Below are 60,948 nucleotides of genomic sequence, written 5' to 3'. Positions count from 1 at the left end.
GCCTCACCCTCAGAGGCTACCAGTCTAGTGGAAGCTAAACAGATAAACTAGATGATTTCAGTAATTCATTCACTCCCCAAATAAGTATTATTTCATTTTTCAATAAATACTCACTGAGCCTTTACTATAGGCGAGGTACTGAGAATTATTATTGAGTAAGACAGGCAAGATCCATGCCTTCAAGGGCTTACATTTTAACTGGAAGTCAAACAAACAAACAAGATGATCTCAGAGAGGGATAAGTGCTAAGAAAAATGCAACAGGATGTGTGATGGAGGAAAGAGGGGCTGGAGGATGTGCTGAGGAATGGTGAAGGAAAGCCTCTCTGGAGAGTGACATCTGAGCCAAGACCCATCCTATAAACCCAGGGCCATGAAGCTTTTCCATCTCTTCCATGTAGCACCCATGCTTCTTAACCACATCCTTCATTTGGGCATTTATCACACTGTCTGGTGTTAGTTTCTCCATGTCTGTCTGTCTTCTCCCCATTTAGGGTCATAATCTCTGGGAGTTGGGGGTGGCTGCATGACTTTGGAGCCTCCATAGTCTGGGCTGACACGGGAGGTAGGAAGAATTTTCTAATTCGGTGCCATGAACACGTGCTCAAGCGTCCCGGACACAGGGACAGCCCGTGTAAGTGGCTGACTGGATCCGTCCGCAGGAAAGAGGGGGCGAGGCGCGCCAGAACCTTCCGCCCAGGAACCGGTTGGGCCTGGCCCAACTCTACCCAGAGGTCAGCGTTCCCGGCGACGCCCGCGAGGGGGCGGGCCGCCGGGCAGTGTGCCGCGCCTGCGCAGCACAGCGCCCGCGCCGGCGGCCCTGAGCGCTGTCCCCGGAACTGCGCCGGCGCAGTGCGCCGGGCGCTAAGGGGCGGGGTTTCGTTGCGCCGCGCGCAAGGCTGGGGCAAAACCCGGCCCGGGATAGGGCGTGGGGCAGCGCGTCGGGACGTCCCTCGCGTCGGGCCCGACGGCGCTTGCGCGCTGCGCGGCCGGTGGGGCTGCTGGGGGGCGGGGCTGGGGCAAGTGTGGCCTCTTTGCCTCATTGTCCCCTAGCGCCGCCCGGACATCGCGCAGGTCGCCGGCACCATGAAGATCTGGACTTCGGAGCACGTCTTTGAGTAAGTTTGGGGCGTTGGGCAGGTCGGCGGGGGCACGGGGCCACCGCGGGGTGGGAGGGCGGGGCGGGGATGGAGTCGTGGCGAGGCCTGGGCGCCCCTCAGGAAGCTTCCAGGCGCCGGGCCTAGTGGGGACGGCGATCCTGAGTCCCACGGGGCCCCGAAGGCTCCCGGGCCGCCCTGCGCCCCAGGAAGGGGCCCCAGGACAGAGTGCCCGGCCCCCAGAGCCAGCCGCCGCCCCGCGGGGAGGGGGCCCGAGACGGGAGCCTGCGGCCTGCCCTCCGGCGAGCCCCCGGGTGGTGGGGCGTCGCGGGCACGAGGTCCTTGACAGCTCTCGGGGTGGGAGGCCCCTCGCTGCCACATGCGGCCTGGCGAACCCCAGTGGGAACTGGAACCCGAGAAGGCGCAGACTTTGTCGAGAGTCGCCCCCCCCCCCCCCCAGCCCGCGTTTGGGTGGAGTTTCTTACCGCCAACGTGAATTTCTGGTGAGCTCAGGCGACCAGGAGGCGAGACCGTCCTACAGCTCGTTGACTTGAGGATCGGAGCCTTGGAATGGAGTCCAAGGTCCGGGTCTGGCTCCAACAAGCCGCGTGACCTTGGGTTACGCTTTTCCCTCTGAGACGTGCAAGATGATGGTATCTGCAGGGCCTGCCACAGCAAGATGTCTTTGAGGCCACTTTTCAGTAGCATCTCTTGTTAGCGAGAAATTTTTAGTAACGAAAATAGGCCTTCAACCAGTTGGATTTTGGGAATTCAGTTCCCTTCTGGTTCGGGGATTCCATATAAAAAAGAACCACACATAGAAGCAGCTGTATCTTTTTTGCCTAAAGAGTTAATCAGTTACCCCAGACTTTATTGAGTAATCTGTCTTCTTCTGACTGGTTTGACGTGTCACCTTTGTCCTACACATGATGGTGATTTATATTTGAATCTGTTTGTGAACCATCTGGTTATTCCATTTAGCTTGCTATTGTTGCCACACTGTTTTAATTTTTATAGCTTTGTAGTGTGTTTTAGTTTAACCATTTGATTTTTTTAAACTGTTTCCAAGGGCGGTTTCAAAAGTTGTAAGCTTTTTACGTACTCAATATGTCTGCTGGATCCTGGAAAGTATAGAATACGAGAATCAGAAGGAAGATTTCTTTTCTCGCTAATGCTTACAATCTTTCTGGGGAAAAAGACCCTAAGTTTGTAGCCTTTCTCATGTTCTTTAACTTGGTCACACTCTTCGCTACTCCATTTCAGCCCTTGGGATCCTGGATGGTTTGTTCCTCGCAATCCTTTTCTGGGTTTAAATACTTCATCGTTGTTGGCACTGTGTCTCCTTAGAACTTTCTTCTCCCTGGCTTGTCCCCTGCCTCCCTCTCCACTCTTTCTGCCCCTTTCTTCAAGATTTCCCTCTCTCCTTACCCTTCAGAGTAAATATTCCATGAGATTCTTTTGTTGGCCTTCTTGTCTTGCATTTCATGTGTGATTCTTAATCTTTCTTTTTTCTCTTCATCACAGACCTGTCAGATTTGATGAAAACTCTGGGACCCTCCTCCCAGAAGGCAGATATATTCAAATAAATGCTGTACGTGTTCTGGGAGAAGAAGCCCTGATCCTGAGTCTCCTCAGATAATCTGGGCTTTTTGATCGAGGTCCCAGCTGATACGTAGACATTGGTGGCACCCAAATCTGTACCTTGAGCTCCAGCCTCTCTTGAACTTCAGGTTCTTATTTTCAGGTCTTACCAGACACCTCTACTCACGTGTCCCACAGGCTTCTGACACTCAGCATGCCTGAAATTTAAGTCGTTGTTTATCCTCATAAATCTTAGTGTTTCCCATCTGAAGGAGGTTACTGTCTAACAACGTCGAAGTCATCATTCTGTGCCTTACCCATCTTTGGTTTTCCAGTACTTCCTTCTGAGGCCTGGCATAAAGCTGGCATCCAGTTGAAGTCATTCATTGATTCCTTCAACAAGTGTGAATGCCCACTGTGTGCTAGGCACTCTTCTTTGCATTGGTTACATTTTGGTAAATAAGACATTGGTGCTGCCTCCGTGGAGTTAACAGAGCCCCCACACCTTGTTTTATAGAAGAAATTGGACAGGTCAGTAAGCCATCAGGTTCTCCTGACTGCCCTTTTGGTGCCATCTTTGAGTGTCTTCCAGTCTCAGGTCTTTTCCCACAATTACATTGATGCTGGAAGACTGTTAATTGTAGTACGCATCCTTCGTAACATTTGAGCTAGTTATCTTTCAAAATGTCGTAGTGCAAGCTAAGTCAACATCGATGTTTTCAAGTTGGCTCAGAGAGAAGTAAATTGCAAATAATGTATAACCATCCGGAAGCCATGCAATTATTAATTTTTTAGTGGGGATGGGGGAAGAGATAAGTGTGAGGAAACCAGCTAACCATGGTATATGACTAGAAGGAGACAGGGAAAGGGTTCATCGATTTTCATTTTAGATAGTTGCCTTGGTAACAATCAGTGCTCGCCCTATATCACTTCTATTTGTGGAGACTGTTTATATTTATGAAGTAGCTCCACTCATATACCTGCATTGATTGCTGAATAAGGCCTGAGATTAAAAACAGAATGAGGTTCATTTATATAATATTATAGCAAAAATGAAAACATTAAAAATAATGTCACTGGTTGTCCTGGGTTCTGGGAAATGAATGGTGTTGAGATTTTCCGTCTGTCAACAAGTAGTTATATCAGGCTTAGTTCTCTGAAAAGTTGAAATAGATTAATGCCTGCCTGTTTTGCTTTTAGAAAAATAAAAAATAGTACTTTTATCAGTAAATGTAGTTTGAAACGTCATTTCCAGATCTTTTTCCTTTCAATGAGGATGGGCGCACAGGTGGATAGTGGAGAATCAGATTGCAGGTGGACTAAGTCACCTTTAATACTTTTTATAGTTAATAAGGGGCTCTTTTGAAAAGAGTATTTTTGTATGAGCATCTTATTCACATAAGTTGTGAAGGGAACAAATGTAGATCACGTTTTGAATCTCCCAAGCACATGTGCTTTTTCAAGAAGATAAAGGTGCTGCGACTTCCATCATATTGTTAACCATTTCAATCCTAGATGATAAGCAAATGTTTATTATAGTAAGAGAGAATATTAGAACATAAGATTTTAGGAGTGCCTTAAAAACATCGTATTGCGTGACCTTTTCAAAATAGAATCACTCCTTTGAGGAAAGCAATGGATTAAGATTGACTCGAGCAGCCAGTGTTATTACTTTAATATAGAGAAAAATACATTTTTAATATTACAGTATTTAAATCAATAATGCGTTGGATCTTTTTGTAATCCCTATAAGAATTCACAGTGCCTATAAGTTCTTTTGCCCTTGTTACTTTTTTATAGCTTCTTGGAGTTAGAGTCAGACAAAAGAATAAATGGTATAATAACAATTTTTGCTGCTTGTTTCTGTAGAACATAATTTTTAAATACATTTTATGAATCAGTGGTTCTTAGAATATTTACGTGTGAAAGTGAACACAAGTAAGTAGGAAAGATTGCTTAAGAAACTGTACTGTAACGCTCTATAGGCTATTTTAATCTTCATAGATATCAATTGTACCATATACCCTGTGTGCTGAGAAAATGCTGAAATCTGTACATGTTCAAAATGTAGATTGTGCCCCCAAAGTCATCTTTCAGTCATTGTTTCAGAAAATCACATTCCCTAGGTAAATTAACTAAGCTTCAATTGTAAAGAATAATTTGATGGGTTATAAATGGTTTAGTTTATATGCATATTTTTAAATGTTTGATTTTTGGTTCATGTTGGCAGCCACCCGTGGGAAACTGTTACAACAGCTGCAATGCAGAAATACCCAAATCCTATGAACCCGAGTGTGGTTGGAGTTGATGTATTGGACAGACATGTAGATCCCTCTGGAAAGCTGCACAGCCACAGACTTCTCAGCACAGAGTGGGGACTGCCTTCCATTGTGAAATCTGTAAGTGTGTCTTTATTCCTGTAGAAATGTGACTGCTGTAGAGAAGTTTTCTAAACCACATTATAATTTCAAATAGGTTGTGGGAGCCGATTCCGAATGTCATTTTTGCATCAGTTCAAATTGTATTATAATAAACTTGAGTTATGAGTGTATAATGAATTGGAAATATTATTACAGTCTTCATGAAGGCACCTGATAAAACCTTCTGAAGGAAGCCAGCTAATGCTCTAAAAGGAGTTACATTTTGCTTTTCCTACTTTTGCCAGCAACTAGAGACCAATAGTAAGATTTGGAAGTAATGGTCTGGTGGCAATTCTTAGCTGACGGTTGCTGTAGTTGATGGTGGGTCGTGCACATTAAGTGAGGAGCATTTTCTCTGACTTTGCTTTTGCCACATTTGTTCCAAGGTCTGGTTCTCCTCATACATTTAAAAACATAGTGCTCTTCAGTTACAAGTGAGCAGGGTTTAATAAGATGACCTAACTAGCAAGAAACTGGAATGCCAGGTCATTGTGATGTGAGAGAACTCTGGTATGATAAGTGGACCCAGTTTTCTGTAGAGGCTCTCATTCTAGAAGGTAGGTTCACTCAGAAGACTAAAGTACACATTTTTCAACAGAAACCTACTGATTGCTTCCTTTGTGCAAAACATTGCATTGGATAGTGGGGACACAGAAATGAGCAAGATCAGAGGATTGGCTTGGGGTCAGAGCAGAGGGAGTGACTCTGGATATGATGTATCCTCCATCATGAGATGGCTGTTTTTCTGTCTGGAAAATGAAGCCATGGCACCCTCTCCTTTGGACTGCTCTGGATACTCTTGAGCTCTCCTTTTTCTAGATACCATGTTTCCCCAAAGATTTTCATGTCCGTATTTCAGGCTCACTGCTCCATCACCCCTTGGCAGTGCAGCATCCTGCTTTACACTGCATACATGATCACTGGGCTGGTTGCTGATTGCCTCTGGGAAGGTTTTTTTGTGTCTGGCAGTCTCATACATGATGTGTGAATTCATGCTACCCTCGCATCAGCCTCCTTTCTGACCTTTGTCTGATTCCTCATGTTTTTTATGAAACAGATTTTTGGTTCAAGATCTTAACACATTTTTACCTTCAAATAAAATGCTGATATACTTGTTAAGAAACCCTTCTCTGATTACTAATTCTGAATGTTTTACCTAGCTTATTGGTGCAGCAAGAACCAAAACATATGTACAAGAACATTCTGTAGTTGATCCCGTAGAGAAAACAATGGAACTTAAATCTACCAATGTAAGTTTTGCCTCCCTTTTGTTTTAATTTTAAACTGTTTGGCTTAATTTCTTGTCTCTTTTATAGTTGATATACAGACGAGCATATGCTCTTCACTGTGGTCTAGGAAATCAGTGCTTACCTGCTGTATCATGTTTGTGGCTTAGCCTCACCACTCTGCGGAGCCTGCGTATGGTTTCTAGGGGACAGGACTGAATAAAATGAATTTGGGATATGTGCATATTATTACTATTATAATACTTTTGTCAAATTTATTTTTTAATGAAAAGCAGTGAATAGTGAAATTTAAGTTCTATTTACACAGTAATAGAAAAGTGGTTTGTTGTTGTTTAGTATGTTTAGCTAGCAAGATTTTGGTTTGTGAATTTTAGAAGTGTTTTTAATCCTGGTTTCCAGTTTGATTTTGACTTTTTTATTATTATTCTATAGATTTCATTTACAAATATGGTTTCAGTAGATGAGAGACTTATATACAAACCACATCCTCAGGACCCGGAAAAGTGAGTAAAAATGCTTTAACAAACCTATTTTACAGGGTATTTTAATGTTTTTATCAAGTATTTCTCTAAAAACTGAAAAGTCATTCTGAAGCTGTCTGAATGTGTTTTGATCCAGAACGGTTTTGACTCAAGAAGCCATAATCACTGTGAAGGGAGTCAGTCTCAGCAGTTACCTCGAGGGACTGATGGCAAGTACGATATCTTCAAATGCTAATAAAGTAAGTAAGGCTTCTCCCCAATTGCTATTATTCCTGGGTTTCATTTCTTGGAAGAGCTTAGTACAGAACATGTGTTTGTCCTCACAAGCTGACTCTCAGCTACAAGGCAGTGAGAATCCATACGGGCAGGTACTTGCACAGGCTCTGGGGTCCAGCACACCTGGTTCACATCCAAGCTCTAACTCTTACCAGCCTTTCAGCCTTGGGCAATTAAATTAACCTTTCTATGCCTCAGTTTCCCATCTGAAGTGGAGATTAAAATTACCCGTTTTACAGGGTTGGGCATGAAGAGTAAACGAGATAACAAATGGAAAGCATGTGGCCCAGGGCCTAGCACAGGGAGTGCTCAATGATGTGTAACCATGTGTCATTATTTAAAGCACTGATTCTCAACCTTTTTTCATTACCTTTTTCCCCCGCCCCCACCCCAGATCCATTTGAGACAGAGGGTATCTGTGCTTTATACAAAAAAGATTTTTTTCCACCCCACCCTGCATGATTTAAAACAAAGTTAGTTTAGAGAAAGAGATGCTTAATGCACTGTTTTGTAACACATGTTGAATCATTCAGCAGTGAAAAGATATTCATAGATGCCTTCTCTGTGCCAGGCAGAGTGCTAGGCTAGACTGGGGATACAGCGGGGAGCAAAACAAACGTGGTCCCTACCCTCGTGGAACTAAGAGGAAAGCGACAAGTAATCACACAACACGGCATTAGGAAAGGAAAAATACAGAAAGGTATGAGAGTGCTTCATGAGTGTTCAGTGAGTGACATTTCTGCCGAGTGCTGACTGAGGGGTGGGCTGTCGTGAGGGGTATGCTAGGAAGCATTGCAGGCAGAGGAGCTGCACGTGCAGGGCCCTGAGATGGCCTGAAGTGCTCCTCTTTCTTTGCCTCGGCAAACTGCATAGAGCACCAGGAGAGAATGGTTGAAGAGGAAGTCAGTGACCAGATCTTTCAGGGCCTTCCTTGAATAGGATTTTGGTTTAAAATATGAACATAAAAAGGAAAAAGGGGTTTGACCTCACCCCCAAAAAAGGACTGCTCTAATCATGAAATAAGTAAAACATCACTGTGATTTAATTGTAGATTCTTTTGAGGACGTCTTTTGCATACAAAATAAAAATCAGTTTATAGATCAAGCCAGTTGCTCAAGGTGTTTGATATTTGGTAAATAACATTAAAGAAGAAAGAGCAAGGACAAAAACGATCCATCCTGGTGGGGTAAAGTTATACTTGAAACGTTCCTTGTTACTTCTTAATGTGCCATTTATTCTATATGTGCCTTTGCTCTCACTCAGTAACGATAAATGTATTGGGTTTTTTTAAGGGCCGAGAAGCAATGGAATGGGTAATACATAAGTTAAATGCTGAGATTGAAGAATTGACAGCTTCAGCAAGAGGGAGCATCAGGACACCGATGGCAGCAGCAGCATTTGTAGAGAAATGATGATCAAAGTTGATACACAACACCCAGTCCCCCAGGTGTCTACAAGCTGACAAGATATTTATTTGTTATTTAAAAAATACAACTATATTTTAGGTAGAATTTTTTTTTTAATAAGCTGGAAAAAGGCTCTGATTTTTGATCAAAACAAAGAGGTACAGGTTTTCTAAATAAAAGGGATCATCTGAAAGTAGTGTTGTTTGAAATGACCATCTAATTTTTAGGATTCCAGTATTTACGTGAAAATTTAACAGTTTTTGGAAATTGGTTTTGGCATATTAAATCTCCTTAAGGTAGAATTTTAAAGCTTTTCATGCAGTGGAACTCTACCTGGCTTTGGACCAACCCCAGAGCAGAGCCTCCTCTTAAATACACACAGTTGCCCTGCTGCGGTAAACTGCAGGAGCTTGCATGAGGGAACTCATTTTAAAAAAGGAGAAATTGCATAGTTTTAAAGGACATTGATTTGTATAAAATAACTTGCTCTGCTATAAACCACCATTAAAAACCAGTGTTTTAATTTGGTACTTAAGTGACATTTTTGGAGTGAAAATTATCACTAAAGTAATATATGATTACAACAAAAATATGATTTTATTGTATCAAAGAGTACTGTATTGATTTGCCAAAGTTTTATAACTTAGTAAAGGTATTACCTTCCTTGGATTTGTACTTTGACTTGGTACTTAGTATGCTGTACCGTGGGTTGGTTATGTTAACTGGAAAAATAAAGTCATTACCGGAATTTTGCAGTACTCCAAACTTAAACAGAAGAACAGCTGTTCACATCTTTTAGCATTTCACATTTGCCTAACTTATAAATTGCCATGTGTCAAAATCATGGTTCTGTAATTGCTAAAGCATGATATGTCAGGTTATTTGAATATAATTACTTTTTGAAATAATTGTGACCACAAAACAGCTTTTTTAAAACATGAAGAGCTGTACATCATTTGAAATTACTCAAATGACGTCTTGATCTGAAGCATAAATCCCAGGTACTTAGTGTTTTTAATGATGTGCCACTGTGGTGGGTGGGGGCGGTGGGGAGGAAAAAATAATAGGGAGAACAAAAGCATTGACCTAAACTAACCACTACGTGAATTACTTTGCAGCTTTTATTTATGGGAAATCCTTATTTTAGATTCTGAAAGGCAGCTGCAATCTCAAAAACAATCCAGTAAATGTATTTTGTCTCCTATTTTGTAGCAGGCAGATAGCACCCAGTAAATCATATCTTTGATAACTGCAGTTGTTGCACACAGAGTATTTTTCTTAAAAGGTGATGAGCTCTTGCCTTTATTTTACAATGCTTCATATGATAAACTTCTAATCAGGTTTCCTGTAAGAGAAACCAGGTAACATATGTACATAAACCACAGAAATAGTATCCAAACTATTTAAAAATTAGTGTTTTTCTACTTAAAATACTGTTTAGCTTAAGACTTCTTAGGGCATTTGTGAAAAATAAATCTAATAAGGTTTTGATTATTTTTTGTAACCAGACATGGTTCTTAGAACTGAAGTAACATTTCATCTAAACAAAACATTGCTAAATATTGAATTTGATAAAAACTTGCCTTGTATAATTTTTGTAAATTGTTCTGAAAAAGGTGTAGTGCCCCAATGATAAAAAGATTTCTAAACAAATTTTTATCTTGATTTTTTACTCTGATCTAATGATAAAATTGTGTAAATTTTCGTTTTCCAATATAGTTCTTTTAATTAAATAGCTGGTAGTTTGGGCTTTTACCTGTTAAAATACAAATACACAGAAAGCAGATGCATTTGAGAGGACTAAACTGGAATAGCCTTGGTAGATTAGACTCGAACTGTGGAGCATCTTAGCCTATTTAATATTAAAAATGGATCTTACATGAATTAAGAAAAACCTTTCTTGTTAATAAAAACTTCATTTTAACTACTATGTTTTTCCTGATTATAATTTCTTTTTAATTATGAAGAGCAAAAGTAGCTTTTCTCCTTCTAAGAGTGCACTTCGTTGGCCACCAGCTGTAAGCCAGCCCTGCGCTCCCAGGCAATGAGGGGCTTTTTGCCGCCGTGGGATCCCCGCGCCTCCGGCCCCTTTGCCCTCCGATTTTTATTCCCACTTCTTCCCCGCCAACTCTTTTGCCCCGTCTTGTCCCACATCATGGGTTGTCCCAAAACCCTAGGAAATGTCGGGGAGTCGTGCTCCTTGGCCGAGGTCCACTTTGTTCACTAATTTGGGAGGTGGAGATGCTAAGGTGCTTGCAGTGTCAACCTCAGGACGCGGCCGTCTCCTCGTAACCCGGGGGTGACAGTGCGCCCCTAGACCGGCCTCCGCCGCGGCTTCGCGGCTCACACTCTAGAAACCACGCGGTCCCCGTCCAGCCCCCTCTCACCCCAGCTACTCCGCCGGCTACTACGGAAGCCCGCGGGGCACACGCTCCGGGCGCCCGCGGAGCCAATAGGCAGGCGCGGCTGCCCGGCCGGCCCGGGGATTGGCACCCGCGGCCCCGGCCGCGCTCCCCCATTGGCTGCCGGCGCCGGGGGGATTCCGCGACGGGGCAGCAGGGGCTGCTTGTGAGGGCGGGCGGGGCAGAAGGCGGCGGGATTGGCAGGGCCGGAGCCCCGCCCCTTCCGCTTCTCTGGCCTGACCTTCCTGCGACTGGGCCGCGCGCGGAGCCGACGTTGACGCGTCCTCGCGATTCGGCCCGACGCGCCCCCTCTCGCGACATCATGGTGGCATACTGGCGACAAGCTGGACTCAGGTAGGCCCGGGCCTCGCGGGGAGCGGTCAGGGAGGGCGCGGGGTGCTGGGCACGGGCCGGGGTCGGAGGTCACGCCGAGCGCGGCGGGGGTCGGGCGAATGCGGCCCCAAGATGGCGGCCCGCTGACAGGAGGCCGGGGCCGGGGCCGGGGTCGGGGTCACGCCTCGGGCGTGCATGGCCTCGTCTGTGCGACAGGCTCGCGCTCCTGTTCCTCCTTCCCTGCGGGCTACAGCGGAGCACCTGGCGCGCCACCGGGGACGTCTGTGGCACAGGCCTGCGTCCCCAGACGCAGCGGTGTTCCGTGCAGCGTCCTTGTCCTTCTAGTTGCGCGGGGTTACGTTGTGGAAGTAATGTGGTCACGTAAAACTCGGGAGCGAGGAAGGCTGGGGTGGGTGCTCTCCGTGCAGCCGCTGGCCGCATTGCTGGCCTTTCTTTCCAGCCTCAGAGTGGGGCCTTGTATAATGGGGCACACCTTTTTGTGCTTTACCCCCTCTTGCTCTCAGGTTTCTTTATCGGTAAAATGGGTGAAAGCCCTTGGTAAACTGTAGAGGGCGCTGCACAGAGGTGAGTGGTAGCTCTTGGGAAAGTCAAATATGGAACCCATTTGAAGACATGGCATCCAGTGAAATGGGCCAGCGTCGGTCAGGTTTTCACACCCGATTTCTTTGCCTGTGCACCGACTTGGGCGAGCGGCGTACCTCGTTCCAGGTGACGTACCTGAGACTTGACCAAAGTAGCACCTTCTAGTGGTGACGTTCTGGGGTAGATGACCCGGGGAATGAGCAGCCCAAGTTTCCTGACTTGTGAGGTCAAGCAGAGTTTTGTAGAACCGGAAGGGTGACAGTCCCAGTAACAGGTGCTGTTTATTGAGCACTTACTATGTGGCTGGCGTGGCGATCCACGCTTTTCGCACTTTGTCTCTCCTCCTCCCGACCCTGTGGCACAAATGTCATTATCCTTCTATTTGGTTCTACTGTTTCTGCAGGTGAATAAACTAGCCGGAAAGATAGCACAGCCTGAAGGTCACCCCCGTTAGTAAGAGTGGAAGTAGTGGAGCTCCTATCTCTCTGCCAAAAAAAAAAGAGAGAGAAAGAGAGAAATCTGAAACATAAAAAAAATAGCAGCACCCTCCCCCCTTCCTGTTTTCAAAAAGTGTAAAAAGTGAGCTGACATCTTTTGGAAAATAATATGTTGATGGGAGTCCATCTACCAAACAGGAAGCAGGCTGTTAGACGTTTTGCTGGAGTGGATGATGTGCTCTAAGGACTTTTCAGTTTAATTTAGAAACCTTGATTGGAAAGTATTTTCGATGGCAGACTTGTGAAACAGAATCCAGTATTCTCAGGAAAACCTTTAATTAATCAGAGGAAGAACTATTTTAACTCAAAATGAGTATTTTTTCTCTTTTAATTATATATACTTTACCTTGTACGAATAATATAATTAAAGAACAATTTTAAGTAGAGAAATGGAAAAGAAATTATTCATGTTATAGCCTCTGTTAACATTTTGGTCTATTTCCTTTCTTGTGCTGAGGGATTTTTAAAAAATACCTATGCATCTTTTATTTTAAATTAATTTGTATTAAAGAGAGAAAACAGCACAAAGAAGAAAAAGCACAATCACTCATCCTAACACCAGTTAAGACTTTGGTACATATCTTTCTAGTCGTCTTTTTCTTTGTGTGGAATCCTTTTGGCGTTAGTCATTTTTGAATCCAATTCTACAATAATGTATAATCAAACCAAAATTAAAAGTATAGAAAGAAAAACAAAAACACATTAACACAACCAGTCTGGCTGAATTATTGATAATTAATTGTATATTGTCCCTCACTTTCTCCCAGCTACATCCGATACTCCCAGATCTGTGCAAAGGCAGTGAGAGATGCACTGAAGACAGAATTCAAAGCAAATGCCGAGAAGACTTCTGGCAGCAGCGTAAAAATTGTGAAAGTGAAAAAGGAATAATCTGTAAGTTACTGACTTATTTAGAAGAAGAGTTGCCTCTTAAATTTTTAAAGCACTTTTAAAAAATCAGAGTAATTTTAATTTTGAGTTCTGTCCATTTTTTGGTGAGTTAGTACATTTAGAAGTTAGTGGGCTAATAATTTAAAGCATGCAGATCCTAGAAGTCCCGTGGCGTAATAGAAGAATGTCATTTCAGGCCCCGACAAACAGAAGCAATTGGCACATTGATTTTCACTTCATTTAGCAGTGCTCAGATAAAGAGCCGTCTTATTTTAATTAAGCCTGTTTCATTTGTCTGCACAAAATCAAATAATTTAGAGGATAAACTCCCCACTTTTGTAATGGCTATTGGAGTTAGATAACAGTTCAGGAGCATGAAAAATTATAGTTCTTTATGTTTTTATTTCCATCACATCTGCTAATGTTCTCACAAATCACTACTTCCCCAACAGGAGGGCTACAAGTACAGACAAGGGTCCTACTACTTTATCAAGCAATAAAATCTGCAAGACCCTGCAGTAAATACCGTTTTGCGAAATTCATTAGGCTTTCAGAGGTTTTAGTTCGTTTTACTTCTCCAAAGATGTTGGCAGTGTAAAGTTACATTCTGTGCAATAAAAGACAGTGTTGTGCAGTTGATAAGTTCAGACTTTTGTGCTCCAAACTACTAAAGTGATTGGATCTCTAAACTACTTTCTTGACATTGTTATTTCAAAGATAAGCAAGGCAAATTACCAGAGAGATGTTTTTCAGATTTAATTTTCTTGTTTTGCTTTAAAAAAGCTTCAGACCCACAGTAGCAAGGAAATGTGATAAATATTCGTCCTTTGGCAGCTTGTGGTTATGAGCAATTTTACTTATTGGAACTGTTTCCCCTAAGCACTTTTCATTTTCATTTTGAATTAGTAAATATTTTATTACAAGTCTAGAGATTCAATGTTTTGAATTTAGCTCTTTTTCTAGGGGCTCTCTGTCTAATCTCATCATTCTGAGTAATAAGACCTGGTTTTATGTCAGGTTATTTGTTTTAACTCTGAGCTAACTGAAAGAATCCCTTAGCCTCTGAAGTATAGCCGAGCCAAACGCCACATCTAATTCTCCTGACCTTGTGACGTCCTTGGGGTCAGCTCCCATAGATAAAATATTGACCACTCTCCATATGTCCTGCAGGCCATGCAGCCCCCGCCCCATTAGCACAGGGGGAACTGTGGTGTCTTTTAAAGGCAAAGTCGTTTCTTTATTGCTAGGAGAGTGTTTGGTTTTACTTAGCAGGGAAGCACTTGTTTGGCTAAGGCCGAGCATGTCAGGTTTTTACATCCAGGAGCCAAGGTTCATCACCAACCCAGTGAACTGAAGCCATAGTTATATTATACAGTTCATTATAAGAAAGTTACTTCCCATATTCATGTTGAATTTTTAAGAAAACATGAAGGACTAGCAACTGTTGCATTTTCTTTTTTCCTCCTAGACCCTGACTAAAGCTTGACATGCTACATTTTCAAGGTGAAGATGTATGGGCACATGTTATGGCAGATTGAAAACGATCTCGCTTCATGGGGAAAACAAAAAAATACCTGTCTTGTTAATAGATTGACAATGCCAATAAAGTGAAGCATGGGTCACCCTGGCTGTTGGTTTTTGGTTTCCGTTGGACCTTTTTCTTTTTCTTTATAGGAACTATCTGCACAACTGCAGGATTATGACCATAAGACCCGGGGTTTCTTAAGGGGCAGGGGCAGCAGATTTAATATCTAATGACCTTAGGGATGCAGAAAACATTTTGAAAATGCCTCAAAATAGAAAGTTCTCTTTTTCATGACTTTAATTGACAAAGTTAGACTGTCACTGAGGCTCTCTGGTTGTCCCTTATCTTTGAATTGCAGAAGTCGTGTCCGAGTAGTGGATGGGCTGTTATCCGCTGCCCTCATCCTCTTGTGTGGGCAGCAGGATCTCTAGGTAGCACTGCTTAGCCAGTAGCCTAAAAGAAAATAGTTACTAAAAGAATAGAGTAGAAGGAGAGCTGTAGTTTAGTGGTAGTCACTTCTTAGTGTGCACATAAAACCTATAGAGGAGAGCTAGTAATTTTAGAATTTAAACACAAAATGCTTTTCACTTTTTTTTATAAATGAATCTTTATATTCTGGGAGCATTTCATAGGAAATGGGGCAGAGCTGTGGAGTAACTATGGAGTTGATGACCAAGCTGAAATTAAAATCTAAGGTTCTTGACCGCAGGTTCCGGGCACCATGATTTCAACAGTTTGGTGGTGTTTGCATGGTGAGTCATTTATTCGTTAAATATTTAGGGATGAAGAATTGTTGCAAGTGTTTTGTCTTGATCCTTCTTTCAAACTTGGAAGGACTTGGCTGAGTAAAACACCGTTGCAAAGTTAACTGCTTGGTTTTAACTTTTTGGAGAGCGGAAAATTAATTAGAACAGGAAATTTTGAAACACTTTTCATCTTCTGCAGCAGGACCAGTGCCCACCACGGTACTTCAGCTTACAAGAACTTATCAGGGCTGCTCAGCAATACAAGGAGGAGCCCAAGAAAATGCCTTTGTTCTCGGCTTCTGGAGATGCCTTCCTGCCCCAGGATGCTTGACCTGTAGCTTTTATTTAATTCTCCGCACAGGACGGACGCAGAAGGAGGAGCCCCAGAGTGAGTGGGAGAGCTGGGACGCTGGGCAGTAGCAGCTTAAGAGCCCCTGAGCCCTTTGCCTCGGGGCTGTTGTCCTGCTGTTTTGAGATCAAGGCACCTCACTTGTCAGTGCTTCATCCCCAAGAGTAAGGTACTAGGAAGCATCTTTCCTTACAGAGACAGGAATAAATTAATCACAAGGCTGTCGGGCCGTTGATACCGGACAAATGAAGTAGCTGATAGGCAAAGGGTTAAATTATTTCCAGACAAGTAATTAGAGATAAGTCGTTTGTTAGGGAGGCAGACAGGCTAATTAGAGGTGAGACTTAGGGACAGGGCTTGTGACATGGAAAGGATGAACTGAATGAAAGACAAATTTATTGTCCGGCAAAGATTCTTTGAGGCTCATTGTGATTAGAAGAAGTCCTGAACTGATACTGTGGAGAGGGAAACTTCCTGCACCCAGCCCTGCTGGGTGACCGCTAGGACTACTGCGTCCAGGTCCCGGGGCCCTGTCACAGCTCGTTGTGGGTATTTCACTAACCAGGTGGGTGATTTTGAGGGCATCATTAATCTCTTCACTCCTGCAGCGTTCTTGTGTGTGAAATGAAGGCATCGGACAAGCTCTAAAATTCTGATCCTACTCTCCGTCTCTGAGAGACCAGTGTCGCCGTAGCAACCATACGGCTAAAGGAATCGGCGCTTCACAATCAGAGGGGACGCATTTCTTTTGGTTTCTAGGGTTTTTTTGTTGTTATTTTTTTTTAATCTATTTCTACCATATGAAAGAGTAGGATGGTGAGATGCATTTTGAAATATTTTTAGCTGCTCGAGTTAATCAGTCTGGGCAGTTAGGCTCCAAGAAAAGGAATTCATTTAGTCTGAAATAAAGCAGTTTAGCCATTTAAAATTGAATTTCTTTGTACTTTAATGATCACTATTGATCAAACGAAAATCTTTACAGTAATATAAATCAGTTTTTTTTAATTAAGGTCTCTAGCCTGCCTTGCATCTATTTAATTGCCTTTTTAGATTTGAGAAGGAAAGTCCTAGAGGAAGCACGTGTATGAATTCTTCCATAATCACAGGTTGTAAGTCTTTTTAGCATCTAAGGAAGTTGTGAACTTCAAACTAAGACTGTAAAGGTGCAGTTTCTTAGTAAACCTTGCTTTGTTCTTAGTGCTTCTTGAAACCAAGTAGAAAGTGTTTAAAACTTTTTAAAAAAATTTTGTAAATAAGAGGCGTATGATACCAGCAGCAAGACTTAATTGTCTCTCAGTACATATTTTAGTTACTTGCTCGTGATGCATATGTGAAAAGAATGAAGTCTCCCAGAATGAGCTGCTGTTATGCACCTGCCTGCTCCCTTCTTACTGCAGATTACAAGAGCAAAGCGGGAGGGCAGAACCCTGCTGCCTGCAAGTAACTTTCCTGCAGTGAGGGTCGGACCCTCTTCCCATTCCCGGCTGTGCATGGATCAAATAGTACAGCTCAGTGGTAATTCTAGAAGGCCATTAAAACCCTTATGGTCCTGGAAGGGATGGCAGTGCTGTATGTCAGAATTAGGTAAACTGTAATTAAGAAGTTATGGATGATTTGATTACGCTCTCGTGTACTTGGTCCTGTTGTAATGTGAGCAGATTAAAATTGTGTAATGGTTAAAGCTGTGTCATCGTGCAAACATTTATGGCAACTTCTGCAAATTAATTTGAACTGTAAAAGTTCCCTAATGAGATGATGTCCTCCGTAACTGAGAAGGACACTGCAGCCGTTGCTGCTTAATTCCTGCGTTTGAATGGTTGCTGGGAGTGCAGTGTGCCCTTCTGAAAGCAGGGGCTCCAGAGCCTTCTCAGAAGGTGACTGCTGAATGGAAGTGAAATGGGCGTTTTGAAATAGCCTTTACAAGGAAAACCAAAGATGATGGTTAATGAATTCCCAGAACCTAACACTAATAGGAAACTTATATAAATATATATGTTAAAAGCTAAACTATTCTAAGATCTTGATTGCTTGTTTTTGTTTTTGATGTTTGGGCCGGATGTTTTTGTGGAGAGGACTGCCACTTTCCTTTCCTCCCTTTTCCCCTCTCCTGTTAGTGTGCTGAAGTGTACACAGGTCTACACCATTTACTAGTGGAAGTTGGCTCACATTTACATTGCTGGGTAGCTCACCACATACCGGTTAGTCACCTGGCTTTTCTGGAAGCTGGCCAGGATGAGAAGGTAGGATCCTGGGCATCATGTGTTACGAGAGAAGCAGAGGTAAGAGTCCTAGCAGCCCCGGGATGCCAAGTAAGGATTCCAGGGTGCTTATCACTGCTGCTAACGAGTTGACAACATCAACAGCGGTGGCCCCCCACACGTCCACACGCATAGTCTTGGGGCCTGGCACAGTGCTATGCATACAGTAAATACCCAATAAACATTCTTAAAGGGAGTGCTTTTTGATAAATTCACTTTACTATTTCAAAACAGTTAGTAGAGTGTGCTTTGAATATCAAACTCTTCAAGGTTAGTAAATGCCAGCAGAAGACCCTAATGCCTATCGGTTATTCCCCGGCCCCCTCCCCCATGGGCCTGTGTGGAAGCTGATGCTGAGCGTGTGGGTCCGGCTCCCTATGCTGCAGTGCGGAATAGGCTCGGGGGTGCTGCAGGGAAACGCTCATCTTAAGAGACACTGTTGTGTAAGTGACTACACCCTGCAGCTTAGGCTCGCAGCGCCTTGTGCTTAATGTTCCTTGTCTTCTGGTTCCATTTCTGCCTCCCCAGTGACCTCTTCATTTTCCTCTAGAACCGCTTTGGCATCTTGAAATTGTTGGTACTCAGATACCAAATCATGGATGTTACTTTCAGCTTCCACAAATTCGTTTACATCCATCCCCTCACTAGTGTACCAGTGCACAAAAGCCTTCCTTCTGAACATAGCAGAGAAATGCTCGGAAACCCTATTGAAGAGCTCTTGGATGGCCGTGTTGTTGCCTATAAAGGTGGCAGCCATGTTCAGCCCCCGGGGTGGGATGTCACAGACAGCCACCTTGACATTGTTAGGGATCCACTCCACAAAGCAACTGCTGTTCCTGGTCTGCACGGTGAGCAGCTGCTCATCCACTTCCCTGGTGGACATCTTGCCCCGGAAGATGCAGGCCACTGTCAGGTAGCGGCCACGGCGGGGGTCGCAGGCAGCCATGGTGTTGCGGGCGTCAAACATCTGCTGGGTGAGCTCGGCCACTGAGAGGGCCCGGTACTGCTGGCTGCCTTGGGCTGTGAGCGGGGCGAAGCCGGGCATGAAGAAGTGCAGGCGGGGGAAGGGTACCATGTTCACCGCCAGCTTGCGCAGGTCTGCGTTGAGCTGCCCTGGGAACCGGAGGGAGGTGGTTATGCCGCTCATGGTCAAGGACACCAGATGGTTGAGGTCGCCATAGGTGGGCGTTGTCAGCTTCAGGGTGCGGAAGCAAATGTCATAGAGGGCCTCGTTGTCGATGCAGAAGCAGGCGTCTGCGTTCTCGATCAGCTGGTGGATGGACAGCACAGCGTTATATGGCTCCACCACCGTGTCGGACACCTTCGGGGAGGGCATGACGCTGAAGGAGTTCATGATGCGGTCCGGGTACTCCTCCCTGATCTTGTTCATGAGCAGAGTGCCCATCCCGGAGCCCGTCCCCCCACCCAGGGAGTGGACGATCTGGAAGCCCTGCAGGCAGTCGCAGTTCTCACTCTCCCTCCTCACGACATCCAGGACAGCTTCCATCAGTTCCGCTCCCTCAGTGTAGTGGCCTTTCGCCCAGTTGTTACCAGCCCCCGAGTTACCTGTGGCAGAAAGCAGTCGTGGTTACCTGGCCCAGAGAAGGCAGGGGGTGTGGGGGTGGAGAGAAAAGGGTACCACTAGGAGGCATCCTCATCTCCTCCTGGTGGAACTTTCCAGAAAAACCTACCATGGATAAAACTGTCTGGTTGAAAGAGAGCTCCCAATTTGCTGGATCGGATGCTATCCATCGTCCCAGGTTCCAGGTCCACCAAGACTGCCCGGGGCACGTATTTTTTACCTGTGTAGAAAAACAGGAAGAGGTCAGCAAATTGTTGTTTTTCTAAAAGTTAATGTTTCATCAAAATAGAACCTTGTGATACTGGTAAAAAAAAAAAACCAAACCGGTATTCTAGAGATCGTCTTTGGTAGAAAGAGATTTGAAATCATATCCTTGACCCCAGCAACAATCACAAATCCGTAAAATACCTTTAAAAATTTTTTCCCTTATTGTCTGTTTTGTTTGTTGTATTACCAATGACAGAGAGTCCTTTCCTATTAGAAATGATTCTGGTTTTTATTTAAAAACTAGAAAGGAAGGTTGGTGCTTAAACTTGCGTTAAGACGCGTGCCCCTGTTCAGTGACTTCTTCACCAGGCCTTGCCCTCAGACGGGGCTTGGGGACCTGTCACTCTCAGAATTCTGCTGCTCTGCCAGGACGTTACTCATGTGACGTTGCAGTCTCATGGGCCCTCCTCTCTCTGACCGTGTTCCCAGGGCTGGTGGCCACTGCTACCAGAGCATGGCATCCTACCGTGGGCCTCGTTGTAGTACACACTGATCCTCTCCAGCTGCAAAGCACAGTCCCCGTGGTAGCTCCCAGCTGAGTCGATCCCATGCTCTTCACCAATCACCTCCCAAAACTGAAAGCAGAAAGAGGGAAGGTCAGTGTCCAGAGGGACCCTGGAAAAGGCCGTGCTGGTGCCAGTGAGCCAGCAGATTGAGCAGAAAGATGGAAAATGAGAGCTTCTGAACCTGCTTCCCTGGGTGGACTTGACTGTCCCTTCCCAAGACATTCTTTTAGGCTCTTTTCCTAAACGCCTGCTCCATGGCCTAATTCATTTTTTGCCTCTGCTAAACATGAATATGAAGACTGCATGTATACCCACCTAACTCCTTAAATAAAATGTCGACACATAAAGTATTAAATCGGATTTTGGTCCTGTTAAATTCAGGCCTTTGTATACATTAAACTGTTGTTTTAGAATTTCACGTCAGACAGCGTATCTCTACTTGTGCTTATGGTGCCTCAAGCTAGGAGAGGATAGATGCCAATAAATGAAAACAGACTGAATTCTTATCTGATTTCACAATAATATCTCCTTTCACTTTGGGGATTTATTTTCACAGTTTTCCAAAAAGCCTACAACAAGGACATGTATGCACCATTTTAAGCTACAAGCGTTTTTGATAATCAGTATGCACACAGTTCAAAATTATGCATAGCTGTTCTCTTGTAACTATTTGAAACATATTACACTTTCAATCACATATACTGTATTTATTAATATAGATATGTACCAGGCTCTTAATATGGAAACAGTTACTGAGATGGCCCCTTTTTATTGCCCTGGAGAAGCACATATTAAAGTGTAATGAAAATATATTCATTTATGTTAAAATCCCCAAGTGTGTTTCCCCAACCATATCTTGTAAATGATAGCCCTGCTCTGGCCATGGTCTTATTAACAAGACTCTATTTTACAGCAAATTACCAGCAGTGTTCAGAGTGTGGAAGAATAAATAAATTTAAGTTCTATGACACAACAAATTAAATGTGTCTTAAAGTTCTTCTGGCCCCAACTAATAAGTAGTCGCTGGGGCTCTAACCATTAGACCACACTAATTCTGGAGTAAGTGCTAAGACCCTATCTAGACCCAGCACTCCCTCTCAAGGTCCTCTCTACATATTATCTTCCACCTTCGGAGCAGTGGGGGCTTGTGCCTCCCAATTCTGTGTGTGTTTTGGTTACAACATCGTATCACTGTGGCACAGAAGGATGACAACTTCTTTTCAAGCAGTAATATTCTTTGCCCTAGGTTTTAAACACCTGCATTAAAAGACCTTAGTTTTTTCACAGCTGCATTATTCACAATAGCCAGAAGTTGGAAACAATCCAAGTGTCCGTTGACAGATAAATGGACAAACAAAATGTGGTCTATCCATAGGATGGACTGTTATTCAGCCTTAAGAAGAAAGGAAATTCTGTCACATGCTACAACATGGATGAACCTTGAAGACATTATGCTAAGTGAAATAAGCCAGTCACAAAAGGACAAATTCTGTATGATCCCACTTATATGAGGTCCCTAGAGCAGTCAGATTCCCAGAACCAGAGAGCAGAATGGTGGTTGGCAGGGATGGGGGAGGGGAGATGGGGAGTCAGTGTTCAACGGGGACAGAGCATCAGCTTTGCAAGATGAAAGGCATTTTGGAGATTGGATGCACAACAATGTGAATATACTTAGCACACTATTGAACTGCTACTGTACACTTAAAAATGGTCAGGACAGGGGCCAGCCCGGGGGCACAGCAGTTAAGTTTGCACGTTCTGATTCAGCGGCACAGGGTTTGCCAGTCCAGATCCCAGGTGTGGACATGGCACCGCTTGGCAAGCATGCTGTGGTAGGCATCCCACATATGAAGTCGAGGAAGATGGGCATGGATATTAGCTCAAGGCCAGTCTTCCTCAGCAAAAAGAGGAGGATTGGCAGCAGATGTTAGCTCAGGACTAATCTTCCTCAAAAAAAAAAAAAAAAAAGGTCAAGACGGTAAATTTCATGCTGTATGTGTTTTACCATAATTTTTAAAAATTTTAAAGACCTTAGTTTTAATGCTGTTCATAGTAGTAAAAGTAATTTCAAAATAGCAAAGAGAACAGTCAGACAGCTGTCCCGCTGCAGGAGCAGGCATCTGACGATTAGGATGGGAAGCTGTGGGCTCTGTCTGTTTTCTTAGTTTCAGCCAATTGAGCTAGATACTTGGTAGAAAAATTTAAGAGGGGAATGGGGAGAAAAATCATTCATCCTCCAGAGGGTATATTTTAATTATTTCTACTACTGGACACAAAAACTTTTAGGTTTCCCTATTTAATTTTCTGTTGCATACTAAATGGAACAGTAATTGATCTTTTTTAACTGTATAACATAAACTGGGAGGGGAGGAAAAGATATCTTACTGATACGGTATAAAAAGTTTCCCAAGGAAACTGGACAGCCACACGCAAAAGAACGAAAGAAGACCATTATCTTTCACCATACACAAAAATTAACTCAAAATGGATTGAAGACTTGATTGCAAGACCTGAAACCATAAAATTCCTAGAATAAAATACAGGCAGTGCACTCTTTGACATCAGTCTTAGAAGGATCTTTTCAAAAACCATCTTTGCTCGGACATGGGAAACAAAAGAAAAAATAAGTGGGATTTCATCAGATTAAAGAGCTTCCACAAGGCAAAGGAAACCAGGAACAAAATGAAAGACAACCCACCAACTAGGAGAAAGTATTTGCAAGTCATGTATCCGACAAGGGGTTCATCTCCAAAATATATAAAGAACTCTCACAACTGAACAACAAAAAAAGACACAACCTAATCAAAAACTGGGCAGAGGATATGAATAGACATTTTTCCAAAGAAGATATACAGATGGCCACTAGGCACATGAAAAGATGTTCAAAAGATGTTCAACATCACTAATCATCAGGAAAATGCAAATCAAAACTACACTAAGATATTGCCTTACACCCGTTAGAATGGCTATAATCACTAAGACTAAAAGTAACAAATGTTGGAGAGGATGTGGAGAAAAGGGAACCCTCATCCACTGCTGGTGGGAATGCAAACTGGTGCAGCCACTATGGAAAACAGTACGGAGATTTCTCAAAAAATTAAAAATAAAAATACCATATGACCCAGCTATCCCACTGCTGGGTATTTATCCAAAGAACTTGAAATCAACAATTCAAAGAGACTTATGCACCCCTATGTTCATTGCAGCATTATTCACAATAGCCAAGATGTGTATGCAACCCAAGTGCCCATCGACTGATGATTGGATAAAGAAGATGTGGTATATATGATGGAATACTACTCAGCCGTAAAAAAGACAAAATCGTCCCATTCGCAACAATGGACCTTGAGGGTATTATGTTAAGAGAAATAAGCCAGACAGAGAAAGACAAACACTTTATGACTTCACTCATATGTGGAATATAAACTAACACACAGACAAAGAGAACACTTTAGTGGTTACGAGGGGGAAGTGGGTTGGGGTGGGCACAAGGGGTGAAGGGGTGCACTTATAGGGTAACTGACAAATAATAATGTACAACTGAAATTTCACGTTATAAACTATTATGACCTCAATTAAAAAGAGTTTCCCAACAAACTTCAGAAAACTGTTTTGAAACAAATTACTGTTTTTAGATATGAAAAGTTTGTTGCTAAGGTGATAAAAGTAAAAATGCTTGACATGTATTATACACATGTAACTGTCGACAAAATCAACATGAACTAAATTAACCCTTTAAGCCTTTACTGTTTCCTGGTCTCTTTAACCAAAGGCACTGTTTTATAAATAAAATATTCAGCAAGTGCATGCACTCCTCTGGGTTCATTGTCTCCCTGCTAACTCAGGGTATTTTCTTAGTTGGTACCCCTGTGAACCGTGGTAAAGCCAGTGCTAGTCATCTGACTTTCCTTACCTTGGCTCCGATCTGGTTACCACACTGGCCGATCTGAATGTGCACGATTTCACGCATCCTGGCTTTGCACCTAAGTGTAGGATCTTCACGGAATCCTCAGACTCGGGGAGAGCCGCCCTTCACTGGTGTGAGCCCAACACAACTCTGGGCGTCGCAGGGATGGGACCAGCAGACCAAGTTATCTTCCCAGTGTGACCCAAGTACGTCCAGCCCCGAGGCCCAGCCCCACCCTTCTGCTCTGTGCCTATCATCCTTGTGGGGTGGGAGGCAGTGGAGGGGGTTGGGGGTCAGGGGGAAAGTTTCCTCTCCCAACACACAATATTGCCTGGTCATTTCCTAGAGTTCAAGGCCAAAGGCTGCTGTCGTGCACAGTGCCTGGAGGGCCAGCACCAGAGGTAGGCTTTGCTGTGGCAGACTCGGGGCACCAGAGCTGGCTCTGGGCTCCCTGCTAGTGAGGCACAAGGTGTGACAACTGAGCCATGGCTCCTAGCTCACTGGGGTGACCAGGACCACCTCCAAAGAACTTCGCCTGTCCAAGCCAGTTGCATTATTAGAAATCGTTTTATTTAAACCCATCACTTGAAGATGAGGCCATGATGTCCCAGAGCATGAAGTGACATCACCACAGTCACACAACCAGTAAGACATCTCCCCATCCTCCCATAAGAACCTGCCATGGCTCCCTTTGTCTTTAGTCGTGTTTCCTAAGGAGTGGTCTGACAAGCACTGGTGGCACTGAAGTGACTTTGGGGGAGACACGGGCAGACAATTTTTATGTTGTATACGCTAATGTTAATAGAAGAAAATAACTGGTATTTATAATAGTAAAATGAAAAGGAAAGAAAGTTTCCTTTTTGAACTTGACCAGAATTACAAAGGTGACGTGATTCGTAGGAGTTTGGGAAACTACAAACGAGAGAAAAACCTAAACTCCACGGCTTGTCATCGAGGCCTTTCCCAACCTGGCCTCAAATTACCTTCCCAGCCCCCTTTGCAGACTTCGGCCCTCAGAAAGCCTGTGCTGTTTGGGTTGTGGCAGATACCTGCACACTGGACCAGCGGCTTCCTGGCTGCACCGGCCCTTTGCCATCGTGCACGCTCACACCGATGTTTACCCTTCCTCTCCCTTAGTGCCAGTTCCCACTCTGCAGGTCATTCTGTCGAGGTCCTGCCCAGCCTTCTGCCCAGGCCTGGGCCTGGCTGCCCCCTTGCGCCCTTCCTGGCTCCTCGCTCCATTGTCCAGAGACTCATTGTTTGCCATTGGTTCCCCTTCCCAGACCGAATGGACTCCCCACTGCATTGCCCTGGCACCCAGCAAGGACTGGCCGCACAGGGTGTTCAGCACACCTCCCTGAGCTCCCAGCACACAACTTCCCAAACCAGCCCCCCATCCATCCCCTCTTAGCCTGCAAGCCTGCCCAGCCCGGCAGCACAGAGCAGAGTGGCCCAACCAACCGCCAGCTTGACATCCTGCCCAGGATGCCCATGACGGGATTTCGTTCTTATGTCCATTTGCCCCACCGCCTGGAGGAGATGCAGATGGAATACCAGATCCGCAGAAGAGGGGAACTGGAGCCCCAGAGAGGAAGCAAGAGCCTGGATTTGGATGAGGGAAAAGCTGGTAAGAGGTGCTGTGTGAGCTCTGGAGGTACAGGCACAGGGCACACACAGAGCAAGGTCTCACTCCTGAAACCCTGGGATGAGGGCAACAGCCCAGGAAGTACTTGCTTCTCAGGGCTTCTCTCTGGCATTTGCCAGGCACCCCAAGGCTGGACCCCCCATTTGCTCAACAGCTTTCAACACATTGGGAGCTGGGGCTATGGGAATGAAGGAGAGATGCGGGCAGCCTGTGAGCTCACAGAGCCCTCCGTGGAGGGGACTGATGTAGGAAGACACCATCCCCCAGGACATGGATCTAAAGGCAGGACAGAACTGTGCTCATACCCAGAGTCCTGGTGTCCTCCCCTCCCTGGCCTCTGACCAGACCAGTGGGCTCACTGAGGGGTCTGCCTGCTGTTGCCCAAGCCCCCTCCTGACGGTCAGCTCCTAAACCCTTTGCACTCTCTACAGGCCTGGTGAGGTCCAAGACACTAGGTCAGGCACATGGGCAGGAAAGTTACTAACAATGGACTTTCTGGGGGTAAATAGCCTCTACTTACTCCCAAAGGAGTTCATCCACAGAGTAAAAGGACCTGAGCCGTACACCAGAGGAAAAAGCTAGAGGTGGGGAAGGACCTTGTCCTACCGGTGCCAGCACCAGGACCGCTCCTGTCCTCCACTGTCTGGTGACCTCACGGGCCACGTGCAACTAAGAGCACTTGTGACCCGGGGTGTCAGGTCCTGGACCAGGAAAAGTTGCTGTTACAGGTGCTACTGGGACAATTGTGGGCATTTGAACGTGTGGACTGGATAATAACATTGCATTCGTGTTATATTTCCTGAATTAGGTCATGGCCCCCGGGTTATGCCAATGGAAATCCTTGCCTTCAGGAGGTACTATGAAGTATCCAAGGGTCAGGAGCCGTCATGCTGGCAACTTACTCTCAGACAGTTGGGCAACAAAAATAACAACGTGATAAACGGAGAGAGAGGTGAGGCAAATGTAGCAAAATGTTAACAACTGGTGAATTTTTCCAAATTTAGCTCAAGATTAGTACTCTTGAACATTTCTCTGTTTGGAATTTTTTTCTACTCAAATCTGAATGGCCACATGAGTCACAGATGCTCCTGGTCCAAACCCCGCAGCCCCTAAAGGTAAAGAGAAGAAGGTGTAAAAGGTAAAAACAAAAGAAATTTGCATGTGCTTAGCCGTATTTTTCACAAAATAAAAAATATACACAGAATGGACTTTCCAGCTTCCGTAGAAGTCACCCCATCCTCCCTCCCTTGGAGCCTCCCTCCCAGCCCTCCGCCCCTTCCTCTCCCCTCTGTCCTCCTCCACCTGCCCTCTCAGCCCTCCCCCAGATGTCAGATTCCTGCAAATCCCCAAGTCGCTGCCCTGAGCCCTCCTGGAGTGGCTGTGATCTTTCCGGGCACTTCCCTGGTCAGAGATGCCCGACCTCCTGTGGCCCCAGCACTTTCGTTGGTGGTTATCACACTCGGTGGTGTTTGCTAATTACTTATATTTATGCCTTATCTCCCTGCCAGCCTGGGAGCTGCTGGTGCCGTTTCACCTCTGAGTGCCCACAGTGCCTGATACACAGCAGGGCCTCAATAAATGTTTGTAGAGCGCATGCCAACAGCTGGGCGAGCTTGAGCAGCTCTGCTCAGAACAGCAAGTTTTCTTAAAACCAACAATGTATTTATTCACGAGTATGTCCTAACAGGGCGGGGGTGGTGGGCATGGTGCCCGAGGACTTTTTCCTCCGTCCACTAAGAGGTGGTCTAAGCTGAAAGTATAAACTGTTCCAAGAAGCCTGGACGTCAGGAATGGATTGTAGAGGGAGTAACCGCAGGAGCTATTACGGGAAGCGGCAGCTGGCAGAGCTGCTGAAGGGGGCCGTGCTGGCCACCACAGGGACCGCTGGGCCGGGCCGGAGGGGCATTTTTGATCTTCCCATGTTTGTTCTCTGCTGTATGAGCAGGATCCAGTGTGTTGGGGTCCCCCAGCTCCGCCCTGGAGCACATTCCTCTCGGTCACCTCAGTTTGCTCAGGGAGGCAAAAGGCCAGGTTTCCAGATGAGCGCGTAAAAGGTTTTTCTGTTAATGGGGCAGTTGGCAGAAAGGGGGGAAAGAGGAATCCTGTTTGCTTTGATTCCCAGCACCACCGGCCGTGTTTGCTCAGTCCTGTGTGTGCTGAGCTTTGGATGCTGCTGGAGGTGGGGGTAGATGCCGGGCAGAGAGATTTTGCGGGTCCTCTGAGCTGAGGTGGGCTGAGCCACTGAGTGGGGCCCACCTCCTCCCCAAACGTGAATTTTCTGAGCTGTGAAACAGGATAATGGTCCCATGTCCCATTATCGTGCTCGCTGAGCACGCTGCAGCCGACCCCCCAACATCCCTCTGCAAAGCAATGTTTTTCAAGTCTGCTTTGCAGGATGGAAGGAGAAGATGTGGCTCACTGCGTACACAGCGCCATTGCTTCCACGCCTGGGTATTGAGCACCTGCTGCGTGTCAGGCTTGATCTAGGAGGGGCACAGAGGCTGTCTATCTGAATTTGAAATGTCTGGGTAGAACAGAGTGCTAGGAAACGCAGTGGGTCTGAAGAGCCATCCCCCCGTGTCACCGCTCTTTGTCCTTATTTATGAAGGTACCTGTTCCCCCGGGGAAAGAGCTCTCCTCTAACTGCCAATTTAGTGAAAACCAGTGAAGCGGTGCATATAGAGTGCCTTTCTCAGACCAGTAGAAGGGTCAATGGCATACCTGACCCACCCAATGGGAAGGCCTTTGCTGCAAAGGCATCTGGGAGTCGGCGCAAGTGTCTGACTTAATGGCCGCGTGGAATGGAGAGGAGCCCCTGCGGCTGAGACACAGGTGATCGGTGTGTGTCCCTTGAGAAGCCAGCGTTAACCCGAGGTCTGTTCTCCTGCCAGGCTGAAGGTGACCCCCCCCCAACCCTGAACTGCGGCAAGTGATAAAAGGTGGCCATCTGTGATGAATGACAAAGTCATTTTCTCCCCCCAGGGAAGGGCTGCGGCGAAGGCAGGTTAACAGGGACCGCGCTCCAGCACAGAGCTTCAGCGAGCATCGCCCGAAAGGGCAGACGGCAGGAGCCAAAGAGTCCCTTAGCAAGCCCAGGAGGTGACGCCGCAGGGCAAGGGGCCTCCTGCCTGGGGACACTGAGGTGATTGGGGACGACCGGCTGGCCCTTAGGTGAAACACTCTCCTCCACAGGCTGTCGCAATAGCGGTCCACAAGGAGAGGCCGTGGGAGAGAGCCTTTTCCTGGATGACGCTTGGGTCTATTATGGGAACAGAACTACGATGATAAGAAAAACCGAGTGTCATCCAGAAACCCCAAATCAGCTGCTTCCAGACTTCCCCCAGGAGATGTCCCCCAGTGGTCAGATGGAGCTGTCCTCACCCTCCCTTCGGCAAATGAAATATAATTAGGAGAAAAACAGAGTGCTCAGAGAATTCATTGATTTCATCCGCCCGATCTTCCACTTCTGAGAGCACTGAAGTTCCCTGAATAACTCAGAGAAGATTGTTGAATTATAGTGTTTGCTTGTGATTCAGAAGCAAAAATTTTTCCAAATGTCTTAGCAAGAAAATGACATCTGAGGGGCCATTATGAGTGACTCAGCGGGTGTGGGAAGATCATCAGATGAACTGAGTTCTACTTTCTTGTACTCTGCTTCGATGTGTGTTCTCTGACTGTAAAAGAAAGTTCCGGGAGGATGAATAAGTAACTAAGTAAGTACAAGCAGAAAGGGACTAGAGGATGTTGCTGGTTTCCACTGAGCCAGGCTGCCCAGCTACACGGAGGAGTTTAGCTCCCTCCCCTCCAGCTGAGATGCTCCATCATACCTGTACCACACTGGAGCCTCGGGCTGCTCTCCATCCCTTTCCAGACTCTAAGCCCACATAGCGTAAAACACTGTGCCACCTCTTTGGGTAAATTGAGAATCAGCACCCTGGGCTGTGGCATCTCTGATTTACAGGAGGAAACGCACACACGCACACCCCACTTCCCCTGAATGGTGATTCTGTGATTCTGAACATGCATGGGGACGTTAACCTTCTCAATTTCATCTCTCCCATCTCCCAAGGTGTGCAGTTCCTGATAAGCAACGTTCTGCAGCAGGAACAGAGATAAGCATAATATGGGGCAGCACCTAGAGCTGAAATCAAACAAAAATATATTCTTCTTCAAGCCCAGTGTTTGTCCAAGAAATCTCTGTTGTATGAGTCTCAGAAATCCATTCGTTTATCCAACAAACATTGGCTGAGTCCTCTCTGGGAGGCTTGGGGGTCCTCAGAGAAGTGAGAAAGATGGGGCCTGCACTCCAGGGACTCAGAGACATGGCAGCACTCGATTCCTGCACTGGCCTTTCCCGAGATCTCTGCCATGGTCTCTCACACATCACCTCATTTAGCCTGCCTTTGAGCTAGGTGATGGCTCTCCCATTAGTAGAAGAAACAGAGGCTCAGAGAGGAAACTGACATGCTCAAGTCCAGTATAACACAGCAGCACCAGAGATGGGTCACGGCTCTTTGGACCCCTATGTCTAGGGGTACAATTTGAAGTGACAAGAGGTTGGCTAGCCAGACAGCCTCCAGCTAGGCATCTGAGCAGCCTCAACTGCTCATCTCACCTTCCTCCTCATCTCTGGTCCATAACTGGGTCCTGCCAGCCCTCCCCCCGATAGAGAGCCCCCCATATCCACTCAGCATCTCTGCAGAAGCGTCCCTAAGCCATCACTAGCTCTCCTGTCCACAACCACAATAGCCCCTAACTGACCGCTACTCTTGACTTCTTCCATTTCATCCTCCCCTCCGCCAACGGAGGACCTTATAAAACATCAATCAGATCGCGCCCGCTGCCCTCCTGGAAACAAACCGCAACCACAGCAAAACCAACACTCTTACCACAGCCCACCTGTCGTTCAGCTCCCTGATGGGAGAACACCTGCAGGGGTCCAGGGAGGGAGCTGAGCGAGACTGAGATACAGGCCTACCTTGAGGAGGGAGGGACAAAGGAGAGGCAGCCTGTGGGAAGCATGGCCTTGGGTTGCAGAGTGCGGCTGCAGCGCTCTCTCCTGCCTGGAGGTCTGAGAGGCCACCTATGAGCTCTCCAGTGACCTCGTCCTGCCACCACTTTGCCAGCCATCTCTGCTGCCACACTTCCCACAGCCCTTTCCAGTTGATCACAGCTACCAAGCGTGCTTACATCTCAAGGCCTTTGCATACACTCTTCCTTCTGCTTAAAAAGTCCAGCACTTTCCATGGTGTGTCCTCATCATTCAATCCAACTCACATGGATGGCCAAGAGAGCTGTCCCAGACGACACTCCTCAGAGGGCCCCCGGCTCTGGCACGCCCCATTTTATCCTTTTCCAAGCACTTTCTACTTCCGGAGGAGTTTGCTGACTGCCTGACTTCAGAGACAAGAGACCAGAGCAGGCGAATGAGCAAGGCCCCTCCGAGAGAGTCCTTGGGTCAGCTCCAGGGTGAGCTGTGGCCGGCGTGTTCTGAAGGTGATGCCAACAGGCCAACCTCACGAATATGACCCCGGGGAGCCGTGTTCCCTCCTGAGCAAGTGTGGGCAGCCAAGGGTGTGGTGATGATGGCAGTTGGGGACAGCGGCAGGGTCAATGGCATACCTGACCCACCCCATGGGAAGGCCTTCGCTGCAAAGGCATCTGGGAGTTGGCACAAGTGTCTGACTTAATGGCCGTGTGGAATGGAGAGGAGCCCCTGCGGCTGGCAAGGAAGCCGTGGTGCCCTGCAAAGCCAGCCTTGCCTCCCCTCCTTGTCAGCATCCATGCAAACAAATGCTGTATCCAGGATGTGGCAAAACTCAGGAATGTAGAGTAATAGGAAATGTCTACAGCTTGCCAGGCAGGAGCCAGAAAACATGGTACAAAGGAAGAAGGAAAGAGACGACCGTGAGGCAATTCCACAGACAGAAGAAGCTCCTCCTGTCTTCTTCTCCTCCAGTTTAGGAGGCCGAACTTAAAGTGTGCACGGTATTGATGGGGATGAAGAGAAAAATCAACCTAATTTTTAGAAATGAATAGGCTTTTGTGTCATGGCCTTGGGTGGGTGCACTTTATGGGGTGAAAAACAGCAAAAGGGACTAGTTTCAACTGCCACCTGGGAACCTCGTGGGGAGTAGAGGTCTCCGGCCCTCTCTAGAGCCTGAGTCTGCCCACCTGTAAAATGGGGCAATGCCATCTGACCCCACTGCACAGGTTGTGCCAAGGAACAAATGAGGACAGACACTGCCTAGACTGGAGAGTCTTCTAGAATGTCACTGTCTCTGCCTTTAAGCACCACCGGGGAGCAGGTATGACTCAGTTCCATGAAAGGAAGAAAAGCCCAGGGCACTTGGGTGGCTTCCAGGTGGAGAACTTTGCAGTGGCTTCAGGGGAGACTCCGAGTCTCGAGGGCCCACTGGATGCGCGCCAGACTGGATGGCGGAGCTCGCAGCAGCTTACATACGAGGCAGCTGCTAGAGCCAAGCTCAGGGGAGGAAGGCCTCAGAGGTAAGCTGGTCGCAGGGCCTTGCCCTGAGCCTCCTCCATTCCAGGCCAGAGGAGGAGATGAGTCATTAGCCACAAAATTCCCTCACAGGCACGCATGGTGGTATCAGAAAGGGACACAGCTTTCAGGTTGGTGAAGGCCCCAAAGCTGCTGCCCAGCTGCGTCTGCTTTAACGAGAGACAAGCAGGCGGCTGGGGGGCGGCCGGTCCATCAGGTTCTTTCGTGCATCGTCCCTCTTCCTTAGTCCCAGTGGCCTGTTAAGTCTATCCACGCTCCCTTCAGACAGCTCCTGGGGCCAGCCACCCTTCACCAATAGCAGAGCATGCCACCTCCGCTCTGACCACGTGCTGTGGACCAAAATTTGGGTTTGGTTGGGTCCAGGGCAGGCCCCTCAACAGAACATGTGTAGGAACCTGTGCTGAAAGGGACCCCATGCACAGTCACAGTAAACCCTGAAGTGACGCGGCCAGCCCACCTCTCAGAGCGGTCAGCTGGGCAGACACATATCCACTGACCACAGCCAAGTTCAGAGGTGAAGGGAGGGCCCCAGGTCTGTTTGACCCGCCACGGGGGCTGAAGAGGCAGAGCGAGTCACACCAGACCTCACTTCTTCTTGCCTTGAAAGTTGTGGTTTCAAATGTCTGGCTGCCTCCCCTCTTCCTGCAGACCAAGTTGCTTCTATGTCAGAGAAATGCTGCTGTGCCACAGCTTGTCAACTCTGGATGTCCTATTCCTTACCAGCCTGAAAATATCACCTTCCCTCTCTTTTAATGCATTTCACAGGGATGAATGGTGCCTGACTTCCCACTGTCTGTCTGACCCTTGCTGGAGGCCTCGCTCCAGAATTTGCAGGGCCTGGAGTAAAATGAAAATGTGGGCCCTTGCACAGCCCAGCATCACACCAGGCGCGGGGCCCTCTGAGCTCGAGGCCCCGTGTGACTGCAGGGGTCACATGCCCGAGAAGCTGGCCCTGCCTGTCCTAACTCCCTCTAAACAAGGCAAAGCTTCCCTGAGAATCCCAGGGCGTCTTCAGAGCATCCCGGTCTCCCAACGCTACATGCACAGAAAAGCTTGGGTTCAGCGCCTTTTCACCGCATATCGGGGATGAGGCCGGGACCTCCGGGCCCAGCCATCAGAGGGAAGGCCTCGCGCCAGGGCCCCCTCCCAGCCTCAGGTTTCCCACGTCGTAACACGTAGGGTCGGACTATGCACCTTCTGGGTCCTGACAGTCTATGCGTACTCGGAGGTCCCCACAAGATTTGCCACCCTGCAATACTGTGACCACTCTGGTCATTCTTCACCAACATGAGCTTTTAGCCTTTTCCTTAGAGGAGACCAAAAACCCACCTCTTCAGAAGACGCTGCCTGGAGGCCATCACAGGGACAATCCTGCAGGGCTTCTCCTCACACAGAGCTTAGCCATGCAGGAGAGAGTGGACGTGGGAAGAGGAAGTCTCGGCTGGCAACTCCCTTCAAAGCCACACCGTCTACACCCAGAGTGAAGCTCTGAGGCCAGGCCCAGGACCCCTGTTGGGGCAAACCAGTCCCCACAGCTCAAACCTGAGTGTTTTCTCACAGGCTCAGGTGGCAGCTGCGTCCCACACCCATCCGCCTCCTAACAGTGCATTGACCCTGAGGGTGTCCAGCAGCCGACTTCCCGAGAAGATAAAAGACACATCAGTGGACAGAGCCCGTGTCTGCACCTTACCTCAGCGATGGCTTTTTTTTTTTTTTTTTTTTTTGAGGAAAATTAGCCCTGAGCTAACTATTGCCAATCCTCCTCTCTTTGCTGAGGAAGACTGGCCCTGAGCTAACATCCATGCCCACCTTCCTCTACTTTATACATGGGACGCCTACCTCAGCATGGCTTTTGCCAAGCGGCGCCATGTCCACACCCAGGATCCAAACCGGTGAACCTGGGGCTGCTGAGAAGCGGAACGTGTGAGCTTAACTTCTGCACCACTAGGCCAGCCCCAGCAATAGCTTTTTAAGAACAAGACCAAAACTCCTGGGCTGATAAAGCAGTACCAGGCCTTCGCCTCTGAGACCTTGCTCTGCTCTGACAGGCACTGCCAGACAGACTTCCCAGCCCTGCTAGGATTCTGTGGTCACCTCAGCCCTTCCAATGGGGGTCATGGAAAGTGCTGGAAGTCAAGGTGATGTGGATTAAGGCTGCCCCAGGTAGAGAAGCCCACGGTGACCTGGCCTACATGCCAAACTATATGACACGGTGGATTTTTATGGTGTGGATTGAGGCTGCCCCAGGGACAGAAGCCCAGGGCATCCTCGCCTACATGCCGATCTATATGACCAGATTCGTATCTAAAGTTATACAACCGCACGATAACCAGACCCCATCTGCACTGAAATCATTTATTGACTTTTTACATCATCTTTTCTCTTTTCCAGTAAAAATAAGTCATGTACCTGTGCCTTATAAATTTAGCTCTAACCCTCAACTCAGGGCAGCAGCAGGAGCTCTGACTGCCCATGGGTCCTGTCCCCATGCAGCAGCGGCAGCAGCTCTGACTGCCCATGGGTCCTGTCCCCATGCAGCAGCAGGAGCTCTGACTGCCCATGGATCCTGTCCCCATGCAGCAGCGGCAGCAGCTCTGACTGTCCATGGGTCCTGTCCCCATGCTATTCCGTACTATTCTCTAAATAAAAGAGCACCACTGCCAGACCTTGAGAGTCCAAGAAATCTTTCTTTCGACTCTTCGGCTTGCCGTCCCCACGTCATTTCTGATGGCCTGAATGGGGAACTTACTTCATCGGCTTGTGAGCTTGAGTTCTGGTAAGTGCCCTTTTCTTCCTTGTGCCTTTCTCTTTTTCGAGGCTGGATCTAAATTCACTTCTCCATCGGGAACTTTCTTGGACAGCTGTATGAATCCATGTTTGCTGCCCATGGCTACTCTATGGGGCAAATCATGGCATTCAGCTCGAAGAGAATCAGTACCTTAAGCCTCAGGGTGATGTAGAATGAATTAATCCATTCTTTCCTGACTCTATCTCTAATATGTAAATTTTACATGGGCACGGGTCGGCCACTTAAGTCATTAGGACGGTCGCCAATCTCCAAGACTCCCGTGGAAGGTTTCACTTCCTAAGGCTGGATTGGGATCCCTCCCTCTGGCTCCTGACCACTCTCCAAACTGCAGGAAAGTCCCAATCGGGACTCCAGTTCAAGGAAAGTACCAAACTCTAACCTTTGGTGGAGTATGGGAACCCCTTCTTGGGAGAATGGCTCCAGGATGCAATTGGGTAGAATGTCCCCCAGACTGGTGGAAAATTCCTCACTGTTTTTCTCTATCCTTTTCCCTTGGGAACCATTCACCAGGCACCTATTACTGCCAGGCAGAATAGGGAAGATGTTCAAGGGATGCCACCATCATCCCTTGCTACAGGAATCCCAATGGGGGGATTTTCAAGGTAATGGCTCCTTTTTCTTTCATCTCTCTTAAAGTTCTCCTTTTCTCTCGGGGACCATTCACCAGGCACCTGTTACTGCCAGGCATAACAGGGAAGGTATACAAGGGATGCAGTGCTGGAGGACACCCCCATCACCCCTTGCTATAGGAACCACACAGGAGGAACAATGGCAGGACGCTGCCCTAGGTTCAGGGGGGATTTTCAAGATGATGGACCCATTTCGTTCCTCTCTCTTAGAGTTAACAATGGCCATTTTCATCTCCTTTTGAGCTTTGCAACCGGGAAACAAAGAAATCTTTAAAGAGTCAAGGGCTCCACCCCTGGGAGCCCCAACTTTGGGTTTCCGGGCCTGATCATCCTGGCGACCCCAAGTGGGGTGCCCTCTCTTGGCAGTTGACTCATTGAGTATTTTAGTCACCTACCGAGTTGGCTATGAGGGTAGGAGACCTGTGATTTATTCTGCGAACTGTCATGCTAGGGTAGTGTGCCCCAGCACGGGAACTGTTGTATGACTCTTATCTTGATAACCCTCTGGAAGAGGCCATGAGGGTGAGGTCTGATCTCTTCTTTTCCTTTCTTTGTCTGTTTCGTTCATCATCTCCTCTGTTGTCACCAAGTCAAGGTTAAGTTCAGGCTGGACCAGACCAGAACCTGGACCTTCTGTAAAATCGAAAAACTTGGAAACCTTTTGCCAGGGACTTAACTCTCAACCCTGGCGCTGGGAGCCCGGCCTCCAGCCAGTCCCAGGCCTTTGCCTCCTGCTTCCCTGGCTCCCCTTGTGCTGGTTCAGGGACAAAGTGCCCCGGCTAAGTGGGCGTTGATTAAATCTTATAACTGTGTTGACACCCGCAGTCGGGCACTGCATCCTTCTCCAGTCCACTGTCAGTCGGACACTGGCTTTACCGCCATGGGGAATGCCCTAAGCATCCCCAGAGACTCACTGCTCGGGTGCATTCTAACTAATTAGAAACACTTTCAATTGCATGGGTTATGCCCCAGAAACTCCAGCCGGGAGAAAACTTGAGAGGTTTCTCTGTGCCTTTGTGATGCAATTGGACAGGTAGATCAACCTAGAATGTCATTCAAGTTACAGTCCAGTTTCTGGGAAATCAAGAGCAACTGTCCTTAAAAGATCCTTGCAAGACTGGAAGGCAGTTCAGATTCCACCCAGTGCCTTTATCTCAAAAAGGATTATCATCTCCCCTCTCCAGGAACTACTATCTAGCCCATCACTAATTCCTAAGACTGAAGGGAAAAAAAAAAAAAAAAAGAGTAGGGGAGAGGAAAAACGGTCATAAGCGTGCCCTTGCAAAAAATCTAGCATCTTGAGTGTCTTCTCCACAAATATTGGTAAAAAAAACAATAGCTGTGCAGTCTCTGTGTACGTGTGTCTTACGTATGTTATATGTGTGATATTTTACCTCCGGATGGTATGGCCAAAATTAAGAGCTCGGTTTAATCAGCTTAAAGTAAGCGCTTACATAAATTCTAAATGTAGTAGAAATTAATCCAAATTCTTTTTGATAGCAATCTTGAGTTTTGCCACGTTAAGTTAAATGATGAAAATCTGAGTATCTGGGTCATTTTTGGATTGGATAGAACACAAACATTATTGCTAAATGTATCTATCTACTTTTGGCTTCTTATGAGGGGCTAAAAGTCTTCGGGTGTTTTACTGTAAAGCAGCGTGTTTCTAGAAATCATGAAGTGTTTAGAATGTTGATATAAAAGACAATTCGTAATTGCTTACCTTTTAGTGTTTACTAGGGTCTGTTAATGGTTAAAAGTTCTAATTAACATATATAATTAAAGCTACTGGAAATTAACAAGGAAAACAGCTCTGTATTCAAGGAAAGTTAAAATGTATGTTTTCAGTAAAGAGGGTACAAAGAATGGAAAGGTTTTTGTTTGTTTGGTTCAGAAAGATAAATTTGGCCTAATGTACTAGAAGGGAAGAAAGCAAGTATGGGACAAATTCTGAAAGTAAAAGGTTTGTGAAGGAGAAATTCAGAAAGGAGTTTTATGCCTGGTCAAGTAGACTAAGATTAAAGTAAATCCAATTAAGTAAATGAGTTTTAATGTTAAAAATAAGCTGGTGCAGAAATTAAAATTTGGTTTTCTCTCAAAGGATAATTTTCTTGAACTTTTGGCCTGCTCCAACTCTACCTAAAAGACAGAAAATCTATGTTTTGTTAAAACAATTTCCTATATTCAGAAAGAAAGAGGTCTCTTCTAAAATTTTTTGACTGTGTTGTTTGCTCTTGACTGTCTCTGTTGTCACTTTGAATGGATACCTGAGCATTGTCTGACAGTGAGCGTTGTTTCCTATTTGAACAAGCATTTTAAAAACTTTTGATATTTTTTGACAAGCTTCTCCCTCAAAAATATTCAAATCCTGAATGAAGGCTTTCTTTTGACCTGGTAGAAGGAAGAAAAATTTCTCTGAGGATTTTCAGAGGTCCCCTGAGACTTCTCAAAGAAATTTGCTCTCTCTTCTTATAAGGAGGAAAATACTAAACTAATTAGGCTTATTTGGTCTATTAAACTACATGGGAAGCATTGTCAAATAAGCGATGATAAACTTTCTTAGCTGATATTATGTGCGTAAATGTTATTAATATAGGTGTCTTAAAATTATATAACATTCCTAAAATTCTGATCTGTCCTGGTTATCAGTCATACCTCCAGTTATTATCTAGAAGTGTCATATGTCACAGAAGTAGCCAAGTTTCTTTGTCAATTGCCCTTTTTAGTTTTTTTGTCCATTTACAGATAGTTGCTGTTATACTCTGATGCTTTTTGCTTTTGCAAATATGTTTCATCTTCAGAGAAATTCCTGGAAAGGATTCTGACACACAATTCTAAGCTACAGGTTTCTGATAAACTTTCCGATTGTAAAACTGAACTGGGTAAGAAATTATAGAATTCTAACAGAGAAACTGAGCTCATAGACCTGCTAACAGAAGATCAAGTTCAAGAATCGATTATACAGGACTGTGTGAACTGATGCGGATGATTATAATTTTTTATGACTTCTGTTTGAAATATTGTTGAGTTTTGATGTTTTGTTTTGTTTTCTCATATTTAAGGAAATCTTTTTCTCTTTTCTCTTATGCTAACTATGACTTACAGCAATTTAGTGAAATGTACCTTTATGAGCAAAACTGAAACATTTATCTTTTTCTCCCTACCTGATCCCTCCAGAATTTGGAAACTCTCTGTGAGTATGGTTATTTCATGGCAATATAGTTATTTGCATAAGTTCACTAAGAATTTGGTCTCCTTATAACAGGACACATTGATTATATTACCAAGGCTTTGACTGGAATGTCATATTTGAGAGAAACATACAGGCTTGGATATGACAAGACAGCTTCTCAGGAACAAAGATTGGACTTTCTGGAAATAAAGCCACTTGGAAATATGGGCCTGGTACCTTGTTTACAGAGACTCTGGCAATCTTACCCAGTAAGTAAGGAAGCTTGCTTATCTGGCAGGTGCAAGGAACCTCAGAATATTTTGGGGGACCTCGAGAAAGAGAAATCCACCCAAATCTGTAGGTATTATAGGCAAAATCTGACGGCAAGTCCTTGGCTTGGCTTTTCTGGCCTCGAGAGGCCTTCACAGTTCAATCTGAGATTCCTCATAAAAAAATTCCAGCAAAGCAGATTTAAAAGAGCCTGTATAATCAATTACTATTCTTGCTGCACTTATGTAAATAATTGGACCAAGTTGTATTGAAACTACTCTTTATTTGCAAACCAGTTAATCTTAATTTGGCTATCTTTTGTAAAAATGAGGGTGATTTTAGAGAGAAAAAATTATGTTTCAGTAGAAGCTATAGTATGCATTCATGGATATTAGATTCTAGCTCTTTTCTTCCACAAGATTCATCTATTACTAATCATAACGTCTCCTTGTGGCCATCTCTCTCTGATACCTGGGAGTTCCCTGGCCACAATCAAACCTTTTCCTTCAATACTACTGCCCAAATGCTAACTAGATTTGCCTTGTCACAGGTGGATCATAAACAACAAGTTCCAAAGGTAAAGTCCCCAACTTATCAGTACACACAGGATGGACTATATCAAATTTGGGACGAATATATTTGGCTCACTCCTACTAGTGATCAACTCAGTCAAAAGGCCACTCTATGTTGGGAACAAACCAATCACACCTGTGATATATGGCCTAATAGCACCCGACCTATGGGGAAAATTCCCCATTACATGTGTTCTCATATCATAGCCTTAAAAAAATACTGATTGGTTTGGGACTGACTGGGATAGATGGCCCAGCACATGTTGGTTAGCCCCTAATGGCACTCAGTGGCTATGTGGTTCCAACTTATGGCCTTGGCTACCACCTGGATGGATTGGACGATGCACCCTAGGCTTCATCTGGATGCAAGGTGGAACTACATTTGCTATAGTTACTCCTCCTGCTGACCTACCCAACCTGCAACAGCGCTGGACCTGCTCTGTCTTCCACTGGTATGACCATCTTTCCTCAACTTTCCTTCCCCAATTAGGAATCGAAAGCGTCATCTTGCACATGGAAGTCCTAAACAAATTTACTGTGAAGGCATTAAATGATACACAACATAGCCTTTCGCTGCTCGATTTAGAAGTATCCCAAACGCGTAAGGCAGTCCTCCAAAACCGAATGGCCCTGGATGTCTTGACAGCAGCACAGGGAGGCACTTGTGCCATTATAAAAACTGAATGTTGTGTTTATATTCCTGACTACCATCAAAATATCTCTGGCTTCCTATCTGATATGAGCCACCAAATTAAACCCATGTCTGACCCTACCTTATTGCTAAACGATTGGTTGAACTCCTGGTCAGGACCAGGTTTCTGGACTACTATCCAAACCTTATTCATTGGGTTAATCATATTGCTAGTATTTCTTATTATAACTTGTTGTCTATTTCATTGTTTGTCTTCCACATGTTAACAAAGTTTCACCTCCTTGACCACCTCTCGTCAAATGATTCTCTCGTCTCCAGAGGATCCGTGGACCTTGTCAGCCTTGGACTCCACTGGTGCAGCCTTCCAGTCCACTGAACTTCCTGCCTATACCTATGGCCCCATTTAGGGACAGCTCTATGACCTTGTACAGCTGGAAGTAGTTACAGAAGACTGACCACCGTCCATATCCCCAAAATATTTCGGGTCCAAATGGGTTTGGGGGGGTTTATGATGTGGATTAAGGCTACCCCAGGTAGAGAAGCCCAAGGTGACCTGGCCTACATGCCAAACTATATGACACGGTGGATTTTTATGGTGTGGATTGAGGCTGCCCCAGGGACAGAAGCCCAGGGCATCCTCGCCTACATGCCGATCTATATGACCAGATTCGTATCTAAAGTTATACGACCGCACGATAACCAGACCCCATCTGCACTGAAATCATTTAATGACTTTTTACATCATCTTTTCTCTTTTCCAGTAAAAATAAGTCATGTACCCGTGCCTTATAAATTTAGCTCTAACCCTCAACTTAGGGCAGCAGCAGGAGCTCTGACTGCCCATGGGTCCTGTCCCCATGCAGCAGGGGCAGCAGCTCTTTACTGCCCATGGGTCCTGTCCCCATGCTATTCCGTACTATTCTCTAAATAAAAGAGCACCACTGCCAGACCTTGAGAGTCCAAGAAATCTTTCTTTCGACTCTTCAGCTCATGGTACCCGCATCAAAGGGGCCGCCATTTTGATTTCTGGTTGCTGGCCTGGTGTGGGCAGAGGGAGGGGTGGCCGGAAACTGGTGAGCACCCACTGAGTTCATCTGAGGACCCTACAGCAAAGGCCTATGGGAGCCCTAGAACAAAATGCCTTGACCCTTTTCTTACAAGAAGAGGAAGGCCATTTTGTGACCTGCTTGGATGACTACCACTCACGAGGAGCAGGAGGGAGGGAGAAACTCATGGTACATTAAGAAATCAAGGCGTGGGGGGTCCCACTTCTGCTTTCAGTTCCCCATTTGCCTGTGAAGAGTTTTGTTAGCAGGAAACTTTTCAAGCATCTCTGGAAGTTGGAACATAGAAGTAATGATTTATGTGCCAAGTGCAATTTTCCTTTAGGGGCATTGTGTGGGGGGACCTCGCCTGTGTTCTCTGTGAGGGACATTCATCTCTCCAGAAAGGGCCCGGGCCTTTGGGAAATGGGGTTCGGAAAGCCAGGCCAGGGCACAATTCTGGCAGGACAGCTCAGGACTTGGGGAGATCCCTGCCCATTCCTAGGGAGTCCTAGGCCCAAGTGGGATGTGGGGACAAGTGGCACCTCTCCAGGGCCCAGGGTCCCAGGAATCTATGGCTGGCAGGGCCATTCAGACCCTGCAGCCCCCACCCCCTGCCCCAGGAGCCCTGAAGGTCTGATAATGATGTACTCAGTCAAGCCACCAAGCCACGTGGCTAGCGGCTAGTGGTGGGATCTGGTCTGGGGTCTGGCTCCAAGGCCTGATGCGAGACCCGAGTTCGGGCGACCCCCAGCAGGGGCGGAGGCGGGGGCCCTGGCCAGCGGCCCGCTCGGGGCTGGCCCTGCGGCAGCCAGCCAGGGAGGGGCCGAGGTCACCCGGGGCAGGACGGGCGGCCCCGCCCCGGGGGTGTGTCCGGGCACCCGCGCCGCCACCTTAAGGGCCGGGAGGGGCCGGGGCCAGAGCACGAGGGCCTGCAGGGCGCGGGCCGGAGCGGAGGCGCCCAGGAGATCCGAATCAGGACCCGGATCAGGACCCGGCGCGGGAGCCATGGCGTCGTCCGGGCCGGCGCGGCTGCTGCTGCTGCTCGTGCTGCTGGCGGGCACGGCGCGGGCCAGCCTCTACTTCCGCTCAGGCCAGAGCTGCTATCGGCCCCTGCGGGAGGACCAGCTGTTCAAGCTGGGGCGCAGGTCGGGCCGGCTTCGGGGTTGGCCCATCTCCCGGGGCTTGGGGCGCACTCCCGCCTTTTGGGGACTCCTGCCGCCTCCTTGGGGTGCCAGGAACCAAGGCCTCTGCCCTCCTGACCTTGGAGGGTGGGATCCTCCTTTGTTTTGAGAGTCGCTCGTGCTCTTTCCCATCCAGGGGAGCCCTGGTGTTTGGGGTTGGACAAGCCCCACCTGCGCAGAGGGCAGGCTAGCCCCACCTCCCTGGCGTTTGGCGGCATTGCTTGGGGAGCAGTCTGGTTGCTGCATTTGGGGGTGCCCTGCCTCCTTCACATTCTGTGAGAGCGGGGTCTCCCAGTGTGAGATGCGCTCACCTGGTGATGGAGGTGCTCACTCTTGTTCCCTCTCATTTTGGGGAGGGGAGAGGGCCCCAGGAGCCCCACTGATGATCCTGGGGTTGGTGGTCTCTTCCCAGGACATACCCTCGGCCTCATGAGTACCTCTCCCCATTGGATCTGCCCAAGGAGTGGGACTGGCGCAATGTGGATGGCATCAACTATGTCAGTGTCACCAGGAACCAACACATCCCCCAGTACTGCGGCTCCTGCTGGGCCCACGGCAGCACCAGCGCCATGGCGGGTAGGTGGAGGCCCCACGGCCCTCTTGACCAGGACAGGAAGGCCTATCCAGGCTGCCTCCTTGTCAGGGTGCCACGACTCTCAGCCTGGGATGGGGGGTATCTGAGCCTCTCAGGCCCAGGGGAGCTGACCTGTGCCCTCTGCTGCCCCTCACCATCGAGGAAAGGCCGAAGTGACACAAGCTAGTTGGTGTCTCCACTGTGCAGGGTGGGCCTGTGGGTGGCAGGCAGGACTAGGACTGACGCCCAGTGACAAGGAGCTCCCAGGTACCCTCTCTCTCCCAGAGCTTATGATCCCGGCCATTTGGGATGGAACCAGAAATTTAAACTCACTGAACCCCCTCCCGGTGTTTGGGGACACCTGGGAAGCTGCTTCTCAGCAGCGGTTAATATTTGAGGAGATGCCTGTCCTGGGCTTGGAGTATTGAGCGAGGCTGGCCAGTTTTCTCATCTCTTCCTTCGCCGGCTGGCCACAGGGCAGGAAGGCTTGTGAGGAAGCAGGGAAGCTGAGGACTGTACCACTTGAAAGGGCTGTGGGCCCTCCCTTGGGAGAGGAGGGAGGAGGAGAGACTTCAAACCAGCCTTGGGCCTTCTTTTAGCTGCAGGCCCGCCTGGTAGCATGTGGGAGGGGCTCTCCAGCGGCAGCCAGGGTTCCAGGAGCCTGAAGTTGCACTGGAATTCCATGGGAGAAGGGCTCTCTGACTGGGAGTTTGGCCCTGGGAGGGCTGGGGTGCGTTGCCTCCTGCCTGACTTGGGTATCTCACTGGGCAGGCCTGCCGCAGGTACGGCGTTGTGTTAAACAGATTAACAGCAGTGTGGCTACTGCTGCTTGCCCAGGCTCGGTGGCATCATCGCCCTTGTCTGTGCGTCTTCTCATTTAAGCCTCCCAGCTGCCCTGCGGTTGCTCCTAATTTGCAGATGAAGAAACAGAGGCTCCTGGCAGGAAGGTCGGAGACTTGGCCATGGTCTCACAGCCCGGAGGGGAAGCCCAGAAGCCTGGGCTTTGGTCCAGGACCTCTGCTAGGTTGCCTTTAGGATGAGCAGTGGGGTCTGAATCCCAGAGCTAGCCAGCTGTAGCTGGGCCATCTGGCAGGGTCTCCCTGAGGGTCCTGCCCTGTCTCTCTTTGGGGGCTGGAGCATACTTCTGACTCTTCAGGAAGGAAGAGGTAGGGGCAGGTAGGCTGAGGCCCCGCTTTCAGGTACTAGAGCCCTCAGGGGTGGCTGAGAAGGCCCCCTGACTGGAGTGGAGATGGACAAGGGGAATGTGGAGCCAGAGGCTTAACCGCCGGAGCCTCTGGAAGACCTTGGGCCAAGCAGGCAGGCAGGGTGTGGCCAGGCCTTGAGGCTGAGGTTCAGGGCAAAGGCTGGGGCAGGAATGGAGCTGGCTTTGAGGAACTGAAAGTGGTGGGGCTCTATGGGTGGGGGAGGGGGAGCTGACTAGGTCCTGGGGAGGGGAGGGGCCTGGCTGAAGCCTGGAGGGATGTCAGAGAGGGAGTCACGGGAGACTGCAGGGCGGGGAGGGGAGTGGGTGGCTGGAGGTGGCCCTTGACGCAATCCCTTTTCAGACAGGTCTTGACTGAGAGGGTCAGCCCTGCTACCTTTCTGGAGTGGACTCTGTCTCCAGAGCTCACCACTGCTTCTCCCTCTGTCTCCTTAACCATCTGACACCTTCCCCAGCAACAGAGCCCTTCTTCCTGTTTCCCTGAGAGAATAGAAGCCTCCAGAAGGGGACTTCCAGGGGCATAGGCCCAGCAGACCACAGTTGGCCTTCCTTCCCATCCGAGCCCCTGGTTCACTGTGAACAAATGCGTAGGGGCCTCCACCCCACCCCTCCAGCTGGCATCCCACTTCGGGGCTCCTCTCCTCTGTCCTTGAATCACTCCACCGGCTCTGTCCTTGCAAAGGTCACCGGCCGCCACGGGGGCAGGTCCAGTGTCAGCTCCCAGGCCTTACCTTCCTTCGTAGCGCCTGCTCAGCTCTCCAAACATTTCCTCACCTTCCACCACATGCCCGGAACTCCTTCTGCCTCCCTGGCCTTCCCTGCACCCCGCCTCCCACCGGCCTCCTCGCCCTCCCAACTTCCGAACATCCGGTTTTCCAGGACTGCGTCCTTTGCTTCATCCAGACCCTTCACCTGAACTCGACATTGACACCCAGCTGCCCTCTCTCCCTCTGCTTGAACACCTGACACCCCACACCTCACGTGTTCAGATCTGAACAGCTTGTCTTTTCCACTGCCATCCTCACCCCGAAAACCCGATTCTTCTCCCTGGTTCACTAAACGGCCACTCATCCTTCCTGTTCCTCAGGCAGAAGCCTAGAGCCACAGCTGGTTCCTCTGTCTTACACCCTCATAGATTTGTCACTTCTACTTTCAAAATATATTCCCAACTCCTCTGCTTCTTGTCACATCCCCCGCGGCACCCCAGCCTGAGCCGCCGGCCTGCACCCGGTGCACCGGGCCTTGCCGCCCGAGCCAGGACTGCTCTCCTGCTGCCTCCCTTGCCTCCCTGCCGTCAGGTCCCAAACAGCTAGAACGAGCCTGTTCACACCCAGGTCTGATCATGTTTCTCTTCTGCTTGAAACCCTCTAAAGATGTCACGCAGACAGAGACAAATCCTTCTTGACCTACAAGAGCCTATGTCAGCTGGCTCCCTGCTCTGTGTTGGGACCCAGTTTGGATGCTAAGGGCTGAAGCCCAGGATGTACCTTCTCACGCCAAGTACCTGATCTCCCAAATACGCTCCCTCCCTCCCATGGATGCCACCCGAGAGGTCCCCAGCCACCCTCTGTAAAGGATGCCCCCTAGTTCTCTCCCCTTTTATGTTCCTCACAGCACTGCGTTCTTCATGCTTCCACATTCACCGTTGTTTCTTGTCCTGTCTCCCCCACTCCGTGAGCTGGGTGTGGCTCGAGGCTTCTGTCTGCTTTGCTTGCTGCTGTATTCCCAGCATGGAGAACAGGGCCTGGCGCACAGTGGGTGTGAATGTGTACCGGTGGATGTGTGGGGAAGACGAAGAGCAGGGGGGAGGGGAATGGATGGTTGTGTTGGGGCCATGCTAAGAAGTGGGTTAGACCTTCTTTGGGTGGCTCAGGTAGGGAGTGGATCCATGAGTCAGGAGTGGAGGGAGAGACCAGAGCCGGGCTGTGGCCGCCCTAACATAGAGGGAGGGAGTGGGCTCCGGTGAGGCGCAGGGTGTCCAAGGACAGTTGTGTACTGGAAGCTCAGGGCAGGAGGTGCATATAGAAGGATGGAGTGGCCAGGCTGCTGACTGCTGCTGAAGAGGGGATCAGATGAGGAGGGGAAGTAGCCATTAGAAGCAGCAGCGTGGAGACCATGGGCCTGGATCAGAGCGACTTGAGCAGAGGGAAAGGGTGGAAAGTGTGCTTGGCTGGGGCTGAAGAGAGAAGAGGGAGTGGAGTGGAGACAGCTGTCCTGGCTGCTGAGCTAGGAGGCGGAGAACCGTGGCAGTAAGTGGAGGTGGTGCTGGCCCAGGTGCTTGTACAGGTGCTGATGTGGTGGGAGAGAGGGACGCGGGGTCCATCTCAGCCTTGGGTCGGGACACGCCACCTGCTGTCACAGGAAACGGGCTTGTGGATGCAGAAAATTGGTAGACTGGGTGGTGGAAAGACGAGGGAGCTGCTTCTCGCTGGCCGTCTCCGGAGGGGCCCCAGGAGCGTAGGGACTGTGTCTTGTGTTCCTGGCTCTGTCTTTGGTGCCAGCCCACCTGGCACAGGGGGTAGAGTTTTCATCCTTTCACCCCTTCAGCAGACACTCGTGGGGCATCTACAGCTAGGCAGCACCGACCTTGCCCTGCCCGCATGGCACTTACAGTGAGTGGGCGGATACATCCGTGCCTGGGAAGGGCCAGCGGAGGCCTCTCTGCAGAGCTGAGACTTTTTGAAAAGGTCTGTGGGAGAGGGCTCTCCAGAGAGGGATGTGCAGCAGCTGGAGCAGCAGGTAGGGCAGGGTGGGTGCTGACTAGGTGTGGGTGCTGCCTTGCAGATCGGATCAACATCAAAAGGAAGGGGGCGTGGCCCTCCACCCTGCTGTCTGTGCAACAAGTCATCGACTGCGGCCAGGCGGGCTCCTGCGAGGGGGGCAATGACCTGCAGGTGTGGGAGTACGCCCATGAGCATGGCATCCCTGACGAGACCTGCAACAACTACCAGGCCAAGGACCAGGGTAGGTTCTGCTGCCCCCACCGCCTGCTTCCCAGGGAAAGTGCTGCGTGGAGCCTAAGCCAACCCAGGCTTCACAGGCTCTGTGGCCAGGGTGCTAGGGGAAGGTGGGACAGAGATGGGAGTGTCCTGCCACCTTGAACCTGGTGAGTCTGGGGGAGCAGGAAGCTGGAGCCTGTAGTCCTTGTTGAGAAGCAACAGAAGAGACCTGGGGAGGGTGTCTCAGTCTCCTGTGGCTGGGCCTGGCTGTGGGCTTTGGGTTGTGGCGTGTTGGCATTTTGGTGGCTTCGTGGACGAGGTGCATGCCGCCCTTGTTGAGGGAAGAGAAAGTTTTCCAGGAGTCAGGTGGGGAGAGCAGGCAGGCTACTGCCCTGAACTGGAAACAAGGGGGCCCACCTGGAAAAAGCATCAGCCCAGTTCCCGCCCCACGACCCTGGACCTGGTCCGTGCACATTCAGGTGGATTTGGAGCTGAGGGGTGCTGCATGGAGCAGCCGACCTAAGCTGGCCTGGAATTCCTGGCGTTGGCACATTCCTTCCAGTCTGCTCCCCTTGGAAACCGAAGGAAAGAGAAAGTCCAAACCTCAAACCCATAATTAGCAGTCTAAGTCACCTGCCCATCAGAGCTCCCTCGTAGCCAGAGCAGAGAGCTGGAACAAACGCAAAAGGCTGTGAGAGAGGAGGGCGGCAGGACGGGGGAGCCTGGGGTGCTCTTCCGCCCTGCTCTCTCCGTCTATGACAGGGTTGCTCCAGCCCCCGTGCCCTCTGAAGTGGTGCTGCATACTCTAGCACTGTCTCGTGTCCGTGGGATGCCCTCACTTTGCCTCCTGGGCCATATTGCCCAGCCAGAAAGAATTCTCCCAGACGGGGTGGGTGAGTCTTGTTGAAGTGGTAAACACAGCAGGGGTCAGAGAAGTGAGAAGGACGGATGAAAGGGAAGAAAAGGCCCACTGAGAAGGAGAACAGAATCAGGTGGCCCCTGGGGCCGCAGCCTGCCTCACCCTGAACTGGTCTGGTCCAGCCTAGGCCGGGCCCCTCCAACCCACCTAGCATGACAGGGGCAGATGGAGTTCATCAGGAACCTGATTGTTTGCAACAAATAGTCTTGTCTTTGTATTAGCAAATGTGGCCACAGATCCCCCACTTTCTTGTTGTGCTGGGCACTGGGCGTTTGGTGTCCAAGGGACACGTTAAGCCAACAATTTAATCTTTAAGGAGTTTCATGTCCCGGGAGAGGAGTCTGGACAGATAGGAAACTGTTAACAGCAAAAGGTAGCCTGCAAGCGGTGAACAGGCAGGCCGAGGGTCAAGGCAGGATGGGGGTCACAAAGTGAGGATGTCAGGGCCTGGGAGGAGCGAAGGGGATGGAGTGGAGTCTTACAGAGCTAAGTACTGCAGTTTGTCTTTTTAAGCCTAATTCTTGATACCTCCTCAAACCAAAATAATCAGAAAATGCTTACTTTTTTCCAAATGTATTGGCTTATTCACTAGCCAGCAATAGAATCATCTGATTAAGAGCTAATAATTTAATTACACTCCATCTTCAGCTGTAGAGTATTGTGAAAAGGCCCTTCTCCGGGCTTTTAAAGGAAAACCAAAAAAGCTGTCTTCTGAGTGCCTACTATGCGTTAAGTAGTGTTTGCCTTTCTTCTCCACCGAGGCGGGGGGGGGGAGGGCTTGTCATAAATCCTTTGCAGCAGAAAGAAGAGCATAATTAAACAGCACCTGATGGCGAAAGGATTCCGTTACCAGCTAAAGAGGAACAGCGGAGAGTGGGTTTGGGCGGGTTAGTGGTGAGACGGTCTCACGCTAACTTTCCATGCTGTCCCTCAGAGTGTGACAAGTTTAACCAATGTGGAACATGCACTGAATTCAAGGAGTGCCATCCCATCCAAAACTACACCATCTGGAAAGTGAGCGACTACGGCTCCCTCTCCGGAAGGGAGAAGATGATGGCAGAAATCTACAAAAATGGCCCCATCAGGTGAGAGGAGACTGCTGCCAGCCCGGGGCAGGCGCGCTGCAGGAGGATGGGACCTGAGGCCGTTTTCACGTGTCCTGGCCAACTTTACTCACTAGGCTGGGGACACAGCGGCCACGTGCGTTTTCTCAGAAGTAAAGCTCAACTAACGTGCCCCTCAAAGGGTTACTGTGAGTGAAGTGCACCATTCATGCAAAGGCCCCAGGGCTGCAGCGAGCGCTGTGGGGATGCTGGTGCTGTTCAGGAGGGTGGACACCAAGGAGGAACAGCACAAGTTTAGGCAGAATCCTCTGATTATCTGAGCTGGATTTACACGACCACTTCTGAAGATGGTAAATTCTTTCTTTTTAAAATGCTAATTCTTTAATCGCTTGCTCTTAGCTGCGGTATAATGGCCACAGAAAAGATGGCTAACTACACCGGAGGCATCTACGCCGAATATCACGACACGGCCTTCATAAACCATATCGTCTCTGTGGCCGGGTGGGGTGTCAGTAATGGGATCGAGTACTGGATTGTCCGGAATTCATGGGGTGAACCGTGGGTAAGATGTTTCCAGATTCTAACTGTGATGGCTCTGTTGGCTTTGTAGCTAAGAACTGTGGCCCTGAGCAGAGGGGCCTCTTGCTCCAGCCCAGGAGCAAGCACAGTGACACGTGGGGTCAGGTACTTCTGTGTTGTGTGGGGGCTGTCGCTGTCCTGTGCATCCCTGGCCCCCACCCACTAGATCCTGATAGCTCCTTCTCCCTGTCCCCTGCTTGTGACCACCACCAGTGTCTCCAGACACTGCCAAATGTCTCCTGGGGAGAAATCCCCCTGGCTGAGAAGCACTGCTTTAGAGGTTTCCGTTTAGCTAGCTCATTCCTTTACAACACTCTTCTTCCTGTCAGTTTCAGAGCTCCTAAGTAATACTGTGTAATTTTTTTCAAACATATTTTTGAGTTGGGCCAGAAATCCAGGGGAGATAAATTAACTGCAAGAATTTTAATTTCTAAGACTTAGTATTAACCATTAACAGTCTAAGACACAGAAATTCATTAATATGAAATGGGGGAAAGTGATTAATGTCAAAGTGATGAAATGTCAATTTTTCTTAAATGACTACAAATGGAGATATTAGTAGGAAGTCAAGTCATCTGGTCTAAGGAGTCAACATTTTTGTGACATTAATTAGCTTCTGGTGTACAGGGCCACAAACCCATTAAATATTAACTAAGTTAAAAATTTCACAAAAGGTTATTTCTGAATGTGGGTCCCAGGAAAGGGAAGGGGCAGCGGAGTGGGTGGTTTGGGTGCTGCATCCCCCCGCCTGAGGCCGAGTGATGAGGTAGAGAGGAGGCCCATTCTCTACCCTGAAAGCAGAGGGAGAATTAGGAGTCTGTGGGTTGCTGAGCTAATGTACGATCCCACTTCTCACCCACAGGGCGAGCGAGGCTGGATGAGGATAGTGACCAGCACCTATAAAGACGGGAAGGGTAACTATTACAACCTCCATATTGAGGAGTCCTGCACATTTGGGGACCCCATCGTTTAAGGCAGATGTCCCCGGAAGAGCAGTTTTTTAAGAAATATCACGAACTATAACCAGAGGGGATCCGATCTATTGTTACAGGCACTGGGTTGCTACTGCCATGGTTTGAAGGAACTGGGGGTTGATATTCAAATCAAACTGGTATCTGTCATCTGGTAATGGCATTGAGCACCTAGAAGGGATGCCTCAAAATGCAGACCGATGTGGTACCGGCTGAAAGAATATTCCCGAGAGAAGAGTCTACAGTGGGATGCCTTAAACACCCGCACAGGACTGCTCCCCTGCCATGACGATAGCCTCCATTTCCTTCAATAGATGGTTCGTTATCTTCTCTTTGGCAACTGTGATCTATGATGTGGCATTTAAGAGGTAAAACAGTTTAGATTTATCACCAGTTCTTATGTCACCTTAGAATCAATGGTGGGGACAGACGGGGGCGATGGCAATTTCGAATTGCCCAAGCAATGAATAAAATATGACTGCACACAAGAACTGAGCCCGAACGTGCCTTATTTACACATAACAACAACGTAATACCAGGATCTACACCTTCCAACCCAGAATGGCTTTTTTTTTATTTGTTCTTGGAAAATTAAAACAATTACAATAAAATATCAACTAGCTAATCGGGTTCTTGTGAGAAAACTTAAGTCAACTTTGAAAGTAGTTCGTTTGAGTGTCTGTTTCTGAATTCCTGCCACCCTTGGGGCTGACAACTGGCTGCATCCCAAGAGGTAACACGAACCTAGCTTCTATACGGGGGGAAAGAACACTGTAAACAGGATTCAGGGGCAGCCCTGGACTTACAACAAGGAGAGCGGACTGTTCTCAGTAGAGAAAGTGAATAGAATTCACTTACGCTGCTAACATTCTCCTTTCTAACAGAGTTATCCACCTCCCCCAGCAGAGCCCATTTCCAAGATGCTGACCGAGCCTCTTCACACACGTTTCTGGAAAGGATTTTTCCACAAGTGGTCTGGAATGTTCCACTTCAGCTCTGGAAGGTGCTCTAAATTAGTTCACCAGGATGAAGTTGGACTTGCAGTGAGCTTTAAAAAACAGAAGGCAAACAGTCACTGGGTTAGAAACAGGAGGTAAAAAATGACACTTAAAATTGTAGCAAAGGGACATTCACGTCAACCATACCTATAAATTCCGTTACAGGGTCATGTTCACCTTCTGTTTTAATGGTGCCTGCGATGCTGTCGTTTTCTAAGATGGGGAGGAAAAGCTGCACAAAGTCAGAGGTGTATGGAGGAGCGATAACATCCAGCACCTAGGAGGAGAGAACACCAGGTCATTCCTCCTCCCGCACAGCCTGTGAGCGGCATCGCACCAACATGCTAATGAAACGGCAATCAGTCAGGAGAAAACCACCCTTCTCTCCCCACTTTTTGCTTCCTGTTGACAACATCAGCCTCCAACATTAAGACACCCAGGTGGTAATGCAGATAAAGCACATAATAAGTTCCTGCAGGCAGCAGGTGCTTGGTAAGGTGGTATCTATGTCATTGTTATCACCATGATTATCAGAAAGCACAGTTCTCAGTTAGGTACAAAATGAAGTAAATTAAACCAAAAAGGGCACTGCTAGTGTCAATAGTATGAAATGTGAAACAAACAGTGTATTGCTGACCTCAGTTACAAAATAGCGAATGAGTGAAATGTCAGTGTCCAGCTTCTCCAGACACTTTCGGATGTAACTGACAACAGGAAGTACATAACCTCGACTCAGCAGGTGAACCATCCTGTCCAACAGGGTCTTCTTCAACTCAAGCTACAAGAGTAGGGGCAGAGAAGTCCATTAGAATGGGGTCCTCTCCCCAAACTGCACGACAAACCCCATGGGCCACCTGCTCACCTGTTCCATCACATCCAGCTGGGAGTGCTCAGTCTCAAAAAGCTTAACAAGCAGCTGCAGGACCTGGGGGTGCAGAAGCTGGTGGCAGGTACTGATCTACAACAGGCCAAAGGAAGCCGCACTGAGCACTATGGTTGGGTCTCTGGTCTCACCATCAGCGTAGAGAACTATCATTGTCACAGCCACCAAAGACAGCTTCTCGCTGACAATGGTGGTACTCAACACTTGCCCCAGGGCTGGTCAGCTTCTGTACCATCTCTCATCCCTTCAGGGACTTGATAAAAACTGAGAAATCTACAGAGTTGTTGAAACTAGTTCCTTAAAAGGAAAATCCTCATTGAAAAGAGTGTCTCTTGAACTCACTGAACAGATGTGCGAGAAGTACAGGCATAAACAGTACAAGGCACAGAGAGCATGCTGAACACGGTCCTGGAGCCCGCCTACCTCGTCCAGCAGTGCCAGGTGTACCGGTGTATGGTCAGTCTGCAGCTGGAAGTACCTTGGTTCTGAGACAGTCCAATCCACCCACTTCAGCACACCCATTGCTACCACTGGAAACCTACAGGTAAATAATGCTTCCTTAAACAAGTTTTTTAGAAAAACAAACACCAAAATTAAATGGTTAGAAAGGTTTATAAAACAACAAGCTCAATCCAGCCCATCAATTCACTCTTCAAGATGCCCTGCCAGGGACATGCTTCGTAGTGAACAGTCTGATGAGTCAGCATCCTCTCAAACGTGCAGTGCAAGAACCCAATTCTCAGCTTACTTTAAACCACTTTACTGGTTTAAAAGGAAAAGATCATTAATGCAAAACAGTGAGCTTAGTGGGCTGGGGTGAAGTTTACTCTTATTTAGCAAATCCCTTCTTTGTCCCTAGTACAAATTAACCGGGGAAAGATTCAACTGCCTGAGAGGACAGCCAATTTGTAAGCTTTCCTAGTGACTACTTACGTATATAATTGGCATAATTGCAAATCACTTCTATGGCAGCAATCTTTTGTTGGCCTTTTACTGTAAATAGACCTTTTTCTTCAAATCAATTTTTATAATTCTGGTTGGTCTTCCTTTTTCTTAAGTCTAATTTGTAAACAGACTTCTGGCAAGCAAAGCTCTGAAAATTACACCGCTAAAACAGTTTAAAGTTCTCTGCATATGTTTTAAAAAGAAAAAATAAATAAGTAAGTATCTCTGAAGCTTTTATGTTTTTTGAGCTTTTAATTGAAAACTCAAGCCACTTCCTCCCAAAAGGATTACGTTTAGAAATAAGTTTCATTTTGCTTACCTAATACACTGATAGAGTGTACTCAACTCTGCCACGAGTTCAGAGGCCCCTTTGTTCTCATTGCAACACAAATTGTGAACAGTTTCAACAGCTTTCGATGTTGACTTCAGCTCATCTTTATTGATGCTCACTCGCTTGTTCTGAAAACACAGGCAACAGTGGTGAATCCTGACGGAGCCTGCACCCTTGCAGTTGGGGTAATGTGGGATTGGCCACTTCTCTCTGCAAAGCACCTTCCCTATCTCTCAAGTCAGGAGTCAATTTACTTGTCAAACTTCAGTCACCCAGCATAGAGAAACTGAAACCAGTGAGACTGGTGTTGGTCTGCAGCTCGGGGAAGTCAGTTTCATTTCTTTACTCACGCTTCAATTAGAGTTTGAATAAGCAGTATAGACACTATGCACATTTTCTTGAGACATTTAGCACTCTATGCATAAACACGAGAAAAGATATTTCTGAAACTAGATGGGCTCATGATTTCTTGCAGCCAAAATTTCCAAATAATGCTAAAGAGAGGAGGTTACTTATCTCCCTAAAAGTCCATCGATTCTCAGAACTGACAGTACCTTCTTCCAGGTCTCAACCACACTTGCTGCATAAGCCAAGATATGGATGTACTTGTGCTTGTGGTCCTGGTTGATCCTGGCTCCTGGTTTAAAGAGTGACTGCATAAACAGGTCCAGGAAGGCTGGCACTCGGATCTGGGGAGAAACAAGGCCATTGAAAGGAATGCAGGAGAGAGATGGCAGGTAAGTCCACACCCACTTAGGGCAGGAGTGAGGGCATGCCACTCACTCCCCCACCCCCACCCCGCTGCTGCGCTCTGCCCAACAGGTGCACTAATGTGTGCAGCTCTGAGAGAGTGATGGGACCAGGAACAGGACAGAAACATTTCAACAGGAATTTGCACTCACTGACTTAAGAGAATTAAGAGAAACACAGACTTTCCAAAATAACCCTTATGATGAACAATGCGGGTATCCCATCTTATTATTAAAATGAAAAGCAACTTACAAGTTCAACAGGAGGCGGGTCCATGCTTGTAAACATCTTGAACAGGACTGTGATGTCGGCTGGATTCAGGGCTCCTTTGGACAACATAGCACCAAGGGCCTGACAAGCCCTGGGGTAGGAGGCAGCTGTGCCTAATGCTAGTGTGATCTGACTGGCATCATGGCCCCTTGATGGAAAAAGTCACATATCCCATTGTTAATAAGGTGGGCTATGTTGTTAATGACCCTTCCCTTCCCTCTCCTTCCTTCTCTCCCTCCCTTGCTCCTTCCCTCCTTCCTTCTTCTCATCCTTTTTTCACATTTAATACTTTGAGTAGTATGGATCCCTCTGGGTTTTCATGTTTATGTCATTCACTGGTCTACCAACTGAGCTATGAAAACAACATTTGGAGCGACTTGGGAAAGAAGGATTCAAATACAGCTCACAGACTTTCTAAAAGGAACCACACACTTTTCAAATATCTTACTAAGAGTCCATTAGTAGAAAAGAAAGATAAGAAGAGCTAATTTTGCTCTGTAAGATATGTACTACAAAATAACAATTAGACTGCTGAATAACTATTTCAAGATTTGTTATTTGCTATTGATGAATCCTACTACATGAAAATACAGGTTCATAAATCCAGTGAATTGAACAATAATCAAATACTTTACAAAATATTCATCAAAGCAATACTTTAGAAAGCAAGCTCTCTACATTTAAAATTACCCTGACTTTTCCAGCTCTACTGGGTAAAAGCAAGTTTACCTATAGGTCAAAATAGGAGGACCTAGAGTCTGTGCCTGTGGAAATGGGGCGGGGGGTGATTTTGTGGAGAGCACCTAGTGAGGACTAGGGTAGGCAGAAACACCGCCTCTCACTTCTCCTGGGCGAAGCGCTGAACTTCCTGAGCGATCCTGCGCACGGCGGAGCCTCCTTGCTCTTCCTGGGCCAGCACAGACATCATGGCTTGGGCAAACAGGTATGTGTGTTCCCCGTGGCACACCATTTTCTGAAAACAGAGAGAGAGTTTGGGGTTTCATGATTGCAGCAATGACATACGTAGAGGAAAGAGTCCAACTTCAACAGTTCTCCTGCGTGGAAGTTATTATCTTGGAAGGTGCGTTGCGACCTGGACATTCTCTAAAGGAAAGGAGCATTTTATGTTTGAAAATGCAAGACCCAAAACAGGTTCCTTCTAATCTGAAATACATAAAGTAAAGAACTTACGGCAAACTCAGGGAGGTTTTTTTCAAGGTTTTCTTCTCCTCCATCCAAAATTGTAGCTAGAGAAGTACGAAGTACTCTAGAAAACACTTCCAACTGCTGGCAAGCTGTGGATACACTGGTTATCTCCCCCTGGTACCCTGCATCAGAAATAAGCTACAATACAAAAGTAAGAAGCCAAAGAAAGTGTCAACAAGTAGTGACCACACATTTCAGAGAAGGTTGACTTGTCATCAGTGTTTGTGGTGAGCTGGGATAAGTAAGCAGTGGTCTCAGGTCTCAAACCTTTACTCTGATCCCTGCTTCACCACTAACTAGGTTTGTGGCCCAGGCTAACCACCCCACCTTGGTTTCTTTGTGTATAAGATTAAGGAGACATTCTTAAAGGCTCCTCTCAGAACACAACAGACTCTATAAATACATTCCTGCAAATCCTAAAACATAGTCCCTGTTGATCCACAAACACAGGTACATATTCTATGCTTTTCTTTCTCAATGTATGACTTTCTAAAGTGAAACGATGAAGACTTTTACTAACAACAGCAAATATGACCTTTCAAAGGAAACAGACCACCAACCAACATAAAATAACCCTCACTCATAAACACTTTTATCTGTCTCCAATACTCTTCCTACCTTAACAGTGAAGTTAAGCATCAAACAGTCTGGATGGGCTTCAGCCAGTTTGTAAAAAAGGTCTCTCCATGTGGTATGTGCAATCATTTGTTCAAGCCACGCTGGAGTCTGCCAACAAACAAACAGCAAGATAAGAGGCCTAGCCTTAGCTTAAGTGAAGATTATGTTGTATAAACAAATCACAGAATATTACAGCTGGAAGAGCCCTTGTGAGGTCTGGCCCTGCAGTCCCCAGAGAAGGAAGCAGACCTGGAGGTGGTGAGGCCACATGGGTAGCCGAGTGGCGGAGCCAGAGCCCCTGAATGCCCACACAGAGCTCTTGGAAGATCCGACTCTGCCCAAGAGCTCACTGACAGGTGCTTCCTGGAGACACAGGAGAGTCTAGTGGAAGCACGTATGCAGTGGAGCTGCATCATACGCACAATTGACTCCTGCTAAATCAGCTGTATGCCCTTGGTGAAAGAGAAAAAGGCAATTTAAATAGCACAGGTGGTTTTGTCCATCACCAGGTGTAGTGGCCATGAAAATGTGTCTCTCAGCTCTTCTGCGTGACTGACGGACTGCGGGCTGCACTCTGGATCCACCTCCCATTTGTCCCAAGGCTAGGTTTCCCATGGGCTGCTCCCAGCCACTGACTGAGTGCGGCAGGGCTCCTGAGGCAGGCCTGTTCCTAGGAGACATGGGGCTCCAGTGACAGCTGAGGACTACCCAGTGACATTGTTGAAGCCTTCTGAAAACTGCACTATCGTCTAAGACTCCTCCTACCCAACCATCCTTCCTTCCCTCTTGCCTTCAGGGGTCTGACTGCATCATGCCTCCCCCAGCTCCTGCAGCCCCAACCCAGCTTCCCTCACAAGTGTGTCCTCCGTAATCTCCTGCACGTCTAAATCCTGTCTTGGCGTCTGCTTCTTGAAGGACTCAAAACAAGTACAGCACACCACTCAGAGCCTGTGCCCTAGAGTGAGGTGTGAATCTGCTGTTCCTCCTCTCCACTCGGTACCTGTGTGCCTCTCTGCATGCAAGATCTCAGTACACTGAGTATAGCATTTAAAGGGCAACTCCGACTCTGTGCAATTTGTCTCACACCCTGATTTTAGTACCCAACTCTTACATTACTTACATAATATGCCATACTCCACTGTACACAAGGAATTAGCAAAAGACCCTAGGAACTGGTATTAGAAAAAGAAAAGATTCCTCACCTCTCCTTCTTCAGTAAAAATAGAATCTGCTTTGCGTGGGTCAAAATGTTTGATTAATAAACTCTTCAAGTGATTTTCTACAGTTTCCTGAACCTGCACTGGTTCAACACCTGAAAAAAAATGAAAGCAACCAGATGGAAAACGGCAATCTCTGAATTTGTATATTACTTCAGGAAAAAGCAGTCAGGTCAAAAGTCTGTGAATCAAACAACAGAATTGCTCATGTCCACTTAAGATTTTGGACCTCTTATAAAAATTAATATTTATTAATCATATTCAATGGTAAGACCCAAGAAGGAGCATAGGGCAGAACACAGAAGGATGTTCTACCCTTGTCTACGTGGAAAGGACAACATCTTCAAAACCTCGCTAAAGACAAGGACAAATTGGCAAAACAGACAGGTAGGAGAGATGGAAAGACATACTCCAACAAAGCAGCAGAGAGCAGATGCCAGCCAAGAGACACACTGGCATCTAATCACTGTGACAGCAATGAATCGACTAGTTTCCGGACAGTACTTACTCAGTGATGTCATCTGCACCCAGTTTAGTGGATTTACAGTAAGGCTCTACTTTGATCATATTAGCTAAAAGCCATAATCATACCCAGTCCTAAATTATCCATCATTTACTGCTTGCTATAATAGACCTCTTAAAAATGACACACTGAACATACACTGTATAATCCTATAATTCTACAACATGGTAGGGAAAACAGCTCAATGAGAATCACATTTGCAGGCTATCTGTAAACCTCAATTACTGAATCAAAGATAAGAATCAAGCAGATGAAGATGGGTAAGAAATTCAGTTCTTACTTATTTAAGACTGAAAAACCAGGAAAACACAGAAGGCCTTTCCAATTTATCAGCATCATAATGATCCATAGGTCTATTTAAAAAAGGGGGGGGTTGACTACCCAGGACAGGGGCACCCACAAAGCACCTGTCTGAATGAGCCACTCAGCCAGCAGGTTGACAGTCTGGGCCACAGCAGTGTAGTTCTCTGATAAGAGCTGGATAACATTCTCCGGAGACCCTCCTGCCTGAAAATATCTAGAAAAAGTAACAAGTAAGCTATTACACGAAAATGAATGTAGATGGGCATGGGAATGGATAACAGGGAGGCGAGGAGGGAGATAGGTTAGTAAGTTTTTTTAAGTGTTGGGGGACCCCTAGAAGCCTTCCATTCCATATCACATTATTCTAACTTTTACATATCATCTTTTAGGTTTATTACAAAACTTTCTCTGAATTATCACCCACCTTCCTCCCAATACAAATAACCTTTCTCACATACCTCTTCAGAGTGTTAAAGATGGAGGGTTCCATTATATAATCCCGGGTAGAAAACTTATGTAGGCATTCCTGCTGGACCTCTGCATCATCTTCTCCCTCTCCATAATCATCCTCCTGCTGTTGATAAACGCCATGAGCCATGCAATTTTTTCATTAATACAAATATCCTGTAATCTCAGCTTAAATCTGTATAACGCTGTCCCTTTCAAAAGTATTCCACAGACAATATTTCATTTTTCTTTCACAACAATCTCATGATATAGGACGAACAACTAACGAGTGGCTAAGAAAACGGGATCCAGAGTCACACCGAGTGGGTTTGAATCACAACTCCACCCTAGTGAACTTATGTCCAGCGCTCATACACGTTTCCTGACCTCTCTGGGTATCCGTTTCCTCCTCTATTAAACAAAGATAATCATAGTACCTACCCTCATTTGGCTGTTATAAGTATTCCATGAGAGAATTTTTGGAAGAGCCAAGCACAGTACCTAACATTTCGTAAGAGTTCGACAGATGTTAACTATTATTGTTTTCACTATTATTATTTCATATGTGCCATTTAATGCTTTCCAACAAAGACTGATGAAGTGATTCTTGAAGGCATAAGCCATCAATTTGCAGTTAGAAAGTAAAGACCATTGACTTGCCTCAAATCAGCACGTCTGGCTGGATTCTAACCCAGTTTGCATGGAAGCAACCTTAAACAAGTTACCAAATCTAAGGACAAAGCAGGATGAGGATGTGATGATGACGGCTGAATGACCCCAAGGTCTACCCAGCTTGAACAGTGTCATCCTAAATAACAAGCAGATGCTTTCTGAATATTTACTCTGTACTTAGCACTTGTGCTTGTCACCAGGGAACCTAAGAAAATATAAGACAAGGTATGCCTTTCTCCGCTGAAAGAATTCACAAACTAGTAAGAGAGACCAAGCTCCACGCAAGTGACTCTAACATAACGGGGTAAGAGGTGGGCCAGGAATCAGCAAACGACCCCAGGGCCAAATCTAGCCCTCCTCTTGTTTCTGTAAATAAAATTTTATTGGGACAGCCACACTCAGTTTTTAAACATACTATCTACGGCTGCTTTCCCCCTATAATGGCAGAGTTGAGTAGCTGTGACAAGAGACATGCAGAACCTAAAATATTTACTATCTGGCCCTTTACAGAAAAGTCTGTCCACCCCTGGTCTAGACTCATGTCCTGAAAGCAAGTGCTTCGGGAGCAGATGGAGCATGATGCCTTCCCTGAGCAGACGAGGGAGTGTTCTCTCAGACCCTATCTGTGTGAGGGCCTTGAAGAG

The 60,948-nt window shown here is 47.3% G+C and overlaps 5 protein-coding genes and 1 long non-coding RNA gene across 12 annotated transcripts in view; 4 read left to right on the top strand and 2 right to left on the bottom strand.

The window, feature by feature from the left end:
• Window positions 1-736: 736 nt before the first annotated feature.
• Window positions 737-10,436, top strand: PRELID3B (PRELI domain containing 3B). Of its 3 annotated transcripts, none has more exons than XM_023626831.2 (7): window positions 778-1,117; window positions 4,908-5,076; window positions 6,258-6,347; window positions 6,777-6,847; window positions 6,963-7,065; window positions 7,678-7,802; window positions 8,395-10,436. In XM_023626831.2, the coding sequence occupies exons 1-6, from the start codon at window positions 1,086-1,088 to the stop codon at window positions 7,780-7,782; spliced, it is 570 nt and encodes a 189-aa protein (XP_023482599.1). In that variant the 5' UTR covers window positions 778-1,085; the 3' UTR covers window positions 7,783-7,802; window positions 8,395-10,436. The 3 variants fall into 3 exon arrangements, 2 of the variants coding, with proteins under 2 accessions (XP_023482598.1, XP_023482599.1); XR_002802983.2 differs by having other exon boundaries at window positions 849-1,117; window positions 7,674-7,802; XM_023626830.2 differs by lacking the exon at window positions 7,678-7,802 and having other exon boundaries at window positions 737-1,117.
• A 498-nt stretch (window positions 10,437-10,934) lies between these two features.
• Window positions 10,935-14,856, top strand: ATP5F1E (ATP synthase F1 subunit epsilon). The gene is made up of 3 exons (XM_003363950.4): window positions 10,935-11,264; window positions 13,111-13,237; window positions 14,703-14,856. The coding sequence occupies exons 1-2, from the start codon at window positions 11,233-11,235 to the stop codon at window positions 13,232-13,234; spliced, it is 156 nt and encodes a 51-aa protein (XP_003363998.1). The 5' UTR covers window positions 10,935-11,232; the 3' UTR covers window positions 13,235-13,237; window positions 14,703-14,856.
• A 525-nt stretch (window positions 14,857-15,381) lies between these two features.
• Window positions 15,382-17,535, top strand: LOC138920142 (uncharacterized). Its single transcript, XR_011430848.1, has 3 exons — window positions 15,382-15,511; window positions 15,705-15,893; window positions 16,463-17,535. It is a non-coding gene; the product is annotated as an uncharacterized lncRNA (long non-coding RNA).
• A 774-nt stretch (window positions 17,536-18,309) lies between these two features.
• On the bottom strand, window positions 18,310-31,339 carry TUBB1 (tubulin beta 1 class VI). 2 transcript variants are annotated; one of them, XM_023626829.2, is made up of 4 exons: window positions 31,210-31,339; window positions 20,428-20,536; window positions 19,804-19,914; window positions 18,310-19,678 (listed from the first exon to the last, which is right to left on the bottom strand). In XM_023626829.2, the coding sequence occupies exons 3-4, from the start codon at window positions 19,862-19,864 to the stop codon at window positions 18,600-18,602; spliced, it is 1,140 nt and encodes a 379-aa protein (XP_023482597.1). In that variant the 5' UTR covers window positions 19,865-19,914; window positions 20,428-20,536; window positions 31,210-31,339; the 3' UTR covers window positions 18,310-18,599. The 2 variants fall into 2 exon arrangements, with proteins under 2 accessions (XP_023482597.1, XP_023482596.1); XM_023626828.2 differs by lacking the exon at window positions 31,210-31,339 and adding an exon at window positions 24,381-24,642.
• Window positions 31,340-42,532: 11,193 nt separating this feature from the next.
• On the top strand, window positions 42,533-51,629 carry CTSZ (cathepsin Z). Its single transcript, XM_001490276.5, has 6 exons — window positions 42,533-42,837; window positions 43,286-43,449; window positions 47,454-47,633; window positions 49,462-49,612; window positions 49,991-50,153; window positions 51,033-51,629. Exons 1-6 carry the CDS (start codon window positions 42,698-42,700, stop codon window positions 51,141-51,143), a joined length of 909 nt encoding a protein of 302 aa, XP_001490326.4. The 5' UTR covers window positions 42,533-42,697; the 3' UTR covers window positions 51,144-51,629.
• Window positions 51,630-51,684: 55 nt separating this feature from the next.
• The window catches only part of NELFCD (negative elongation factor complex member C/D), a 12,084-nt gene continuing 2,820 nt past the window's right edge, over window positions 51,685-60,948 (bottom strand). Inside the window, exons 2-15 of one of the 4 annotated variants that reach the window (XR_002802981.2) lie at window positions 59,644-59,759; window positions 59,290-59,399; window positions 58,345-58,454; window positions 57,143-57,250; window positions 56,510-56,662; window positions 56,161-56,291; window positions 55,301-55,466; window positions 54,853-54,987; window positions 54,287-54,426; window positions 53,446-53,560; window positions 53,002-53,097; window positions 52,866-52,917; window positions 52,287-52,416; window positions 51,685-52,189 (exon numbers count right to left, since the gene is read on the bottom strand). Coding sequence is in view for 2 of the 4 variants with exons in the window: in XM_023626826.2 (XP_023482594.1) it covers window positions 52,155-52,189; window positions 52,287-52,416; window positions 52,777-52,917; window positions 53,002-53,097; window positions 53,446-53,560; window positions 54,287-54,426; window positions 54,853-54,987; window positions 55,301-55,466; window positions 56,161-56,291; window positions 56,510-56,662; window positions 57,143-57,250; window positions 58,345-58,454; window positions 59,290-59,399; window positions 59,644-59,759 (1,686 nt within the window). In the remaining 2 variants the exon portion in view is untranslated. Of the gene's footprint in view, window positions 52,190-52,286; window positions 52,417-52,776; window positions 52,918-53,001; window positions 53,098-53,445; window positions 53,561-54,286; window positions 54,427-54,852; window positions 54,988-55,300; window positions 55,467-56,160; window positions 56,292-56,509; window positions 56,663-57,142; window positions 57,251-58,344; window positions 58,455-59,289; window positions 59,400-59,643; window positions 59,760-60,948 lie in introns of all 4 variants that reach the window. The other 3 variants (XR_011430845.1, XM_023626826.2, XM_023626827.2) reach the window with 3 other exon arrangements.

This window comes from Equus caballus, chromosome 22 (genome assembly GCF_041296265.1).
Source record: "Equus caballus isolate H_3958 breed thoroughbred chromosome 22, TB-T2T, whole genome shotgun sequence".
NCBI lineage: Eukaryota > Metazoa > Chordata > Mammalia > Perissodactyla > Equidae > Equus > Equus caballus.
Note: the sequence above shows the minus strand (reverse complement) of the source record. Positions and strands in the feature narration are given on the sequence as shown.

Coding starts and splice junctions, on each gene's coding strand:
- PRELID3B (XM_023626830.2), top strand. CDS start 1,086: ATGAAGATCTGGACTTCGGAGCACGTCTTTGA. Junction 1,118..4,907: donor ACTTCGGAGCACGTCTTTGA/GTAAGTTTGGGG, acceptor TCATGTTGGCAG/CCACCCGTGGGAAACTGTTA. Junction 5,077..6,257: donor TGCCTTCCATTGTGAAATCT/GTAAGTGTGTCT, acceptor TGTTTTACCTAG/CTTATTGGTGCAGCAAGAAC.
- ATP5F1E (XM_003363950.4), top strand. CDS start 11,233: ATGGTGGCATACTGGCGACAAGCTGGACTCAG. Junction 11,265..13,110: donor TGGCGACAAGCTGGACTCAG/GTAGGCCCGGGC, acceptor ACTTTCTCCCAG/CTACATCCGATACTCCCAGA.
- TUBB1 (XM_023626828.2), bottom strand. CDS start 24,437: ATGCGTGAAATCGTGCACATTCAGATCGGCCAGTGTGGTAACCAGATC. Junction 20,537..24,380: donor GTAACCAGATCGGAGCCAAG/GTAAGGAAAGTC, acceptor TTCTGCTTTCAG/TTTTGGGAGGTGATTGGTGA. Junction 19,679..19,803: donor ACCAGACAGTTTTATCCATG/GTAGGTTTTTCT, acceptor TTTCTGCCACAG/GTAACTCGGGGGCTGGTAAC.
- CTSZ (XM_001490276.5), top strand. CDS start 42,698: ATGGCGTCGTCCGGGCCGGCGCGGCTGCTGCTGCTGCTCGTGCTGCTG. Junction 43,450..47,453: donor CAGCACCAGCGCCATGGCGG/GTAGGTGGAGGC, acceptor GCTGCCTTGCAG/ATCGGATCAACATCAAAAGG. Junction 47,634..49,461: donor CTACCAGGCCAAGGACCAGG/GTAGGTTCTGCT, acceptor GCTGTCCCTCAG/AGTGTGACAAGTTTAACCAA.